The sequence below is a fragment of the Ostrinia furnacalis genome, unplaced genomic scaffold, assembly GCF_004193835.3.
Source record: "Ostrinia furnacalis isolate ACB-3 unplaced genomic scaffold, ASM419383v2 OfSCF6289, whole genome shotgun sequence".
NCBI lineage: Eukaryota > Metazoa > Arthropoda > Insecta > Lepidoptera > Crambidae > Ostrinia > Ostrinia furnacalis.
The window spans coordinates 135637-207725 of record NW_021136528.1 but is presented as its reverse complement, the minus strand read 5'-3'; the positions used below and the strand labels follow the sequence as shown (position 1 = coordinate 207725).

Below are 72089 nucleotides of genomic sequence, written 5' to 3'. Positions count from 1 at the left end.
CTTTTGGAAAGTCAGAAAGATGATCAGGCCGAATCAGTGAGCTTCACCCGGAATCCTCAATCACAGAAGACACACGATAGCACGACTTTTTGATTGAAAAATAGCACTTATTACAAAGTGCCACAGAGTTTAGCTTGATATAACGATGCCACGTCATTTGCGTTCCGTTGTGGGTAAAAAACTTCAACTGTTATCAACCAGTCATATTCTTGAATCCAACGTAATTAAACAGTTTTAAAAGTAAATCCAAGTAGTAAAACAGTTTACTATAAACCTACTTTAGAACTAGCTTAAAATCGGTAACAAAGCAGAGCTAATTAAATAGTACGGCTTTACCTGAGCGCGGTGACCAGCGCTTTGAGTAGAACGGGGCACGCAACTAGAGGGTACACGGTTCGAATCTTCCTAAGGACAGATACGGAAAACTCTAACAAAGACTTATATTTTAGCACCTTTAAAAGTATGATAGAATCCTTGAAGCAGGCCTTTTGGTTAAATTGATGAAGGCCTTTTGGTTGAGGCGAATATAATTTTACTGCAGTGACAAATTTAAGTATTGGAATCTAACTATTCTATACTATTCTAGACCTCCTGATTTATAAAATTAAACTAGTACTTAGAATTAAGTATAAAAAACCTGACAATGAATACCTGCAACAACTCTAGACAATGTCTTAAATTAGATTTTGTAGAATCGAAATTAAAAATGAAAATGAGATTGTCAGCAGACACGGTTGGCTACGACGAATACCTATAACTTACTAGCTGTGCCCGCGACTTCATACGCGTGAAAACCCGTTTTCGCAACATTTTTCATTTTTGCTCTGCACCTATTACTTGTAGCGTGATGGTATTATAGCCTATAGCCTTTCTCAATAAATGGGCTATCTAACACTGAAAGAACTTTTCAAATCGGACTGGTAGTTCCTGAGATTAGCGCGTTCAAGTAAACAAACTCTTCAGCTTTATAATATTAGTACAGATTATTAAACTCTAACTACAAATTAAACATCGGCATGTTATGCATACAAATTATTTTCATTCTCCTATTTTCCAAACAAATAAGTTCAAGAAATCGTGACGTCATATGACCACTTTGCAAACCAGCCAGCCCTTCCTTTCGCGTAGCATAATAATTTATTTCTGCTGTTGCATAGCGGTCGTATATCACCCTATTTGTCTCTTTCATGAGTGTCATGGCACTCGACGCATGCCGCAGACAAAACGTGGAATCGGACGTTCAGTGAAATACATGTTTACAAGATAAATGGCGACACGGAAAGGGGTTATTGTCGATTTGCCACAAAGTCGATTCGTCACAAAAAAGTAGAGTTACTCTGTGGTGTAAATTCGTCACACTTTTATTATTCCGTAGCAAATTATTTTAGAGTACTGTCAATAAATAGAACTTACAAAAGTTTGATAAATGGACTTTGTGGCAAATAGACAATAACCAGCTAAAAGATGCTGAACGATTTGAATATGTCGTGTAACCTATTTGGTTTGGCTGGTTGGTTGACTACAAGAATTGTTCTTTGTAAATCCTTATCTTTTGTATTTGATCAAAAATTAAAAACTGCAATCTATGGATCTTTCTCTTTCATTTAAGTAGAGCATAGTTATTTTAAGTATCCTTGGGCATTTTACATATATAATATTCAAGCAACTACTCCCAAACTATCGTACACTGTATACCTACTACTGACTTACTACGGCTATCACATGTATGTATATTTTATGCAGTAAAGGTTAGTGTCCGTGACTCCCACTCGGCATGGGGCACACTGAAAAAGTGTCGTGGCCTTCCTCATCGGGGGCCACGGCATATGCTGAGTGGGGTCTCATTGCGATGGGCATCGCTGTGCGACAGGGTGGCACTGCTCAGTTTACTTTCTCTTCCATTGTATGTTTTTTGTGTCACCTCTGTCTTATTTGCTTTTTTTTATTTACCTCTTTTGTCTTTTGGGATGTCCATGGCAATAAATGTTTCTTTCTTTCTTTCAATAAACATTATTTGCTGTCGACTGTACCTACTCATGCACACGAATGTTTCCCTTACGGGAATTCGGGATAGAACCCGTGACCTCTAATAGAAGTTGGTTCCGACCCCATGGTCAAAAGGCTCGCACGGTAATCCAGCTCCGACTGTATAATCCCCGGATGATAAGCCCCGACCTTGGTATCTGGGTCACTTGTCCGTATTTAATGGTACAGTCGGCTACATTGAGGCTGAGTTGCACCACCTAAATTTTACAGTAACTATTACGATGTTTTTGTCTGGAGTTTGACAGATTTTTGACGTTAGTTCTTTGACAGTAACTGTAACTATAACCGGTGTTTTTGTTTTGGGTTTGACATATTTTTGACTTTAATGTTAAAGTAAGATGGTGCAACCCAGCCTAAGTTTTTCTTGCAAGAATGCACTTGAATTTAATTAATAATAAAGACAGTAGAGTCGATCCTTACGAACACCTCCTGTGTTATTCTGATTGATTTCTGATTCCTCAGGATAAACTTGGCTTTCACTGTTTGGGTTTTTATTGACGGTCAAACTAGAGTGGGAACGACTGGTGGCAATAGTTCCCTACACACAACCTCTTAAAAACCTTTTTGGAAACGGTTTTCAAGCGTACGATGTAGCAGGCACAGTTAGTTACAAATGAATACTACTAATTTGCTACCCGCCTTACTTAGAGGTGACAAATTAGAGTATGCGATACCACTACTTTTTGGCATCCCACTGCTTTTAACACAAAGACAAAATAAAAGAAAACACACGAGTACATACAGATTAGAGCTTTTAAGTCAAAACCAGTTTCACCTAAAAATCATTCGCTTCAGCTTATTCTATTTAATCCGCCACCCCAGCAAAATACACAGGATATTGGTATTAAATTATATTTTCCAGGTAAAGAATAATCCGCACAATCGCCGAAGCGTGGCGACCGCCATTGTGGCAGCCTTCGAGCTATCTGACTTAACAATCGCTGTTGCCTAGATAGCGCTGAGGACTGGGCACATACGGGCGGCCATTGTGGGCGGCGACGTCGCGTGTGTGATGCGGGTAATAAGACAAAATAATTCTTTCTAGACGAACAATTCGGTTGATTCAAATTTAACATTTTCAATGTATTTTAGGGTCCTTTCTATCATTTTTCCATAGAAAAAAGTCCGTTAAAAACAAATAAATTACAACAGCATTAGTAAAAATAAAATCTTTCAGCAACATCAAGTAGACCGATCTATCAAAATAAAAATGTGCGCAGTCCGCATCGAGGTACCTCCCGCGACATCTTCAATAAATCATCTGAGCACCAAGCGGGAGGCCTACCCACTTCGCGTCTTCCAGCATGTGGTCATTGCTCGAGACATAAAGAGCATATAAAGCTTATTAGCTGCTGCATCAAACCCTCACCTGTGAATCCCCTGCCCTACTGCAGCCCACACTGAGGGACTGGTAGAACTACTGAGCGCACTTCCGTTGCTGCCGCCGCGTTAGCCCCGATAAAATTAAATTATGCGCCGCACCCGTTCGCAAATGCACCGATATGAGATTACTAACCCGTAGAAGGAATATACCGCTTCCGCTCGTGTTTAATTTTGTCGCGAGATATCATCTGTTTTGCTCCGATAATAGAGCCGTTTATGCCAAAGGAAGCACGTTGAGGTGCTTAGATTTTATTATGAGATTGCTTAAAATTACCAACGGTTTGAGGCGAGGCAAAACCCATTAATTTCACGACGATTTGCGGAATTGAAACACTGTGCTTAGTCATATAACTTAATTAAATTGAACACAAACGCTGGAACACGTCATCACTACTGAGAGAATAATTTATAGAGCCGTTATAATTTATTGAATAATGATGTTAAAATTAATTTCCGAACAAGTTGCAAAGCGCTTTCTTTTTTGGTGTTAAATTCAAATTAGATCTTTGGTTTTTTTTTTGCTAACTCAAGTAGCGAGCGCCATTACTAAATACAATACTTGGTAAAATAATAATTGTTTTTTAGGCAAAGTTTTTTGCAGTATCTAATTCGGTGACCGTACCCAAAATGCAGGTGGATATTAGTTAAGATCAAGAGTGGTTGATTTATGTACTTCCTAGGTAATTGAATTTGAAACTTGGGACCTCGTGCAAAATGACTGTATTATTCAGCCGTTTGTAAACTATTTCGTAACCGTACAGTCAGCGATGAAACAATCAGGAACATAAAGTATATACGTAGGTATCTCACAGAACTAAACTCTTTTCATAAACAAATCAAGTTGTAAAGTTGTCTGTCAGTAATTAAAGTATTCTATTGGAATAAAAAAACGCTAATAAGAAACGAAAATAAAAATATAGTCTAACTGAGTTGATACGGTTACGATCCCTTTCCGGGTTAATAAATGTGCGCTGTCCTTTAAGCTGAAATAATAGTTCTGATTGTACATGGAGTTTAGATAGAGGTTAGCCTTTGACGGAACTAACAAGTCTTTGAGAAAGCAAACTTGGTTCGAAGTTTTGTGGGTGTCTATTAGTTTATAAAGTTTTGAAGATTACGGGGTGTCAAAAAAGGACAAGCTAGGGTTCAAAAGTAAGTCTTGAATTCAGAAACAATTTATTATTATTTTAACAATATTGGATCAATAAGAAATGAATCTTTAATATTGAGTACTATACAGAGTAAGCAATGTATCTAATAGGTACTACAAAAATTTTAATGACAAATCTACAGACTTTCTTGTTATTTTACTTAAATAAATAAAAAATAATTAATAAACCGTATTTTCTAATGTCGTTGTAATAGATTCAATTTAGCGAAAAAACTTAGGGTAAGTCTGGTGGTTCTGACTGACATACCTAAATCCACACCCTTGTTGTCCCGGTCAATAATTTGTTCTTTTTTTGCGGAACAAATTGTTAGAAAGATGTCTGATACTTTGACCTTGAAACTTTTCCCATTAATTACCCGTCCTATCCAGCTTCAAAGATTAACGCCCGTATTCACAAACACTACTATGAGGTCTCACAGTGCGCGTGGACGCACAGGGTGACACATGAACCAATCACAGAGCTCTATTCAACGTTTCACTTAAGCAAGCATCGTTTGTGAATACGGGCGTAAGCCTTTTAGATTGTTAGATACAAATTAATAAAGTAAACTTTTTATAAAGAAAATACGTTCATTTTCAGCTAAAATGACGTCCACTGTTGGACAAAGGCCTTCCAACAATTTCCAAAACGACCGGTCCTGCGCCGCCCGCATCCAAGCACCTCCCATAATACATTTTGTATCAAATAAGAAATCTAATAAAACGTGCTCATTAATAGCTGTGAAGTTTATCTCTGTAACCAATTTCAAGATGTCTGCCAAATAACACCTTACGTGGCAGATTCCCTTAATTTATATCAGCTGTCCCCCGGGACTACTCAACCTTCATGTTTGGGTCTCGGTTGATTCTGGTTACACAAGAGTTGAAGGCAACAAGTGGATTATACCGATATCTACGCATCTTTAAATAACCCCTTCGTGTGTAAGTAGGTATAATTGACGGTACTTCAGGCTGATACTAATGTAGAATTAATGAGTTTTGAATAGTAGGATGACGGATGAAAGATAGTTTACGATTTGAACGGCTGAATGATGAGGAATGATGATTGGTGTATGGAAGACAGAAGGGATGAATGAGGAACGAGGATTGAGAGTGAGAATAGTAGTTTAAAGAAGGAGTATGTTCTATGCTGAGAGTGTGTTGTGGACGATACAAGACGTAAGACGAAAGACGGAAGACGGTCGAATTGTATTATTGTTAAAAGACGTGTAAGCGATAATAACTATTTTATTGAAGAAGAATATACGAATTTGATAAATTTCATCCAGTTTTATTATTCAAGAACTCCCACTTCCCACACTAATATTTTAAATTCAAAAGAACTCTCTCTATCCATTACCTTTTCACGATAAAATCACTGAACGGATTTAGATAAAATAAGTAGGTAGGTATAGAGATACCAATGTGTGTTACCTGTGATGACTTATGGCTCGGAAACGTGGCCCCTCACTATAGGCCTTATACAGAAGCTCAAAGTTGCACAGCGTGCTATGGAGAGGGCTATGCTCGGTGTTTCTTTACGAGATCGAATCAGAAATGAGGAGATCCGTAAACGAACTAAAGTCGCTGACATAGCCCGACGGATCAGCAAGCTGAAGTGGCAGTGGGCTGGGCACATAGTACGCAGAACTGACGGCCGATGGGGCAGCAAGGTTCTGGAATGGAGGCCACGTACCGGAAAACGCAGCGTGGGACGTCCACCCACAAGGTGGACCGATGACCTGATAAAGGTAGCGGGAAGGCGCTGGATGCAGGCCGCTACCAACCGTGCGATGTGGAAGTCATTGGGGGAGGCCTATGTTCAGCAGTGGACGTCCTGTGGCTGAAATGATGATGATGATGATGATAGAGATACTAGTTCGTGATTTCTGGGGAAAACTTGATATAGCTTTTCCCTGAACTTGAAAGAGTCACACTCGCGGTAAAGTATTTCTGTGAAAGACCATTCACGTAGGCGAAGACACAGGCTAAACGTAATATTTTATTTATATCGTTCGTTCGTTCGTTCGTTTCAGCCAAATGACGTCCACTGCTGGACAAAGGCCTCCTCCAAGGTTTTCCACAATGCACGGTCCTGCGCTGCCCGCATCCAGGTTCTTCCCGCGACCTTTACCAGATCGTCAGTTTATTTATATATAAATATTTTTTGCATGAAACTCATAAAACTCATTTATTCGTGCAAGTAGGTTTTAAAAAGCACTTTTACACGTCCCAGTATTAACCCTACCACTGCTTCAGGACATTAAATGGGCCAGTGCTGAGAAGAAGCAGCGCAAGAAACTCACTGTTATTGACATGACAAGTCATAAGACATGAAATTAACCCACTAGGTTCCAAAGAAATTAGCTTGGTCGATTCCCATGTTTCCTTGTGTGAAACTCGCGTTAATTCTGCCTCTATTACGCCTACAATTAATTTGATAACCACAAAACAAACTATAAAACAAACACCCTGACCATTACTTACCCAATTTAAGTGAAATAACAGGCGATATGCGGCAATTATTTACCGTCGCGTGCCGAACTTACCAATTAGTCTTCAACGTCACCACGCTCAATTTGTAGATATTAATCTTTATTTCGACGAAAACGATCAATTTCACTGAGCTGTTTGTTAATGAACTTAGAATGTAACAATTAGAGAAAGTAACTGTTTCCTGAAAAGTAGGACAGATTACTTTCTTGATTTAAGACGAATATAGACGGAGCTACGACCTCATAAAGGTAGCAGGAAGGCGCTAGATGCAGACCGCCACCAACCGGCCATTGTGGAAATCATTGGGGGAGGCCTATGTTCAGCAGTGGACGTCCTATGGCTGAAATGATGATGATAGCCGGAGCTATATCAATATCAATAGACGCTTTTGGTTGGAAAACTCATAATTGGAATTCCATTTTATGAAAAACATTACTCTTAACTAATTCAAATTGTTTCATAATCTCTGCAATTTTCAGCGAATAAAACATTTCAATTAATTACAATGTCGTTCCATTTCGAAGAAATAGGAAATGAAAATTGGTTGCGGTAATCAGTTCTGAGAACTGTAGCTGTAGTGATAAAATGTTTGTTAATTGAAAACAGATTATATAATTAACTTTAAAAAAAAACCGACTTCAAATGCATGAACACAAAAAAAAACTAAAAATTAAAAATATTGCGTATAAAAAAGTTCATCCCCAATTTTCCACCCTTGGGGGTGAAATATTTTCTTCAAATTCGCATGAAACCACCCTTTTGATAATACCTATTCAACAAAAAAAAATCGTTCAAATTGATTTATAATCGGCGGAGATATTGCGTATAAAAAAGTTCATCCCTAATTTTCCACCCTTGGGGGTTGTTTTTTCTATTATTAAATTTAAATGGGACCACCCTTGAGGTATTACCTATACGCCGAAAAAAGATTTGTTCAAATCGGTTCATAATTGACGGAGTTATCGCGTAACAAACATAGAAAAAAAAACATACGGGTCGAATTGAGAACCTCCTCCTTTTTTGAAGTCGGTTGAAAATTCTAAGTAATTTTATTTCATTTAGGTATTCTGAAACACCTTTTAATGTATTCAGTTGTAAAAGTTCACAGTCTTTATAATCGTTAACACATCTGACTATATAATTACATTTGTGATGCAAAAAAAGAGTGAAAAAACGAAAGTAAAAGAAGCTTTCCTATCCTTCATATCCTACTAATATTATCATTAATGTAGGTTTGTAAAGTTTGATAGATAGATGTGTATTTGATACTCTATCATGCGAAAGCTACTGAACTAATTTTGATGAAACTTTACAGTATCACACAACTGCACGCAGGAAGATTTAATGAAGGCTAGGTACTGAAAACGCCACTCTTGTGACGGAGTTTTGGGCTGACACTGGTTTGTTGTCGACACGACAAGAAGAAGAAGTATTACACAATAATTGTAATATTACATTTTTGTTGCAAAATAATTATCACTTAAACAAGTATACAAGATGTCGCAGTGTTGATCTTTTTAAGCTTTCATCTGTAATTTATCTAAACTAAAAATCTCATAGGCATCTACTCTACGTAATAAGCTCTACCGGCTTAGTAAAAACGCGGGTAGTAGCGAATCAGCATCAAACGGCAATCGGGCCGGGTGCCATTACCTGGGGAATGGTAAAAAGTATAATTGGCCTCGAAGGTAACCAGGCAGGATAGAGCTGGTATTAGGGATATAAGTTCCGTATGTTAAATTAGTATGAGGTAATTAGGGTTGAATTGTAATTTAATAAAAAAGAAGATTATTTTATCACCATCATCTTGGCCATAGGACGTCCACAGTCACTGCTGTGCATAGGCCTCCCCCAATGCTTTTAATATTGCCCGGTTGGTAGCGGCCTGCGACCTGCGTCCAGCGCCTTTCTGTTACCTTTATGATGTCGTCGGTCCACCTTGTATGTGTGTAACTATGTGCTTAGTCGTAATTAGTACTACAAATATCCCTGCTACCACTTTTTAGACGAGGTATTAAATTGCTAACAAACTCACAGTTTTTGACGCCCGTTACAAATTTTTTTTAACGCCATTGCGGCGGCGGAAACCAAGCACAAGTTGGAGCTAACACAACCTTGCTTGCTACCAAATGTAAGGATTTAGTTTTGTTAACTGGCTCATAGTGTCACAGGCTTCGGGATTTTGTAATTTGTCTTCGCACTGACTCAGTTATACGCTAGCCTGTACAAACTTTTATCTTCACCATTATCAGCTTTTAGATGATGGCTTTTGCCTGCTGGATCTAGACCTACCCCATACGCCAGGGCACGCGGCTCTAAAACAGGGGGAACCCACTGACACTTGAAATACTAATTGAATGATCAAACGAACTTACCAAGTGAAGTTCGATCTAAATTATCCTGTTTTCGCCGAAGAGATTTATTTTACCATGTAGTACCCCTGTACGACAACCCAATCCGCACACAATATTCAGCGTAGTAGTATTAAAAAACAAAAGAGCGGGCAACCCCACCCCTACCACGCAGTGGGCTCGGTGTCCGAGCGGTCTCATTATATTTAGAGAAGAGATGACATTGACGTTTACCTCCAGGGAAGAAGATATAGAAATCTTCGGGTTGGGAGGGACCTTAAATCTCTTCGGCGAAAANCTTATACTGCGTGCGGTCGTTGCGCGTGCGCACAAAGGAATGAGACCGCTCGGACACCGAGCCCACAGCGTGGTAGGGGTGGGGTTGCCCGCTCTTTTGTTTTTTAATACTACTACGCTGAATATTGTGTGCGGATTGGGTTGTCGTACAGGGGTACTACATGGTAAAATAATTCTCGGAGGCGAAAGCAGGATAATTAAGTAAAGTACACGTTACAGGTAACAGCATAAATAATTATTTATTGTACTGTAAAATTAATTTCAAGGAATTTTACCGTATAATAAACTGTAGGTAGGTAATAAGCTCTGTCTAAGGATAATAACTTTAACTAATGGTCACATTGGGAATTCCTAACCATTCGCTAAATTACATTGTTTAAGTTACTTTTCTCACAGGATCTTCTGAACTAAAATTAAAGAAAATAGTAATAATGAAAATTGATGAATATTAATAATGCCGATACACCTAATCCCACTGACAATTTTTAGCTCAGTCATATCATTAACTTTTTATTCAGCTACTTTTAAAAGATCAGCATCCCTGTTCATGTAAGGTATTAACTCTTTTAAAGGCTTTTTTCAGTTTTTTCAGTTATTTAACAATAACTTTAACTCTGGTGTGATATACGTAACTTTCACATTTGAAAACTTGTTATGTCATCTTTGTTACGGTTTTTGTTTTTTCACTGATATACCTAATACCTTTTTAAGAGTAGGCGCACACCGTTGATTTTTAGTTGGCCGATAGTTGTGCCCTATTTTAATTTGTATGAAGAATCGGCCAAATCGAATCGGCGTAGTGTGCGCACTCCCATACATGCCCATACTGATCAACTGCCCGACTAAACTATCGGCCGACGAAAAATCAACGGTGTGCGCCTACTCTCAAAGTGTTAAATGTGTTGCCAAATCCCGTTTTAGTGAGAATTAAATAATTGGAAAATCATGCAATCCATCGCCGAAGTCTAATTGTAAGGATCTCTAAAACCTGGTGCGAGCAATTCCGATGGTTGCACATGCAAATTGGTCCGGCGTAGTTTGCGTTTATTAGCGGAAATGCATTTAGTTTTTAATTACTGCAAGAAAGTTAACTTTGGGCTTCATTTTTATTCGCTTATTTAGCGACTCGACGCGGTTCCGTTGTGTTCCACTAACGGGCCCGTAGGGTAAGTAGAACAGTTTACGTCCTAATGTGTTTTGTTTAGGTGTAACATGAAAAAATATATAATTCAATACCATTTCAAACGGGCTTAAAAAGAATAAAGATCTCAATTCGGATATATTTTTTAATATTCAACTGTTTTTATTTATTCTTTATATTTTTATACCCACCAAAATAATGTTTTACTAAGTTCTCTTTTATTTTTTTTACTTAGCATTGTTTTACATAAAATTAATTTAAAAAATAAGTTATACGACTAAAAGCTCAGTCATCTAACAAAATCTCTCAAAAAGCAAGTTAAAATATGTTTTTAATTTTTATGCCAAAGCATAGTCTCATAACTAAAAGTGACATAGCAAAATGTTTGTTAAATTGAAGTTAAAAAGCAAAAAATGTTTTATAATGTCTAGTTAACTTATCTTATTTTGCTTTACCAGCAGCAGCATTGTACTGCAAGTATTTTTTGAAGTTCATTAAATTTTGCTAGCTTGCTAAGCTGGATGAGCGCTACAATTTATAGTGACAAGTGCCGTGTTTTAGTAAAAATCCGATTGCGCCAGTTGTTCTTTTAGAGCAATTTTCACGCTCCAGTTACAAAGAACTCAGTGCGCTGCATTTGTCTGAGTTTACCCGCTGCAGAAATGTGTTAAGTTACACACTGCAGTGTAATACGAAGATTTTTGTTACAGGTTATTGTTATTTTCAATGATTAATAGATCCAATTGTTCAATTAAATTAGTTAACTAATGAACATGTGTTTCAGGTTTTTTCAAAATTCATTCCCTAGAGAGTAAATAAATGTGATGACAAGATGATCCGTTATTTGAGATATTTATTACCTACATCTAAAAAAAATTACCAGAACCTACGAAAAGTGAGAGAACCTCGACCATTGGACTACGGATACTTAATCGTTACAATTGCCTTTGAAAGGTATGTTGTCTGGCATTAGAGATAGATATGGATTCCAATTGCAAATAAGAACGTTGCAAATAACTCTATATTCGTAGTTACTTCAACTTCAATATTTTCGTCCCACTCATATTTCAGGGTATCTGACAGAGACAGATAAAGCAGTATCGATATCATCAGTGAAGTAGGGTCCGATTTCGGATGCCGACTCCATAATCCCGGGCGATTGCTGCTGAATAATAAACCAAATTTGAACTACATAATCTGGGCGAAGCTCCGATGGATTTAACCTTTACATATTTGATGGCACGTTTATTGTGGATGCACAGTTTTAGTTGAGCGATGTGTTGGTGAAAATCGGAAAACAAATGTACCGATTTTACAGAGATATTTTAAAAAGTTGTAAAAGAAGCAACAATGGTCCCAATTACAATCCCTGAGGCACTCTCATGATTCACTTCTTGAATGTTTTTAAATTGCTTTAAAAAGCCTTTTACTGAAAGGACTGAAATAATTAATCTACGCCTACTCGAATAACTATAAAATCAAAGATTGTTTACATAAATTTAACTCAGTGGTCTATACACACAGTCAACAGCTTCAGCCGATCTAGAAAGTCAATTGCCACTCAACAAACCAAACTAAACTATCGGACAGATGAAATAACTTTTGCTATTACGAATTTAATAATGGCACGTATATTTTGTGGCTGCATAGTTCCAACCAGACGTTGTTATGTCAAAATTGTTGGACATGCAATTTTACTGAAGAAAATAATTGCATAAAATTAATAATAAATAATAATAAATAATAATAAATAATAAAATGTTTATTGCCAATAAATCTTAATACAAAATATTCTTATAACTAGCGGCTTCTGCACTAAGCATAGCTTGTATCGCAGTAGCCTTTTTAAGTTTTTACATAATATCTGTACCCCCAGTGAAAACGGAGTTAAGTCGAAAATGGTGATTTTTGGGAAATCGCATTTGAAGTTAAAAAAAATCCTGCTTCGTCGCTATTAGAGATAACTTGGTGAAATATTTTTTAGGTGAAAGGTAATGTTAGATATAATTAGGCAGTGTGCCAGTTTGGGAAATATAGCATGTAGTTTTTTCGTAATTAAATAAAAACCCAGTTATATCGCCATGCACGGCAACTTTACATTCGTGTAAAGTGATGTAATAGGACATAAATCATTTTACACCACACTGAATTGACCACCCGCTAACAAGTGTAAAGTGATACATTTTACGCTNAATTATTTAAAGGCTTGTTTAAATGACATATGTCTTTTATCGTGTGCCAGAGTTTCTTCGGGTTATTTTTGTTAGCAATTAATATTTGGTTTTCGTAGGTACTTTTAGTCTTCTGGAGGATACTGTTTAGGAAGTTACGATATCTTTTGTACGATGTGACAATTACTGGGTTTTCCGGATTTTGCTTAGCTTTAAGGTGGAGTCGATCCCTATGTTTCTGGCATCTAATTAAACCAGGAGTAATCCATGGCTTGAGATTAAACTTCGAGCGGCTGATTATGATTTTTGTTGTACTACTTGCTATAGCGTCGTTTATGATTTTACTGAAAAAGGATACTGCTTCATTAGTATCTTGACATTTTGTTACTGTTGTCCAATCTGCTCCTGAAATTTTGTCCACGACTGTTTCATTTTCTATTTTGAGTCTAAACCGGGTTATAGGGTTTTTATGTTGACCGACTGCTAAACCAAGTAAGCATGTGTAATGATCTGTAATGTCCGTAAGACAGACCAGTCCGACTGCCTGGTCTGGTTTTTTCACAAAGAAATGGTCTAGACAAGCACTCGCTCTGGTTGGCTTGGTTATTGCTGGGATAAGTTGGTGTTCGCTCAGAAGCGAGACATACTCAGCACTCTGTTCACTCAGCGGTTGGGCGCAGAGGTCTAGATTTATGTCACCTGAGAGTATGAGTTTCTTATTTTTATTGTTTATTAAGATAGAATTAAGAGATGACAAGAACTTATTTACGTTTGTGAAAGTGGGTGACCTATAGATCCCTAATACTAGTAAACCACCTTCTAATTCAATCTCCAGGCAGTTACAGTCTTCGCACAAAGACTCGTTGACACAATATTGTAGAGAGTTCTTAATGTAGGCTGTAACTCCGCCGCTCTTATTTATGAATTTATGGGTCCTAAAAGAGCTATAGCCGGGCAAATCTGGAATAATAGAGTTCTCGTTTAACCAACACTCAGTTAGGATTATAACGTCCAGGTACATATTTAGGCGTTTAAGAGTTATCAAAAACGAATCGAAGTTAAGCTGAATGCTTCTTATATTTAAAGTTAGGCATTTAAAATTTAGTTCCTGGCTCAAAAAGCCAGCGCAAGATTCTATATTGTCGAGCGAGTGACAATCTATAGATAGAGTGTCGTCGAAATCTCTTATTAAGTTAGTCATTTTTAAATAATTTTAAGTGCTTAAAGGAGATAGTATGTCTTAAGTAGGAATTATAGAAAATAGATTGTACTCGCTCGATCGGGACGGAACTCTCTGTGTTTTTAGGTTTTCTTCTCTCTGTGTGTGTGTACATGTATAGTGTGTGTGTGTGTGAGAGTGTAGTGTTAAGAAAGTGAGTTAAAAGAGGTAACTTAAAGTAATGAGATCGTGTTTGAGATAAAGCTATTATCACGTTTGAAAATAACAATTGATACATCAAAAAGGCCGATAAAATAAATATGTTTTTGTAAGGCTTATACATATCTGAGAGACTCGGCTTAAGCAGCTGTCTGGACCGCCGGCCCGACGTGCTCTTCCAGGTCCTTGTGAGTTGAGATACGGATTGCCGGTTTGTTGTCTGCCTTTCTGACGAAAATGTAGCCGTTTCGGGTCCAGCAGTAACGAAACCCATGTTCGCTGGCGCGTGTCCGAGCTTCACGAAATAAATTCCGATTTTCCTTGGACAGTCTCTCGTTGAAAAATATTCTGGTCGGTTCACCGTCTACAAGACCCTCCGAAGTCACGTTTCGTCTGGTTTTTGCCGCATTCATAACATCGTCCCGTTTCTTCTTCCTTGTTAGTTTAACAACAATAGGGCGTGGACGTAACGAGTTGTTTTGGGAACTCCTCTTAGTGGTCTGGCGGCTTCTAGCGCCTACTCTTACTACCTCGTCAATGTCCGATTCAGTCAAGTCGACTCCAATTTTATGAGATGCCGTCATAACAATATGGTAAAGGTTCTCGTTGTCTCTTTCGGCTAAACCAACTATTTCTAGGTGGTTTTTCATGCTTTCTTGTTCCTGAGAAGCGATTTGTTGTTGGAGGATTACGACTGTGGTTTTCAGGTCCGCGATCTCCAGTTTCGCCCTTTCCATCTGCTTAGAGTGCTCTTTCAGGGTTTGGTGTAGGGTGTCCGAGATCGAGGACATTTCCTTTTTTATGTCTAAGTTTTGTTGCTTTACTTCACTTAGTTCGTTTCTCAATTGCCGCAATTCAGCAAGCAAGGAAGTCATATCAGTATTTGGGGATGGGTGTTCATCTGCCATCTTAGATTTTAAAGTCTGCGACTTAGTTCCCTTAGACATCTTCGACACTTAGATTTCACGCGACGTAAAGGCGGAGGCGGGCGGGGAGCAGCGGGAGGCAGGGCGCGGGTCAAGCCGCGAGCGAGCGAGCTGCGGGTTGTCGTAGGTCAGTAATACGCGGCCGTTGGTGAAATTTTCGAACTGTTTTTGCTTATGTTTCTTGATAGGAGAGTTGTTGTAGAGAACTGTTTGCACTGATAGATCGACGGGTTTGTTAGCTTTACGATGGTACTAAACACTGTTGAAAAACTGCACTTTTTCCATGGTTTCTGATTAAAAATTTGCGGAGCGTAATAAAACGCGTCCTTGTTGATCGGTGTTCCCGGACTACTGCAATATAACTGCTGTTATTTGTGTTATATCCTCAAGATCACAACCATGATAAATGAGAGCCATCAAAAGCTTCTGATAAAAGAGTCACGTACTATTAAACTTGATATAACCTACCTCGCAGCATGGAATTATACTTTTATATTCAGGGAATTTAATTCAAAAATAAATCCTACACACTACGAACGTTGTGACGCTAGCTCTTTCTAAATCTAGCATTTTCTAAAGTTATTGCAGTTTTATACCTTTTCATTTATTCCAAATACTTCTATGCTAAATTATTGTTTTAGTTATTGCTGTATCAAAGTAGTTTGCATTGCTTTGAATGATTATGTAAAATGTGTTTAAAACCAAATAAAATATTTACAAAACAGGTTTAACTTCAAAGTAACCATCTTTTCCACAAAAGATAAAAAGGTTTCGGGAAAACGTTGCAAGCTAGCATTTCAAACTTTATTTGCTGATTCCATCTTCCACAGCATCTGAACGGCTTCAGTTAAATTATATTTTAGTCCCAGTCGAGTACGCAACTCAAACAGCTCGAGTTTCTCTGATGGAAATAACCGCCTCTGTGGTCTAGTGGTAAGACCACCTGCTTCGGACGCAGAGGTCCCGGGTTCGATTCCCAGTGGGGGCAGATTTTTCTGTTCGGTTTGGTTGGTGGTAGGGCTTGTTCTAAGTCCGCCTGGCTAGCTACCACCATCTTACCTAAGTCTGTCGCCATAACAACAATGTTAACAGCATTGTTGTGTTCCGGCAGTTAGAGGTAAGATAGCCAGTTCCTCCGTGGTTGAGGATTCCGGGTGAAGCTCGCTTCCACCTTCGGCCAGATCATCACTTACCATCAGGTGAGATACAGGCCAAGAGCTTCCTCGTTGTGGATAAAAAAAAAAAAAAAAAAAACTACAGCGGTGTAAAGTCTAAAAGGAATGTAAATAATATGTAAATAGCTGTGTCGTTCGATGTAACGTCAGCCCCATAAATAACGGCTTGTTTCGCTTCTCGAGCGGCTAAAGTTGCTGTATTGAAAGAAAATTTCGTTGGCAATATGAAAATTTCATCTAAACTAGCATTTTCGTGTCATGCTTTCTTGTAATTCTTGATGTTGTTGGCGATTATAATAATGAGATTGCAGAATCTCGGTTTTTTCTAATTACTATGTCGTAACTTCGCTCCCTCATTAAGTACTTGATATTATTATGCCCTTTTGTACTTAATATTGGATACTAATTTTAAGATTGGATACTGATTTTAATAGTCAAAGCTAAGTAGGTATTTGAAGTGGAAACCGTTTCGATGACACACACATTACCTATCTACTCTCTTTACTTTTGTTTCATATTTTTGATGCTGTTTTGTGTCGCTGAATAAAATATTTCATTTTTAATTTTCATGAAGTAACAGTAATATATAAGAATTAGAATGCATCAGTGTCTAACTCTAAATGTTAAACTGCAACGTTTCCATTGCCAATTTTTGTCTCACATGTATCTGACTGTACCAGCCGCTAAATGCTGTTTACCTTTCAATGTTTAGCAAGTGTACAAACAGACCCACGGGGTTCCAAATTTACGTTATTTGAACGCTTTGAAGATAACTTGCGTACATTCAATCATGTTTCGAGCTTTTATTTAGAATTTTTACAAGCGTTTTAATATTAAAATCGAAAGTAAAATATCATTTTTTACATTATAAACACAGTTTGTATTAGACTTTATAATAGTGTATAGACCTACCAAATATAGTCACACATTAGTCGATTAAAAAAAACTACTACTCTAGTCAAATTATGATGATCTTGATTAATATTTCATACTAGATCCTATATCATTCAAAATTTTCTAACATGGACCCATTCAAACTTAGCATAGATTAATACCTTTTTGTTTGAATCTAGACACAAGCTAGGCTTTGTACTTAGTTTGAATCGAGGTTTGTGCTTCAAAACCTAATACGCTCGTTAAATCTGCTTGTATTTCTGTCTAATTACCTGCTGTCAATAAAACAGGTAATTTTAAATTACAACCACCCATTTAACCCTTAATTAGTCGCATGGGGTCAAAGCATTTTCGGATTCAAAAATGAAGCACTTGGCGCGGCCCGATTTTCTCCGCGCCCCCAGTAGCTTCATAAAACACGTCTTAGTTTGTATTTTGATAGCGACTAATTCACGGGAGTGGAAGGATGCGTCGCTGCGCTCTTGAGTGGTGACCCCATGCGAGTAATTACGTAACTTTTTTGGAAGAGGTAAGTTTTTTGTTTTATGTATTTATTTTGTGTATTATGAATAATATTTGTGTTATTGTATATTCAGTTAATAAATGTTTGTTATAAATGTGTTTTTACAGCTCTAAACAATAAAAATATTGATAAATTCAGTTTTACTACTACTTTGTCTTTTTTTTCAGAGTTAGTAGAGATAGGAAAAAATAGCAAATTGTGCAATGGTTGGAAGATGTTTCTGATGAAGAAGAAGTTGGAGGGTCGAGTTCTGAACCAGAGTTAGATGAAATAACAAAAAGTGATCATGATAGCGCTAATGAGATCGAGCAATCCTCCGCACAATCAAGTGAATCGAAAATGCAAGAAATGTACAAGATTTGTGTGCAATGATCACTCTGAAATATACTGTCAACAGTGTAACAAGAATGATTCCGAGAGTTCCTAAAAAATACTAATATTACCTATGATCTCAGTATACCTAAGTACAAATTGTTAATTATTGACAATTATTTTAATTTAGCTTGTTTTTGTATAATTAGTGAGAAATTCATGTTATTACCTATAGACATTAAATAATAAATAAAGCATTTTTATAATAATATAGTTCATTTACTTATAAAATTTCAGTATGTATTAAAAACTACTCATACAATTTGGGGTCATCTGTGACCCCATGCGAGCAGTTATGTAAGATTCTTTATGCGCGTAATTAAGGGTTAAATTAACTGCTTTAATTTTAAACAAATTAATACCTTCATGACCGCACGTAGGACCTTGATGTAACCTACAAAATATTTGCTCGCGGCCAAATTAAAACAGTTACCAGGAAATTATGCTGAAAAATCCACACAGGATTTAAACATAAAGCCGTGTTTAAATTGGCAAAATGAATCGTTAAAATTACAAACCTTATTTGTATTTAATTTCGCTGGACAATGACAAGTTAAATACCGGCTTTCATCAGCTTATTTACTTCTCATTACCAAACACTGGTCACTCTCAGTTGTTTGGAAATTTACCGAACTCTCGAGGGAAATTTGAGGAGTGCCAATTCGGCGAAACGGAATCTTTGTCAAGAGCGTATATACGTGGAATAATCTCCTTTAATTTCAGACTAATCCACAAGCTGATCAGATTTGAATGCTATTTTCACAGACGCGAATTTCTCGGAGGATTGACTGTGTAATGATAATTGATTGGGATTGTTATCGTGATGGAATCGTTTCCCAAAGCGATGTAGAACCGATTTTTTATATAAGTATAATCCCAACTAATATTATAAATGCGAAAGTAACTCTGTCTGTCTGTCTGTCTGTCTGTCTGTTACGCTTTCCCGCTTAAACCTCGCAACCGATTTTGATGAAATTTGGCATAGAGATAGTTTGAGTCCCGGGAAAGAACATAGGATAGTTTTTATCCCGGTTTTTGAAACAGGGACGCGCGCGATTAAGTTTTTCTGTGACAAACAAAATTCCATGCGGGTGAAGCCGCGGGCGGAAAGCTAGTATAATATAAATAAATAAAGTAGTTAACGGGACTATTCCCACTTTTCGTTCCCACCGCTGCAACTCCTGTGTAGCCAGGATCTACAGATTGACCGCCAATAAACCAACTAGTGAAGGTCAAGTTTGTCCCGGGGAAAAGTTAAACTGTCATTGGACCCGTAACGAAATTAATCAGAAGAACATAGGAGTTCGAAGTTAAGGTTCGACTTCCCTCCGTTGCAATACGGATGACAGGTGACAAACAAAGGTTTAGTATCCTTTATGAAAATATATGCACCACGGACAATAAACATCAATTAAGGGGACCGATTTCTAGTTAAGTTAGAAAACTGGTTTAATCTAGTTGAACATCCAATAATGGAGATGATAGATGCTCGATGCTTCAGGCACGTAAGCCCGTCCCGGTTATTGTCTCTAATAATATAGTTATGCACGCGGCTTAAGGTGTCTGGTACGAACACCTCCGCTTGAAACTGCTACACTTAAATCGATTTAACACAACTTTGATGTCCAAACCATACAAACAAATTGAGTTGAGATTCGGTATTTTTGACAATGTAAAAGGTCTCTAGGTCACACAAAAGTTCACTATCCAATCACGATTAAGCTTTACGATGAAAATTTAAAGAATTTTCTCGTCTAACATTTATTTGCTTTCTCTATTAACAACAGATCTCGGGAGAGTCGTTACGACATAAAAATTGCCTACAAAGAATTCTCACCGATGATAAAAGCGAGAGATCGTACTTTATGGCACCCCTTGGGATAGCTTACGTCCAGCTGTGGGCTGACATGGCGTCATAGAGTATTTTCACTGGGCTATTTTCACACCCGGTTTTCACCAAAGCGGTGAAGAGAGGCTATGTATTTTGAGCTACCAATTGGATTTCCGAAACGAAGCTGAACGGAACGGTGATGTGGAAATAACGAAATCTGATTGGTTATTCATAAGGTATCTCCTCTCCAATCCGCTTTGGTGGAAACAAGGCTTTTTAACTTCTAATTGAGCCATTGTGCGTAATTTGTGTTCTTCCTCCTCCAAACAACTGATATCGCCCTTGAAACTCTAATATTGTACAGACTGCTGTAGGTTTCCGAAAGCGAAACTAGAGATTGGAGAATTTGTGCCAATTTGGGCACATTGATCTAAATACCACGCTCTAGGCTCAAGTAAAGATGATGTGGAATTTTGTCGTCAGGTCACTGAGCAGAACCCCTAAATTCGGGTATTCGTTTATCAAAACCGTGTTATATGCCCAGAAACTCTGCAAACACGAGATATAGTCGGAAAATCAGAACAATAGTATCTGTAAGTGAAACGGTGGTCATTGAGATTTCCCACGATTTGCCGGTCAGTGGAGCCCGGCTACTCGTGCCATTATTGGGACGTGAGGGGAATAACGCGATGAACCCTGAAATAGAAATAAAAACAGGCGAACACGGGCGGTGGCGGTGGCGGAATGTACCCCTTTTTGTCACATGTATGAGACACGAGTACGTTATCGCAGTAGTTATGTATTTCAACCGTGACATCAAAATATTGATAATATTCTTTGCAAAAAAAATGGGCTCGCATTTCATCCAAGTCGATATACCTACCTACTTATCTACCTTTTTGGCATTAATTAAATTAGTATCTTGTACTCGTAAACTGTATCATAACTGGCTTTTGAAAAGTAGCATAGTTGAGGAATAAAGCCTTTGATTTGTACTTTTTTTAAAGTGTCAATTGTAAAATCACAAGCTACAACCCTGGTAGACTATAATGAGCCACCATAGACTTTTGATATAGGAAGGACTTTTGATAAGAAAGATCCCTCTTTCATAGCTTTTTGAAGCATATACCTATTTGCTTATAAAACGCTCCCGCCACAGTCTATCTTTGGCAAGAAGCAAATGTAAAGGCAACATGGCATTAACAACGAAATCGATAGCAATATGATGTCCATAACAATGAGCTTTTTACCGACTGCGGCGAACCCGGCCAGTATAAAATATTTAATGGATACTTAATAAATAAGCTGTCTAGTTCGACTCTGGGAGTTTCACGGAGTTTGCAATATTTTTGATTTTGAAATTTTGAAGAACCATCATCATGCAGTGGAGACTGAATGCAGTCTCCACTGCATGAGCACGACTCTCTCTAATTCAGAAGAGGCAAATGGATTTGGCTTACACTCCCCAGCCCCACGCTAGGCCAGACGGGTTGGGGAGATCTTTAAAAAATATCAGTAGGGACTCAGGAGGATTTGATGAGTGCTACTGACAACGCCACTCTTGTGGCGGAGTTTTGGGCTGACACTGTGTAGGTTTGTTGTCGACACGAAAAGAAGAAGAAGAAGAAGGGACTAATAGACCCGATAGCCCCTCGAACTATGTTAAAATGTTTGTGTTACGAGTGGACTCATCACAATAATTGTCCAGCGACGACGGTGTTCGAAGTACCGACTCGGCAAGTCCGGAATCTGTAGACCAACACTGACATCTTTTGTCGCCTTATTTATAAATAGTTTGTAATAAAACTACGAATAGTCAACGTTAAAAATGTAAAGAAATAGTTAACCTTTCGCAGCTTACTTGAGATAAATTCCAAGAGTTGAGAGGCGATCCATCCACTTGCTCACACTTAGAGTAATTGAGACCTGCAACAAGAAGAAAAATAAGTGTTAAAGGAAGTTTTATATACGGTAGGAAAAAAAATAGTTGTAACAAGCGTTACATTCAAAGTTCAGAATATCACTGTCTCACTGGAATACCTAAACCTTTGAAGAATGTTCGCGACAGCTTATAATAACATTGATACACACACCAAACCCGCCGACATGAGTCGTTGACTTTTGACAAGTCATCAAAAATCATAGAAAGTACCTACATGTAGTCATATCGTCGACAAGATTATTTTGAAATAAAGCCGCTGACACCAAGCCAAAAGGCTTGGTGTAAAAATTCCATAAAGTAGCTTTTGTATAGAGTAGTTTACATAATTTGGTACGCTTGTGCGTATGAAAATCTAGGCTACAAAATATGACTCAACATGAACAGTGACTACGTCATTTACCCACAAGTTTAAGCTTCAGGTATTCCAATACCGCGAATTTGAAGCCAATAACGGCAAGGCTGAAACTCTAACATATTTTCCAACCTAAATATAAGGCTGTAGAGTTCAAAATAGGATGGTTACTACACAGCAACTTCTCTATAAAGGTTTAACAAAAAAGCTTGGCCAACACGAGTCCAATCCCCAATATAAATAAACGGCTCGGCAAATTCGACGTGTTATATTATTTTTTCGCAACATTACCGCAGTGAGTGGCGCTTTTGATAAACGATTGCCGCTCAAAATAATTTTCACCTTGCGTGGAACGGATCGGAATTTTTTTTTACTTTTCCCGCTTTTCTGGGTAGTCGAAATTCGATGTTAATCGGCAACCATCGTTTTGGTGAGTTAAGAATCATCATTTTCAATATAATGCCAGCCCAGGGGTGTTCGATAGAGTTACACGTATATTGCAATAAGACAGTGGCTACCTGACGAAATTATCACCTACCCCAAAATCAAACTAATTACTGCCAATATAAGACAAACTACTTAAATATAATAGATTACAAATTAAAAGCCAGAGACGTAGAGTTTTTAAAAGCAAACTTATAATTAGGAGACTCAACTTTTTTCCTCAGCGTTTTATGGCACCTACATAAGAAATGATTAACCCACCCTTTCACCCCCTATTTCATCCCCTTCAAATTATATTTTCTCAATAGTTTAAACATGAAAGGTAACAGACAGATCAAGTTACTTAGCTACCTAAGCATTTACAATATTATTATGCAATGTTTTGTTGTATTCATAATCTCCCAGTTCCTTCTGAATTGTACAGCTTGCAACAGCATGAAGACTGTGGTTTCATTATGTACATGCAGCATTATTACGCGGTCTGCCAGATACTGCACTACCGCATCCGGCAGTCTGGTATTCCCGGTAAGTAATAGTGACCGCGGAAGACGGGTAGAATTACCCTACTTGATATATAGGTAAGTTAGTAATATAGGGTGTAAGAAACTGGTCTAAGGCCGATATGAAATGACCCATTGTAACCCACATCAAAGATTGGACATGGCGCACAATTTTTGTTGAAGATGCCAAAAAATACTACAAAAAATTAGAATGAATACTGTATTTTTACTTTTTTGATATCTTTAAAAATGACTGAAATATTCAAGCTCAAAGTGCGCTCTTCCGCTAGGAGCGATTTTCCGCGCGGATTTTGAAAATGTGACGTAGTAACATGAAAAGCTGCATGTAAGATATTATCTGTGTACAATGGTTAGAATGGTTAGTAGGGGAGCCGAAGCGGGGATTTCGGGACTTACTAAAGAGTGGCAGACTAACATACAAGGAAATACTTTGTACCTGGTTGATTACCTCTAAGTATGAATTTTTGATATAAAACGGCATTAGTTCTTATGCCTCTCACCCAAAAAATACCTCAATTAAGCCCAAATTTGAGACCGCAGCCAAACTTTGAGTGACGATGGAAACTAGCCTAGATGGAGGACACATGAAATTGAACTTCTGCTTCTTCATTGATAAAGACTTATCATTTACCATACCTTATCATTTTGTATTCCATTTTCAAGTCACTTTTTTTTCGCTTACTGTTTAAACAAAACGTGGGATTTTTTTAAATCTCAGGTCTTTTGAACGCACATCTGAACGATGTCTGGTTTTAATTTCTTCAGTTACTCCGTGACCATGGCGCTTGCAACAGTGCCGAAATATTGGAAACTCAAAACTAAGGTACATGGTAGCAATCCCGTCAGTAATAATAATAGGAAAATGTCTTGAAAAATAAGTAAATCGTATATTACTTTATGTAACTAATTTTATTATGTATCATACTTATAACTAATCACTTCATTCAGAACTAGAAAACGATTCCAAGGATTCCACTTTTCTTCAATAGATGATCAAGATAAAGAGGTATTTATTATAAATTGCTCTTCCACCATTTCAATTATTCTATCTTACATCTTACTTGATGAAATCTTTTTCAATTTTATTTACATGGTCATAACTTTTTCACCATCCCTCTGCACCAATTTGAGAGGTACACCTGAAACCATCGGGGGTTTATTAAAGCAGCTATTATAAGAATAATTTTTTAAAAAAACCCTCCTTCTGACGCAGTTAGGTAATAAACTAAATGTATCCAATTTCACTCCAACTTACTGTCAACTCAACGACGCGCTTTAAAATCAAAGATTGACTTTGAATTATGCCTTATTTTACAATACACATTGAAAACAATATGACTTGCTTGAGCTTTTTCGACTTTTTCACAAAAATAACAAATAGGCATGAAGAGATTACAAAATTTCTGCAGCGACTGACAGTTCACTTGATTTACTTTGACAGGTGACAATAAAGCCATAGACATTTGCCATATGAAAGACACACTTTTCCAATATTTTTGTTTGCCATGAGATTCTGGTACACCTATACCTATCATTTAATGAAAAGATAAACTAAACTTTTTCAGCACAACGAAAATCTGCTTTGGCGCGTAGCAATGCAACGTGACAACTGCAGTTCGGACTTCTTTATGCGTCCACTACACATACAATAAAATTCGAACTATCGCACATTTTTTCTTTTTAATTCTAATTCAGTAAAAAATGTTTTTGAAACCTTCATTCAAAATTCAAAAGTTATTATCATATGACAGAACTTATGACCAGACTATGTACATTGAATAAAATATTTTTCTTTTTATCATCAAGCTTAGCAGTCTAATAAGTTACTATGACACTCGAGTTAATCCACATTCAGCACCATAGCCTCCCCTTCTACAAGGCCCTCTACAAATGTCAAAACGTCACTTAACCCTTTTAGCACCAGTTCTTTTGTTTTTGAGAAGATGTACCCAAATTTTTATATCAATTTAATTATAGTCCAGTCGTTTGGTACAAATTAACGTGGTTACCTGGAAAGTGTTCCGTGAGTTTTGAAAATTGGTGATTAAAATAGATTTCGCTATGCTCTCTGTTAGTCTGTTAGTTAAGTGTGATTGCCGCGCTCGTTGCGAAATTGGAAAAATGCTGCCTTAGAGAAGATTTTTGATAGTTACATTCTTTCCTATTTCGTCGTTCCAAATGACGTTCACTGCTGGACAAAGGCGAGAGGCCTTTGGGTTTTCCATAGGTTTTTCATAATGAACAGTCCTGCGCTGCCCGCATTCAGGTTCTTCCCGCGACCTTTACCAGATCGTCGGTCCACCTAGTAGGAGGCCTGCCCACGCTACGTCTTCCAGCCCGTGGTCGCCACTCAAGAAATTTTCTGCCCCAATGGCCATCGTCTCTACGAGCTATGTGTCCCGCCCACTGCCACTTGATTTTAGCAATTCTGCGTGCTATGTCGGTCACTTTGGTTCTCCTGCGGATCTCCTCATTTCTGATTCGATCACGCAGGGAAACCCCGAGCATAGCCCGCTCCATCACCCTTTGGGTGACCTTGAGCCTTCTTATGAGGCCCATAGTAAGCGACCACGTTTCAGAACCTTAAACTTTCCTATTTATTTCACGACTAGCTTTTGCCTGCGGCTTCACCCGCGTGAAATTTAGTGTCACAGATCGGCATAAATTATAGCCTATATGTTAATCTGGGTTACAAACAATAATATTGTACAGTTTCAACAAAATCCGTTGAGTACTTTTTGCGTGAAAGAGTAACAAACCTGAGACACAGGAATCTTCCTAGTTCAGGTATCAACCCACCAACATTCTTACTTTTTGTTTTTCCTGATTGTTTGTTATCATAATATTATCTGTTATGTTGGTGAGAAATAAACATTACTTTACTTTATTTTAAACTTCCAGACATCCAAACTTTCGCATTTATAATATTAGTAGGATACAATTATGTAATGTAGAAACAAACAAGACAAAAAAAATGTATACTTCAGCAACGCGAATTTTTTTATACTTCAGCATATTTAGGACACCCGGCAGCGTGTCCTGCCATGATCAAAGAAAAAAGAACTCGCAATTTAGCAGGTACATTAATTTGACTGTTTCACAACTCTAAATCTATTTAACTTACATTACATGAAATTTATCACATTTATCAAAGCTTCTTAGCTTGTCTATGTCCCAAAAATTATAAAATGAAAAAAGTAGTTGTCAAAAACCTTTTTAAGGCGGATTTTTTTCAATAAGGCGGGCGCGCGCGCGGCTATAAACGAGGTCACAAAATTCGGAAAGAACATAGCGAAATCTATTTATTCACCAATTTTCAAAAATTCCGGAAAACTTTCCAAGTAAAATTAACAAATAACTGGACTATTTACTCGTTATTGAGCACAGAGACACAAACTTGGTTATTTTTCCAGAAAATTTATATTTAAGTGCATAAATGTAAAAATGGCTTCATACTGCACAAAATTGGCAATAGGTGGCATAATAATGGTTACTTTTTTAGCGCCTAGTTTGAAATGTGATTGAACGATGACAACTAACAACAGTTGTCAGTTAGGTAAAATTTTATTTTAGTTGGAAAAAGACAAAAAGTGGTAAATGGGTTAACGTGCGGGGGCTGCAAAATCATGTTGTGACGTCACGCGCGAATATTGGAAATTTTTGAAAATTTTAAAATGTCCGTAAACTTCTCGAGGCTCTATCTTCGGTAATACTGGATGGATTGAGGTGAAATAAAAACTAGTGTAATGTGTGTGATCTAAACTTTAAATTAAGACATAATTTAACTTAATATTACAACTTATGCGTGTTGTCCATTACGCTGCTAAATATACAGGTAGCTTTTCCGTATTCACAAAAGATGCTTATTTAAGTGAAGCAGCAAATCGAACGCACAGCGTCGAATAGAGCTCTGTGAAAGGAACTAATCCTTTCACACAGGGTACGCACGCACAGGGTGACACACGTACTATCGTGTGTCACCCTGTGCGTACACTCGCACTGTGAGACCTCATAGTAATGTTTGTGAATACGAGTGTTAGTAATGTAGAGTGTAAGAGACGGTTCTAAGACCGATAGAAAAGAACTCATAAATAGAAAGAAAGAAAGAAAGAAAAAAAATTTATTCAGTATCATCGACAATACACTTACAATACTTAACATTATAATAATTATAATATAAATAAGTGTAGACATGCAACGAAATTCAGACTTGTGACTAATGCATCAAACAATTCAATCAATAACATGTTTTAAATGGTCAATTTAAAATACAATTTTTTAATTGTAAAACAGCATGTTATTTTCATCATGAAATTAATCTGCGTATTCCAGCTTTTTGTTTTTCATTTATTGCGAATCAAAATTAATATTTCTGTTGGATGTATAAGGGTATAAATAAATATACTACCAAGTATTGATGAAAAAAACACTGGCTAATAGAGTAATTAATATTGGCACTTGAAAAAAATATTACAATCAAAGTTATTTCATTCCAGGTATGAATTACATTTTTTCACAAAAAAAATTGAGCAATATGCTCTATTTTTTCTTTATCTATACTATCTACACTAATATTATAAATGCGAAAGTAAATCTGTCTGTCTGTCTGTCTTGCTTTCACGTCTAAACCACTGAACGGATTTTGATGAAATTTGGCATAGAGATAGTTTGGGTCCCGGAAAAGACATAGGGTAGCTTTTATCCCGGTTTTTGAAACAGGGACACGCGCGATAAAGTTTTTTTGTGACACAAAATTGCACGCGGGCGAAGCCGCGGGTGGAAAGCTAGTTCTTAATATTTTAATATGATTGCCCCCTCTCTTCAATGTCTACACCTCCATCTGATATCAGACCCCGGAAGTCATCAAAGAGCCTTCAATTTCTGCTATAACCTCTAACTGTCTAACTGACGTTACTCCCCGGAAGTTCTTATACAACCCGAGCAATTTTTACAACAATGTCCTAACAAAACTGTTCCCATTTTTGAGTCATTACATTACAGCGAGACATCCCGTAGGGTTGCCAGGTGTCCGGCTTTAGCCGGACATGTTTAGCTTTTACGAACGTGTCCGGGCCAAATATTATCTCATTCGGCCTTCTCATGTTTTACGTGGCTGCAGTAGATTAATCCATAAACACTTGCTTAGTGCATCACATGTTGAGGGGCACCAAAAAAAGCACAAAAAATTTGGTAGCACATAAAAATTATTTTCCGCAAATTCAAGGGGAGGGGCTGTAGCCTATGAATCTTCTTCTTTGCCTAGCCCATTCCCATTTTATTTGGGATCGGCCCTCCGTATCATGCGTCTCCAGGTGGCTTAGTCTTGGCCCAGGACTCCTGGGTCGTATCACTGTTGGACTTGGACCTCTTTAAGGTCCTTATTTACTACGGACATCCATGTGATTCGGGCCTGTAGTCTATGAATGTCCGGCCAAATTAAGCACCGAGTCCGGCTTTTCAGTTCTTGGGCCTGGCAACCCTAAGTCCCGCTCCGCCCCGGCTAAATTCAATTCAAGTCCACAAGTACAATCTCTTGAACTTACTAACTGCTGCAGCAGTAAGTTACTACATTTAGCCAGGAAACACTTTTATTCAGTTTGCTGAAGACGTCTCGGGGACCTATAAAGATATTTTTGTACTCAATTGGCTGGGGACGAGGATTGAAAACTGGATTAAAGGTTATGCTACATTTTGCAATAGTAGCCCTTATGCATTATTTGTTAGAACAAAAGTTACAAAGTTCTTAACATTAGGTAGTATTCGATAGAGTTGAGCAAATTTATTTCGTCAGTCAGTCAAATTCCTTTATGTCACTTCCTTGCGCTGTAAAATCTAATTTCAGTGCCCATGTAAGTAGTCATTTTCATTTTAAACTCTGCCTTGTAAGTGGAAAGCTTTTAAGCTCAGTAATTTATGTAACGAAGACGACGACGACATCATAAAGGTAGCAGGAAAGCGCTGGACGCAGGCCGCTACCAACCGGGTAACATGGAAAGCATTGGGGGATGCCTTTGTTCAGCAGTGGACGTCCTATGGCTGAGATGATGAACTTATGTAAAACTTATACTAAGGTCCGTGTTATAAAACGACTCTCGAATATATTCGACCTTGTGATTGTTTTAACTAGTGTTACCTATGTATTATATGGCTAAAATATTTAACCAATCAAATGCTTGAATCTTTGCTTGAGCTTAAGATGCCGTGTCAGTGAGCAAACAAAAATAAGTAAATAGACTGGTATTTTTGGTTTCAACCAACCTCTAAAAGGTATCATTGTACAAAGTTACTGTCTCATTTATAACCATGGATTTAAAGGCTGGGTTGCACCATCTTATTTTAACCATAATAATAACAATAACCGGTGCTTTTTGTATGTTTGACAGATTTTTGACGTTTGACAAAGTTAAAGTAAGATGGTACAACTCAGCCTAAGTCTGCAAATTCATTTCGTAATTTGTACTTGTACTCGTACGTTTACCAAAACTGCATCTACCCCCACGAAGTGATCGCGTCGGTGTTTGCCCGCCTCGGTTGGCAGATCAAAGGACTACCCTACAGTGGCGTAGCTAGGTAACCAAGGGCCCTGGGGCAAATAAAAAATGGGGCCCCACTGCAATCTAAACTGGTTGGGTTTTATCAAGTTTATTGACATTAAGCTTACTTACTCCTAATACAGCTTTCTAATTTCTCTCCATTTATTTTGAAAATGGGAGAAATTTTCAAAGTTCAGCACATTTGAGATTTTCTGGTAAGGATTCGGGGGCCCACTGAGCTGGGTACTGCCCCGCCTAGCCCCTTAGTAGCTACGCCCCTGCTTCCCTACTTCCCTGCAGGTGCACACCGAAATGTTTTGCCGTGTGTATTTTGCTCGTATGGATAAAGTTTTTTTAAAGCAAGTTTCAAAATAAACAGGGAAAAGGGACTGGAAAGGAATTTTATAAATATTGGGAAGCGATACGTTTTGTGGAAAACCGAATTCGGTCCCAGTTAGCAGAAGCCGATATTATGAACCAGTATTTAAAACATATCGAAGTTTTATTTTGTATTTTATCCAGATTAAAACAGCGAAATATAAGCATTAATCTGAGATTAATTTGGACATTTTACACTTAATTCATTCCCAAACATTGACAAAGTAAGGTCATATAATACTTTCAAAATATTTTTGAAAAGTCCCTCATCGATTTTTTACTTGAATCCAGCTAGCTTTGTTAAGACACTGATGCCCGTTTTCACCATCAATCTCTAATTTTTAAGTGATCCCTATGAAAACAAAAATTCCTATTATGAGTGTTACCAGAATGAATGTGTTGTCAAAAGTCACTTAAAAATTAGGGATTGACGGTGAAAACGGGGACAAACCTTATCAAATTAAATCACGTGCCCCTAAAATCTGTTACCTATCCCATCTTTAATAGGACTCACAATCTTGCAGTTGTAAACCCAATACAGCTTACAGCTCAGTAAATGCACCTGTCAATAGCACTCGTCGAGACAGGCGGCTTAGTGCAGGTTCGACGCCCGGGGGCGCCACCGCTTCCAATTAAAGAGGGTTCCGTATATCCTTTGATTACACACTTCACTTCAGTCTCACTTCACTACACTTTTACAGTGCATCTCACAAAACGTACGCTTTATAGCATTGGTTCCCAAAGTGGGGGCACGCACCCCAGGGGGGGCGCATAGACCTTTAAAGGTAGGGGGGTAATCAAGACTGGAGAAGGGGGGGCGCGGAATTTTTTTTTTTTGGACGAAAAGGGGCGCGTCTCAAATAAGTTTGGGAAACAATGTTTTATAGTGTGTTTTAAGGCAGTCCTATGGGGTGTGGCATCAATAGCTTTCGTCTGTTCGATAGTTATAATTATTTATTTGAAAAAAAAAAACTGCTTCTGCTGACACTTGAATCCGCGACCTTTTGCTTGCCGAGTGACTGCTCACTACTGATACTTCAGTTCTTTTTAAGATCAGACTTTCTTCGTCTCGATACTAATAAGCCGCTATAGTGAAGCGTCTGCTAATTTTTAGCCTAACATGTGATTTGAAGGACCATGTACGTATAATTAAATTCAGAAAGGATATCATCCACGTTTCATATATTTTTGGTCCAAAATCAAAAGTGCCGGCCAACAAGAAAAAGTGCTGTATTCTGACAGAATACGTCTGCCTTAGCATTTGTTACTATGGCACCAAAGCCGTAGCTCCACTGTGCGTCGAGTATTTGAGATCTAAAAGTCATCGACTATTCATACATTTTTTATTCAAAATCAAAAGTGTCGGCCAATAAAAAAAAAAAAAACATGCCACGAGTGTATTGCGTAGTATACGGCTGCTTGAACTCGGCATCTTCAAAACCAGAACTTTCATTTTTTAAACTTCGTAATAATTCTGAATTGTAAAAATGATTAAATATTACTTTTTAAATAAAGTGCTTACATCTGATTTTGTAATAGTTCTTTTTAAATTACGTAATTACGCTTTTTAACAATTTATGTGTTCTATTTGATAAAGTAATTTGCTCTGTGCGCTTTTGTACTAAGTGATGAACTGTATTTAAAATGAGGCAATAGCTATGTGAAAGTAAGTATCCGGTATTTTATTTATGAGAATAGAATATCTTCTACCGGCCTCTAATAGTACTTTTCAAATTCAAATTCTTTATTGCTCCAATGTAGGTACTTAATCAATTTATTCGATTATGTATTCGATCATTATAGAACCTAATTAATGTTTTATTTTTTTGTTAACTACTTAGTCAATTAATTTATTCCATTAGGTATTTGATAATTAAAAAACCTAAATAAACGTTTTAATAAATAAGTAAGTCAGAACCTTATTAATTTTATAAAGATTAAGAGTGCCAACCCTAACACTCAGTTGAAGTGTAGGTATTTAACTCGCCGAAAGGGCTAAGTTTCCGTACTGCTTTAGCTCATATATCTACTGTGCTTTTGATTTTGGACCAAAATGGATGATGTCCTTTAGACATTCAGGTATGAACTCGTACAAGGTTTATTCAAATAAGGTGATAAAAGAACAAGATTCGAAACAATATAAACGGAAATCAATATTTTACATGAAAATTGCGACTATAAAAGTTCATTAATTTGCCACGCACACTTTTGTAGGTACCTGAATAATTATGTGCTATTGCTACCTAATAGGATTAATTTAATGAATAATCAATATTAATAATTTCGGTTTAGATAGCGCCAGTGTTATATTCACAAAACTGTTGCAAACACGATAAATTGAGAGAATTCAATAAATTAAGCTTAATTAGGTAATTTAATTGGAGGTTTTAATGAATTGGCTATTTATAATATTCATTAGTTTCAGCTCTGTGTAATAGAATGTTTCTATACAGCAGTCTACTATGTTACATAGATTTATATTTACTTTGTTCAAAAGCAAATATTTTATTATTACATTCGTTTGAAATGTAATAAAGCAATTTATCTCAATATGAGAACGTACTGTTTCTTAGAATATTAAAATTAAAAGACCACAATAACGATTCCAAGAACTCGATCGACTGTAAAACATGCATAGCTGTAATAAAGTTACACCGAACCAAAATATACACATATTGCTAAAATAAATGCCATTCTATGAAATAAATACAATAACTACACTCAAATTTTGAAGCCACGATAGCCTACTGATTACCTACTACTTTAACTGTGCTTGTAGGTCGGGTTTAATGAAAAAGTCGTTATTATTTACACAAAAAGGTTTCCCTACCAATGAAATGCTTTTTCTGACAGGGAAATGATGTTGCATAGGAAAAGAAAAGGGAATAAAATCTCCACAAAATGTTTGTTCTTTTCAGTCAAATGACGTCCATTGCTAGACAAAGGCCGCCCCCAAGGAATTCGACAACGACCGGTTCTGCATGCCCGTATCCAGGTAGTTCCTTTGACCTTCACCAGATCTTCGGTCCACCTAATGGGGGGCCTGCCCAAAGTACGTCTTCCGGCCCGTGGTCGCCACAAGTAGCCGACTCGTGATCCGGAAAACGCGGGTTCGGTCCCCGCCGCCGCTCTACTATTGTGGTGAGCTCACTCATGACACAAACATAATTTAGCTTAGTATGAGGGGCTAACGAGAGTGTTAGTAATTTGTAGTAATTTATTTAATAATAATCTTTAAAAAAAATCTTTATATGCTTGTACATGACTACAACACATAAAACTAAGCAGTTAAAAGCACTAAGGCATGTACTCAGTAATAGGTGTTTTTTGTTAAAAATACTTAGATAATTTCTTATTGTGTTTGTTTATTACTATGATCATTAGTAAGATAAGATAAGATAAGAAAAACTTTATTTGACACAAAATGAAAATCAAAATAAGAACAAAGGAACTTAAAACTTTACACGCATATTTACGCATATAATAGAGTTATAATTTTAGTGGAAAATTAAATCTACTAAAGGATAAGTAGAGTCAAGACATACACTTATGTAAAACCACGAGCTCACGAGAAAGACACTTCGATTTTATTTTTATCAAGGCAATGTGCAGATAATCGCGCTCTTAGCGAGTACAAGTGTTACGTAACTACATAGGTACTAAGAGGTGCTATTAGCACCTCTGTAGGGGTGCCTCAAGCAAGATTAGTCTCAAAGGCGTCTGAATGTTGTGCTTGTTGTACCCTTAAGTGACATATATATCAGAAATGTTATCTTCATAAATGTTAATCATAAGAGTATAATATATATGTTGTTGGTATGCCATATAAATAAATAAATAAAGGCAGACTGAGACTTACCAGACGCGAGTGAGACAGAATAACTGGCCACTTTGGTCCCCGCAGACTCCAGAATTTTTATCGACCGATAGTTTTGTCGGTTCCAAATTGGTGTTTGCAATTTTATTAAATTATAGGCTGACAAAAATATAGTCACAGCCGTTTCTATTTTTATAAAAATTGGCCAACTGGTCTATCTTAACCGCTATAGTTTTCCCTGAAAGTTCATCAAAAGCACTCTAATCATTTTTTTTTTTCAGTTTTTTAAACCCAATAGTTCAGTTTTTAGAGGGGAGGACGCCCTACTCGAACAAAAATTGGCACTTTAAACTTTAACATTTTGCAAACCGATCCCTAAATCGAAATATGGTCTTAAAAACACCTAAGCCATTTTAAAATACCTATCCAACGATACCCAATACGATGGGGTAGAATAATTCATCCCCACTTTACATGTAGGGGAGCTACCCTAAAAAAATTTTTTTACAAATTTTATTACACCGTTTTGCCGGCGTGATTAATATACATACCTCCACAAAATTACAGCTCTCTAGTGCCAATAGCTTCCAAGCAAAACCTCGGACAGACAGACATATCGAAACTATAAAGATTCCTTGTCAGGACTTCGGAACCCTAAAACGTAGGTAGTCTGCGGGAATTCTTGAAGAACTTAAATTCGAAACTGGAATTCTTATTATCTTTATAGCAGCTGTGTAGTGACAAACAAGTTGATTGATCTCAAAGGTAGACTAGAGACTTAGCAGACACGAGTGCTATAGAAAATCGTTATAACTGGCCAGTGCCACTTATGGCACTAAATTCAACAGAATTCTTCCAGGGTTGTTTCATAGGGGTGGCAAAATAGTTTTCACTAACTGAAATACTCTATTATAATTAAATATTAAATTCGAAAAGAGCGCCTTCTTCTTATTCATTACGCTCTTGGCAGAGCGGTCGTAGTCACGTTGAGGCGTTGTTCACATCGGTTGTAGAGGCGGATACAACTCTCCGCACGATCTCCCTCCATCTCTCTCTATTGGCAGACTGTCTGGTGCAGTCACATACGCCGTCTCCCACTGCTGCTATAAACGCCTAAAGGCTTTAGGGGGCAATCTTAGACATCTAAATGATTTCACTGAATTTGGGTGGTGCTCATAAAGTAAAATAAACACCCAAACAAAAATTAAATGTAACGTAAAACAGTACTATAATCCGGGCCTTTTCAAAGCGAGAGTGAAAAGGCACTTACAGGGCAGATACGAGTATGTACCATCCTAGACCGCATCTCACTTAACACCAGGTGCGATTCCGGTCAAATACCTGCCTTGTCTTGCATAAAAAAAAGTTTATATTATCTTACAGAGAATACCATAACTGGACTGAAATATGATAACTCTACAGAAGTTTCTATTGTAAAACTTGCGCTTTATTCTCTCTGTAACCCTATGAATTCTCAAACCCTATGAAAACTCGCAATTTTATGAAACGACTTACAACCTCAACTGGGTCCGAGTCGGAATCCATCTAGATAGACAAGTCCATCTCGTTTAGGGATGTGGAGGTCATAAAGATCCGGGCATAGATTCGGATATCTAGTCTGGAATCTAGACTATAAGTGGAGCTGACTTTCATAGTTCTATCATTTAATTTTAATCATGTAAGTCAGTCCATCCCGTTTAGGGATGTCGTGGACTCGTGGATAATGTAGCTTTCGAATGGTGAAAGAATTTTTAAAAACGGTCCAGTAGTTTTTGAGCCTATTCATTACAACCAAACAAACAAACAAATAAACAAAGTTTTCCTCTTTATAATATTAGTATAGATAAATACTTTCTGTTCTGTCTTTTAACCATTTAAATCAATTAAAAGTTTAATGTGAAAGTGAGGGTTAAATTTTAGCAATTATGAAAAGTATGAAGTACCTAAAGCTTAAAGCTCTTAATGTCAAATTCCCCACTCAAAATTTGTATCATAGTAAGTACAACAATGTATAATTTAAGGACTCTACACACCAAGCCTACAGACAGCTCAAAATAATCATTTCGACGACTTGTACTTTCTATTACTTTTGACAACATGTCACAAATCGACGACTCATGTCGGCGGGTCGATGCGCTTGTTGTGTTAAGAATATTCAAAAGCAGTCTGCATTAAAATGTTCTTAAATAATACATTATTTTGAGCATTAAAATAAAAAAACTCGGTGATCATGAAGCTTGCAACAGTGCGGAAATATCGTAGACTCGAAATTAATGTACCCGTCAATAATAATTGTTCTGTTAGTGACGATGAACGTTTAAAATATAGTTATTAAAATTCATTTTTGATCCATTCCAAGAACCAATACCAAACCAAACCAGATACCTCCAGTTTGTCCTCATATCCGCACCTACTACGTCCCTACCCCAAGGAACCCTGCTTACGTCCCAATACGACCGGTAAATTTATTCATGACGCAATCTAACTCAAAGGACCTCTTCTAATTTGGTCTCGGTTTGTCGATTAGGTCCGAGAGCCACGATCAGTTGGACGTGTGGGGAAGGAAGATGAAGAAACCAAACTTTAAATGTCATTTGTGAAACATGAAGAGCTCTTTTCTACCAAATTAGGACTTTACTTTGAAATGTTGTGTTTTTTTTAATATTCATATAACAGAAAACTTTTCTAACTTCGTATTTGAACCTTTGAACCTCCCTACCAAGCCTACCAACAGCCTGGTGGCTTTATTTTCAAAATAATTATTTAGAAAGAAAGAAACATTTATTACGATGAACATCACTTGTGTACAACAGAGAACGTATACAGAAAAAAAGACACACCTTCAAACACATGATGAAAATGCTATTTAATCCCTACAAATATTAAAAATGCGAAAGTAACTCTGTCTGTATGTTACGCTATTACGCTTAAGCCACTAAACCGATTTTGATGTAGAGATAATTTGAATTTGAGTTCCGGAAAGGACAAGGATAGTTTTTATCCTGGTTTTTTTAATAAGGACGCGCGCGAATTATTTTCTGCGGTAGACAAAATTTAACATGCACGCATCCACGAGCAAAAGCTAGTGGTAATACTAAGTATATACAAATACTTAATAATATTTGAACAGTTATAACACCTTTATTATAATTATCACCTCACCACTTCATTTATGCTAGCGACGCGACGTCTACCGCTTCACACGTACTCGTAAGCCCCTTAATTGATCTCCTGGGACCGTTCTTAATGCAATGCCAAGCATAGACGCTTTTAATTAAGGAATATCATGGATTTCAATTATGATCTCTAATATTCGTTCGTGTCACGGGACTATTCCCACCGCTGCAACTCCTGTGTAGCCAGGATCTACAGCTTGACCGCCAATAAAAACCCAACCAGTGAAGGTCAAGTTTGTTCTGGGGGAAAGTTAAACTGTCATTAGACCCGCAACGAAATTAATCAGAAGAACATAAGAGGAGTTCGAAGTTAAGGTTCGACTTACCTCCATTGCAAAGCAGATGACAGGTGACAAACAAAGGTTTAGTAACCTTTATGAAAAGATATTATGCACCATCAATTAAGCTACCTGCCAAATAATATTTTTCACAAAATCGCTTCGGGACCTATATTCATTAGTGTCAGCCAAATGACGTCCACTGCTGGACAAAGGCCTCCCCAAGGATTTCCACAACGACCGGTGCTGCGGAGCTCGCATCCATGTATCTACTTCCCGTGGATCTTCACCAAATCGTGAGTCCACCTAGTGGAAGGCCTGCTCTCACTACGTCTTCCGACCTTTGGTCGCCACTCGAGAACTTTTCTGCCAAACACCATCAGCTCTACGAGCTATTAGTCCCGCCCACTGCCACTTGAGTTTAGCAATTCTGCGGGCTAATCTTCTCAGCACTTGCCATAAGTATGTTTATCTCGAAGCGCTGGTAGGGCCCAAAAGATAAGGTGACATAAAGTGCCCCTTAAGGGCTACCTTTTTTATTATTTTTGACATTCATAAGTGCCAAAATACTGGTTTAAATTAAATTAAATATTATTGATTTTGATTTGATTTGATTTAACAGACCATCATGGTATTAACTTTATAAGCACCATATCCTAAAGTGGTAACCTCAACCGTTCCAGAAGTGGCCGTTCCCTATTTTACATACACACAGTATTACTTTTGTTCCAAAACTTTAATGGCGTCGTATGTAATTTATTAGGCAGTTATAACTTTATGAAACCTCTTAACTCGACGTAAGTGAACTAGGGAAGTTTTAAAAACATTAATGCATAGGTTACATACATTCACATAATCGCACGTATTTACAAACATTACTATGAGGTCTGGATCACTTGGACGCTGAGGGTGACACACGAACTAGTCACAGAGTTTTATTCATCGCTCTGCGTTCGATTTGCTGCTTTACTTAAGCAAGCATTTGTGAATACGGGCGTTAATCTTGGTGGTTAGTGCCAAGTTAAAAATACTATAAAGTTTAAAATAACTTGGCATGTATGTCTGCCACGTTTTAGGCCGAAACCCCTTGATATATTATATCCAACATACCTATATCTTGATAACATATTTTAATCATAATTTCTTAATACATTGTTTGTATAATTAGCTAACTATGTTTACTATTCTCACAACCTTTGTAATCATTAGGATATCTAACCCTTAATATTATTTAATGTTCTCCCAATTTCTGTATGATAATTGTCCATTAGTAAATGATATCTAGGTACTAGGTACACTCATTTATTACTTTGTTTACAAAACTCACAACCTTTGTAAATAAATAAATAAAGTCCTTTTGTACGATATTAAGTAATTAGATCATTAGTAATGTTCCGGACACTAATTTAGATTCATTAGGTCTAAAGTCTCAAAACATCACAGTATAAAAACCGCATTCTTCCTTTGTGACAGTCAGTTATTATTCTACATCGACACCAGTCACATCGTAATTCCATTCTAAATCTACGTCTACATCTAAATATCTATAAAATAAGTTATAAGTGTTAAAATTAAAGTGAAAGCAGCAGTGGGAGACGGCGTATGTGACTGCACCAGACAGTCTGCCAATAGAGAGAGATGGAGGGAGATCGTGCGGAGAGTTGTGTCCGCCTCTACAACCGATGTGAACAACGCCTCAACGTGACCACGACCGCTCTGCCAAAAGCGTAACGAATAAGAAGAAGAAGTTAAAATTAATATATATTTTATTTTTAAAAGTGTTTTTACACCTACTGCGTAACTTGATGTAGGTAGTTGTTGGCATCGCGCGTTGTACCTATGTGTGTGATATTTGTATTACTAGCTTGTGCCTGTCCCCGATGGACTGGATACTAGGAACTTGCTAGGAACTTTTTGTTGAGAAGTTGACTGTAGTGGTCTATGGTACACTAGAATTGCTGGAAACTGGGGGTCGATGTCGGTGTCTGGGCATCCGAGAAGTTGGCTGAAGCGGTTTCCATGTAGATGCCCGTTTCCATGGCCGCCTGTGAGTTTAAATTATTTACGTTGCGTTGAATGGGCCTGGTGTTATGATGTGAGGGTGTTGGTACCTAATGTAGTTTGGGGTGTAGTGTTGTGACTCCCTCAGAGGTGTCCTAAGACTGTTATTAAACGCTCGTTTTCGACATGCCTAGGCTTCTTGCAATAGTTGCATGTTTTTTGAGACTGGGTTGAGGGAGTTTATTTATCATTGGTCTGATAAATGCCGTTTGTTTATAACCCGAATGAAGTATCTGTCTAGCGATGCGCGTTGTTCATTTTCCTGATTTTGTCTTCTTGCACGGCGAAGTTGCCAGCATCAGATTGGTAAATTCTTTTGTACGCAGCATAGTCCCTATGTCAGAGTTTAAGCCGTTAACAAATACGCTTAAGGCAGTTTCCTCCGTGGATATTTTACGGCCCGGTAGTGAGTTGTCTAAAACTTCCGCGGTTAGCTTTTCTAAGATTTTGTTATGGCATAGATCGACTCTATGCAGGTATTTGGTGAACGTTTCTGTGTTTGTTTGAAACATTGATTGTAGTTCTATATGAAGATGCGCGAGAGTCATTGTTTGGGAGAATTTTTGGATTAAAAACTGTTTTAATTCACACCAGTTTCTATGCTGCTTAGCGTGAACGTCCGACGAATAAGGGCCTGTTATTTTATTTAATACTATAGATTAACAGTACCTCCTGTTGCAGGATGCTAGATAGTTTAAAGGCAGAGTCGCAAGAACGAATATATCGATATACTTGACTTGCCTGTTTTGTATCGAAATCTGAAATTAATTGTAGTAAAGTTTGGAGTTCTGTTTGCGCGTTTTCAGTGTCTACTTGGTTTGTGGTCGACACGTTGGTAATATGTAGTTATTCTAATTTACTAGGTGAAATATTATGAGGTTGAATTATGTAAGTAAAGGAGTTAGGGAATTCGATTGGAACCGAGGGCAGAGTATTAGCCTCTTACCACAGTAACAGTAAACAGACCTTGAGCATCTTGGTTCGGCAAAGTTGTGTTGAAAGCCTTCGGCTACAGTGAGCCTTTTTTTCTTCAGCGATTTTTGTCCTTACGATGAAATATTCACGTTATTAACATTGTCTTTTAATTACTCGCGGTCCTACCGACTGCGCCAAATTTGTAACGCGGTAGGTGTAACAACTCTTTTAAAAATAAAATATTTATTAATTTTCACACTTATATTCTTCAAACAAAGAAACCAAAACGGATTTTTATGGTTTTTTTCTATTTCTGGAACCCTAAAGCAAACTCGGGGTCGATGTCGGTGTCTGGGCAGTGGGCACCCGAGAAGTTGGCTGAAGCGGTTTCCATGTAGATGCCCGTTTCCATGGCCGCCTGCGAGTTTAAATGATTTACGTTACGTTGAATGGGCCTGGTGTTATGATGTGAGGGTGTTGGTAATGTAGTTTGAAGTGTAGTGTTGTGATTCCCTCAGTGTCCTACGACTGTTATGAAACGCTCGTTTTCGACATGCCCAGGCTTCTTGCAATAGTTGCATGTTTTTTTGAGACAGGGTTAAGGGAGTTTTATTCATCGTCGTTCTGATAAATGCCGTTTGTTTATAACCCGAATGAAGTGTCTGTCTAGCGTTGTTCATTTTCCTGATTTTGTCTTCTTGCATGGCGAAGTTGCCAGCATCAAATTGGTAAACTCTTTTGTACGCAGCATAGTACCTATGTCAGAGTTTAAGCCGTTAACAAATACGCTTAAGGCAGTTTCCTCCGTGGATATTTTACGGCCCGGTAGTGAGTTGTCTAAAACTTCCGCGGTTAGCTTTTCTAAGATTTTGTTATGGCATAGATCGACTCTATGCCAGGTATTTGGTGAACGTTTCTGTGTTTGTTTGAAACATTGATTGTAGTTCTATATGAAGATGCGCGAGAGTCATTGTTTGGGAGAATTTTTGGATTAAAAACTGTTTTAATTCACACCAGTTTCTATGCTGCTTAGCGTGAACGTCAACGAATAAGGTCCAGTTATTTTATTTAATACTATAGATTAACAGTACCTCCTGTTGCGGGATGCTAGATAAAGGCAGAGTCACAAGAACGAATATATCGATATACTTGACTTGTATCGAAACCTGGAATTAGTTGTAGTAGAGTTTGGAGTTCTGTTTGCGCGTTTTTAGTGTCTACTTGATTTGTGGTCGACACGTTGGTAATATGTAGTTATTCTAATTTACTAGGTGAAATATTATGAGGTTGGATGATGTAAGTAAAGGAGTTAGGGAATTCGATTGGAACCGAGGGCAAAGGATTAGCCACTTTACCACAGTAACAGTAAACAGACCTTGAGCATCTTGGTTCGGCAAAGTTGTGTTGAAAGCCTTCGGCTACAGTGAGCCTTTTTTTCTTCAGCGATTTTTGTCCTTACGATGAAATATTCACGTTATTAACATTGTCTTTTAATTACTCGCGGTCCTACCGACTGCGCCAAATTTGTAACGCGGTAGGTGTAACAACTCTTTTAAAAATAAAATATTTATTAATTTTAACACTTATATTCTTCATACAAAGAAACCAAAACGGATTTTTATGGTTTTTTTCTATTTCTGGAACCCTAAAGCAAACTCGGGGTCGATGTCGGTGTCTGGTCATCCGAGAAGTTGGCTGAAGCGGTTTCCATGTAGATGCCCGTTTCCATGGCCGCCTGTGAGTTTAAATGATTTAAGTTACGTTGAATGGGCCTGTTGTTATGATGTGAGGGTATTGGTAATGTAGTTTGAGGTGTAGTGTTGTGATTCCCTCAGAGGTGTCTTAAGACTGTTATTAAACGCTCGTTTTCGACATGCCCAGGCTTCTTGCAATAGTTGCATGTTTTTTGAGACTGGGCTGAGGGAGTTTATTTATCGTCGGTCTGATAAATGTCGTTTGTTTATAACCCGAATGAAGTGTCTGTCTAGCGTTGTTCATTTCTCTGATTTTGTCTTCTTGCATGGCGAAGTTGCCAGCATCAGATTGGTAAATTCTTTTGTACGCAGCTTAATCCGTATGTCAGAGTTTAAGCCGTTAACAAATACGCTTAAGGCAGTTTCCTCCGTGGTTATTTTACGGCCAGGTAGTGAGTTGTCTAAAACTTCCGCGGTTAGCTTTTCTAAGATTTTGTTATGGCAGAGGTCGACTCTATGCAAGTGAATTTGGTGACGTGACGTTTGTGTTTCATTAAAACATTGATTGTAGTTCTATATGAAGATGCGCGAGAGTCATTGTTTGGGAGAATTTTTGGATTAAAAACTGTTTTAATTCACACCAGTTTCTATGCTGCTTAGCGTGAACGTCCGACGAATAAGGTCCAGTTATTTTATTTAATACTATAGATTAACAGTACCTCCTGTTGCGGGATGCTAGATAAAGGCAGAGTCGCAAGAAAGAATATATCGATATACTTGCCTATTTTGTATCGAAATCTGGAATTGATTGTAGTAGAGTTTGGAGTAGGACTATTTCCGCGTTTTTATTGTCTACTTGATTTGTGGTCGACACGTTGGTAATATGTAATTATTCTAATTTACTAGGTGAAATATTATGAGGTTGGATTATGTAAGTAAAGGAGTTAGGGAATTCGATTGGAACCGAGGGCAAAGGATTAGCCACTTTACCACAGTAACAGTAAACAGACCTTGAGCATCTTGGTTCGGCAAAGTTGTGTTGAAAGCCTTCGGCTACAGTGAGCCTTTTCTTCTTCAGCGATTTTTGTCCTTACGATGAAATATTCACGTTATTAACATTGTCTTTTAATTACTCGCGGTCCTACCGACTGCGCCAAATTTGTAACGCGGTAGGTGTAACAACTCTTTTAAAAATAAAATATTTATATATAAAAGAAAGTCTTGTTAGTTACTCCATTTATAACTCAAGAACGGCTGAACCGATTTAGCTGAAAATTGTCAGGGAGGTAGTTTAGAGCCAGGAGAAGGACATAGGATACTTTTTATCCCGTTCGAAATTAAAAAAAAAGTCTGCTTATTTATTGCCGTTAAGGCGGAACAAAGTTCGCCGGGTCAGCTAGTATTTATTAATTTTAACACTTATATTCTTCATACAAAGAAACCAAAACGGATTTTGATGGTTTTTTTCTATTTCTGGAACCCTAAAGCAAACTCGGGATCGATGTCGGTGTCTGGGCACCCGAGAAGTTGGCTGAAGCGGTTTCCATGTAGATGTCCGTTTCCATGGCCGCCTGTGAGTTTAAATGATTTACGTTACGTTGAATGGGCCTGGTGTTATGATGTGAGGGTGTTGGTAATGTAGTTTGAAGTGTAGTGTTGTGATTCCCTCAAAGGTGTCCTAAAACTGTTATTAAACGCTCGTTTTCGACATGCCCAGGCTTCTTGCAATAGTTGCATGTTTTTTGAGACTGGGTTGAGGGAGTTTGTTTATCGTCGGGCTGATAAATGTCGTTTGTTTATAACCAGAATGACGTGTCTGTCTAGCGTTATTCATTTTTCTGATTTTGTCTTCTTGCATGGCGAAGTTGCCAGCATCAGATTGGTAAACTCTTTTGTACGCAGCATAGTACCTATGTCAGAGTTTAAGCCGTTAACAAATACGCATAAGGCAGTTTCCTCCGTGGTTATTTGACGGCCAGGTACTTAGTGAGTTGTCTAAAACTTCCGCGGTCAGCTTTTCTAAGATTTTGTTACAGCAGAGGTCGACTCTATGTAGATATTTGGTGACCGTTTCTGTGTTTCTTTGAAACATTGATTGTAGTTCTATATGAAGATGCGCAAGAGTCTTTGTTTGGGAGAATTTTTGGATTAAAAACTGTTTTAATTCACACCAGTTTCTATGCTGTTTAGCGTGAACGTCAACGAATAAGGTCCAGTTATTTTATTTAATACTATAGATTAACAGTACCTCCTGTTGCGGGATGCTAGATAAAGGCAGAGTCACAAGAACGAATATTTTACAAGAACGAATATATCGATATACTTGACTTGCCTGACTTGTATCGAAACCTGGAATTAGTTGTAGTAGAGTTTGGAGTTCTGTTTGCGCGTTTTTAGTGTCTACTTGATTTGTGGTCGACACGTTGGTAATATGTAGTTATTCTAATTTACTAGGTGAAATATTATGAGGTTGGATGATGTAAGTAAAGGAGTTAGGTAACTCGATTGTAACCGAGAGCAGAGTATTAGCCTCTTACCACAGTAACAGTAAACAGACCTTGAGCATCTTGGTTCGGCAAAGTTGTGTTGAAAGCCTTCGGCTACAGTGAGCCTTTTTTTCTTCAGCGATTTTTGTCCTTACGATGAAATATTCACGTTATTAACATTGTCTTTTAATTACTCGCGGTCCTACCGACTGCGCCAAATTTGTTACGCGGTAGGTGTAAAAACACTTTTAAATATAAATTATTTATTAATTTTAACACTTATATTCTTCATACAAAGAAACCAAAACGGATTTTTATGGGTTTTCTTCTATTTCTGGAACCCTAAAGCAAACTCGGGGTCGATGTCGGTGTTTGGTCATCCGAGAAGTTGGCTGAAGCGGTTTCCATGTAGATGCCCGTTTCCATGGCCGCCTGTGAGTTTAAATGATTTACGTTACGTTGAATGGGCCTGGTGTTATGATGTGAGGGTGTTGGTAATGTAGTTTAAGGTGTAGTGTTGTGAACTTGTGATTCCCTCAGAGGTGTCCTAAGACTGTTATTAAACGCTCGTTTTCGACATGCCCAGGCTTCTTGCAATAGTTGCATGTTTTTTGAGACTGGGTTGAGGGAGTTTTATTCATCGTCGGTCTGATAAATGCCGTTTGTTTATAACCCGAATGAAGTGTCTGTCTAGCGTTGTTCATTTTCCTGATTTTGTCTTCTTGCATGGCGAAGTTGCCAGCATCAGATTGGTAAACTCTTTTGTACGCAGCATAGTACCTATGTCAGAGTTTAAGCCGTTAACAAATACGCTTAAGGCAGTTTCCTCCGTGGATATTTTACGGCCCGGTAGTGAGTTGTCTAAAACTTCCGCGGTTAGCTTTTCTAAGATTTTTTATGGCATAGATCGACTCTATGCAGGTATTTGGTGACCGTTTCTGTGTTTGTTTGAAACATTGATTGTAGTTCTATATGGAGATGCGCAAGAGTCATTGTTTGGAAGAATTTTTGGATTAAAAACTGTTTTAATTCACACCAGTTTCTATGCTGCTTAGCGTGAACGTCCGACGAATAAGGTCCAGTTATTTTATTTAATACTATAGATTAACAGTACCTCCTGTTGCGGGATGCTAGATAAAGGCAGAGTCGCAAGAAAGAATATATCGATATACTTGACTTGTCTGACTTGTATCGAAACCTTGGAATTAATTGTAGTAGAGTGTGGAGTTCTGTTTTCACGGTTTTAGTGTCTACTTGATTCGTGGTCGACACGTTGGAAATAGTTATTCTAATTTACTAGGTGAAATATTATGAGGTTGGATGATGTAAGTAAAGGAGTTAGGGAATTCGATTGGAACCGAAGGCAAAGGATTAGCCACTTTACCACAGTAACAGTAAACAGACCTTGAGCATCTTGGTTCGGCAAAGTTGTGTTGAAAGCCTTCGGCTACAGTGAGCCTTTTTTTCTTCAGCGATTTTTGTCCTTACGATGAAATATTCACGTTATTAACATTGTCTTTTAATTACTCGCGGTCCTACCGACTGCGCCAAATTTGTTACTCGGTAGGTGTAACAACTCTTTTAAAAATAAAATATTTATTAATTTTAACACTTATATTCTTCATACAAAGAAACCAAAACCGATTTTTATGGTTTTTTTTCTATTTCTGGAACCCTAAAGCAAACTCGGGGTCGATGTCGGTGTCTGGTCATCCGAGAAGTTGGCTGAAGCGGTTTACATGTAGATGCCCGTTTCGATGGCCGCCTGTGAGTTTAAATGATTTACGTTACGTTGAATGGGCCTGGTGTTATGATGTGAGGGTGTTGGTAATGTAGTTTTAGGTGTAGTGTTGTGATTCCCTCAGAGGTGTCCTAAGACTGTTATTAAACGCTCGTTTTCGACATGCCCAGGCTTCTTGCAATAGTTGCATGTTTTTTGAGACTGGACTGAGGGAGTTTATTCATCGTCGGTCTGATAAATGTCGTTTGTTTATAACCCGAATGAAGTGTCTGTCTAGCGTTGTTCATTTTTCTGATTTTGTCTTCTTGCATGGGGAAGTTGCCAGCATCAGATTGGTAAACTCTTTTGTACGCAGCATAGTACCTATGTCAGAGTTTAAGCCGTTAACAAATATGCTTAAGGCAGTTTCCTCCGTGGATATTTTACGGCCCGGTAGTGAGTTGTCTAAAACTTCCGCGGTTAGCTTTTCTAAGATTTTTTTATGGCATAGATCGACTCTATGCAGGTATTTGGTGACCGTTTCTGTGTTTGTTTGAAACATTGATTGTAATTCTATATGGAGATGCGCAAGAGTCATTGTTTGGGAGAATTTTTGGATTAAAAACTGTTTTAATTCACACCAGTTTCTATGCTGCTTAGCGTGAACGTCCGACGAATAAGGTCCAGTTATTTTATTTAATACTATAGATTAACAGTACCTCCTGTTGCGGGATGCTAGATAAAGGCAGAGTCGCAAGAAAGAATATATCGATATACTTGACTTGCCTGACTTGTATCGAAACCTGGAATTAGTTGTAGTAGAGTTTGGAGTTCTGTTTGCGCGTTTTTAGTGTCTACTTGATTTGTGGTCGACACGTTGGTAATATGTAGTTATTCTAATTTACTAGGTGAAATATTATGAGTTTGGATGATGTAAGTAAAGGAGTTAGGGAATTCGATTGGAACTGAGAGCAGAGTTAATACTCTCTTAAGAGTCTAATGCCTCTTACCACGATAACAGTAAACAGACCTTGAGCATCTTGGTTCGGCAAAGTTGTGTTGAAAGCCTTCGGCTAACGTGAGTCTTCTTTTCTTCCTCGAGTTTTGTCCTTACGATGAAATATTCACGTTATTAACTTTGTCCTTTAGTTACTCGCGGTCCTACCGACTGCGCCAAATTTGTTACGCGGTAGGTGTAAAAATACTTTTAAAAATAAAATATTTATTTATTTTAACACTTCTTCATCAAGCACATGGAGTGCAGGTGCGGTTTTGTTTCCCAGTCGATGAAGCACCTGATGTCGTACCCTGAGTGCCCAAGCAACTGCACTCAGGAGGATTTGATGAATGCTGCTGACAGCGCCACTCTTGTGGCGGAGTTTTGGGCTGACACTGTATAGGTTTGTTGTCGACACGAAAAGAAGAAGAAGAAGATTTTAACACTTATATTCATACAAAGAAACCAAAATGGATTTTTATGGTTTTCTTCTAATGCTACTTCTCGTGCTGTATGCACTATTTAACACGTTGAGTGCGAAACCAGGTCTATAGACCTTGTGTACGTCTCGCTTACCGTGCGGCTAAGAAAATTATAGTCTTCCTTGTCGTGCGAAAGGCATAACTTCAATTTCGTCCGGTGTAGGAAAGTGATGAATATATATCTATGATGTATTCTTAAAATAGAATCCAATGATGTACCTACCTTAATACCAGGTTTTTAGACCTGGTACCGCACGGAAGTAATAAAATGTCTTGACAATGCGAAACCAGGTTGAAGCACCTTGTACCCTGCGCACCTGGTACCGCACCCCACGCTAGCTTCGTGCAGCCAGTGTTGCCTAGCATTCGTAAGAAACGCACATGTCGACATGGCGTCAAGAGAAAAAAACAAAATCAAAACTGCAAATTGATTATAATTTAATATGCTACACGATTTATTGCAAATTTAAATAATGTTTTTCGTGACAAACATTTGAAGTTGTAACTAAATGTTATTAAATAATATGTTTTCTTTAAATATAGCTTATTTAAGTATTTATGTACGTATGTCTTATTTGTAAAATATTTAGACTAAATTATTTAAACATCTTTGTTTGTTACTTTTTTAAATTTTTATTAACACTTAATTTAAACTATCGATATTTGTATTTCACATCCCTAGAATACCCACCAGACTTCCCTACTTCAGTGCGGCACAGGGTGCATAAGCCTTGTATTTTGAATATAGCTATAATTTTTATACTAAACAAGTTATTCACGAACGCCTTCAGGTGTATGTCAGTAAATGCATTATTATTAATATTCAAAGAAAAAAAACACAATATCTATGTATTAACATGAAGCCAAAAATAAAATTAATATATCTTAAATATTACAAGGTCTTTAAGCCTTGTGCCGCCACAATGTAAGTTTTAATACCAGGTTTACTGACCTTGTACCGAAGGAATGGAAAGTATTAGAAAGTTACTGCCGCAGCAAAGGTGTTAAGAAATGTCTACGATTCCAAATGAACCGTAGAGCCTTCGAGGGCAACAACTACTGTGTCCCGATATTCAATAATTGCTTCGGTTCCCATCATCACGACGAAGAACAACCCACACGCAAGTCATTCCGATGACCACACTAATCTGTTGGTGTCCCAACAACTACATCGTGTATCTCAGAAGACGAAGAGGACATCAACAATCTCCAAAGATCAGGCACAAATGCCCAATCTTTATTCTAAGGGGGGAAGTGGTTAAATTCAATCGATATAAACTACTGAGGTCGTTCTGCCTCCTTCCAAAGGTTGCTGTGCCCTAACTGGGTTCACATTGATCTGCTTGAATTGTAAGACCTAAATGCTAATGTGGTGAAGCAATAAATAAAAGTATTGAGTATTGAGAAGTGTTATTTATACCCAACATAGCTATATCTTGATAACACACTTTAATCGTAATTTCTTAATGTATTGTTTGTATAATTAGCTAACTATGTTTCCTATTATCACAACCTTTGTAATCATTGTGGCCTTCAATTATTAAATGTTCTCACTCAAATTAATAAATATTTTATTTTTAAAAGTGTTTTTACACCTACCGCGTATCACCCTGAACTATTTTGATCAATTTGAATAGAGATAATTAAGATTTGCCTTATTTTAGACTATTCGTGACTAGGGGTCGCAAACCGGGATACCGAATTTCGAAAATACCGGAATACCGGGCCAAATTTAGGTCTAATTAATACCGGTATTCATTTCACAAAAACCGGGATATTCGGTATTTTCGGTTTTAGTAAAATAAATAAAAAACAAGTACAAATAGAAAAATTTACGCGCCATTTAATTCCAAATACGCGCGCGCGAGTTCGTTTTGAGNCTTAAGTCAAGTAAGTCAAGAGTGATAAAAGTTTAGATACGTACTTTACTGTTCCTACGATTTCATTACAAGGCTGAACCAAAAATGTAATCTAGATTTAATAATATTTTGATTAGGTACCTCTTTATAACTCAATTTGGTTTGGTACCTCTTTATAACTCAATTTGATTTTGTTTTTTTATTTAGAAGATAAATTAATTTAGGTTAGGTACCTACTTACTATTCCTCCGCAAACTAACTTTATTAAACTAAATTTGGTAACTTTAGCTCAATCCCGGAAATATCGAAAATACCGGATTATCGGTATTGGTCTAGAGCCAATACCGAAAATACCGGTTTTGGTGAAATGATTCGGTATTGCGACCCCTATTCGTGACACACCAAAATACAGCAGCAAAAATTGGTTATGTATACATTTGCATAAAATTTATAGCCATAACAAAATATACTTACCCTAATATGTTTTTTTTTTTATTTTGTCTGTTATAAATAAAGAGGCGACATAAAGGATAGCTCAAGGGCCACACCCGCCGCACCTAAACATATTTTGACTCGATGATTCAAATTACATAGCTCAATTAATGGCAAAATAATCTTATGGAAAAAATGCCAAAGTATATTAGTAGTAAAAACATTATGCGAATGGAAGGGATCCCTAGAAAATTAAGCTCCATAGTCCGGAAAGGTGCAAAGTGCCTTATTTACAAACCAAACTAAGCAGACCCAAACTGCTTTTTTGCCATAAACGTGCCTTTGTTTCAACAATAAAACCGGCTATTTTCAAACAGTCACCGTCCCAAGCATCAGGGGGCGGTTCCCATACGAACTTTCGATTGCCTCGTAATTTTTTATGAGTGAAATTTTTTCGGGCACCCAAGAGGACTGCGAAGTTTTCCGTTCCGTGAATTATAGGGCGAATTTCACTGTCGGTTGTTGTGATTTTAAAGAATATTCTCTTTTTTATCAAGTCAATATCAAAGGAGCGGTTTTTTTACTACGTTTCGCGAAAACTTTCTGGAACCTCATTTAATTTTGATGGAGTGGTCCTGCGGTCATTGAAGTGTAGCGCACCCAAAAAGTATTGTCGATGATAGGTAAGTCGTAAAAAAGTCATTTTGTATTTCCTGCAAATAGGCTTTTAAAAAGCGCTTACACGTCCTAGTATCTACCTACCTACCACTGCTTCTGGACAATAAATGTGTCAGTGCTGAGAAGAAGCAGTGCCAGAAACTCAGTCACCATTTTGTCAGCCTCTTTTTCAAAAATTTACTATAAAATACAAAACAATGTTTCCCAATGTATTAGAGTGCTGAGAAGAAGCTGTTCAAGAAACTCAGTCGCCATTGTCAACCTCTTCTTTAATTACTAGTAAATACAAAACTAGGTGGACCGACGATCTGGTGAAGGTCGCTGGAAGTACCTGGATGCGGGCAGCGCAAGACCGGTCGTTGTAAAAATCCTTGGGGGAGGCTTTTGTCCAGTATTGGACATTTAGACGAACGAAATACAAAACAATCCTCAATAAAGTGTATCAAAATTAATTGAAATCGAAAGAAACTCGTCCAATTCCAGTTTTTAATCCAAAGCTCCGAAGTGATTGATTGTCTTTCAGCAAATTACTTCTAAATCCTAATTGAAAGGTTGTTTTGAGGCACACCGGGATGAAATTAATTCGTCTCGTTTCGTAATTAAGTTTTACTTTAAAGATAATAACATTTACTTCCAAGGCCTTTCATAATAACCAATTGTATCGTTGTTTTATGGAATGTTCCTACTCTAAATATTGCTTCAAAGGATCTAGAATATAGTGAATTGTATTACTCTACTGTTGACTGCTTATAAACATAGCCTTGTAACATTAACTAATGCGATTAAACGTGCTTTCAATGACCCAATTTTTTGTTTCGTTTTAAGTACTGTTTATTACTGTCCAATCGTTTTCATATCATATCATCATATCGGTAATCACTTACCATCAGTAGGCCTAAGATGCGCGCCGTGATAACTTTTATCGACGTAAAATGTATGGGCAAAATCGATAAAATGGCATGATAACCGCTTATCGCGGCGCGCATCTTAGGCCTACAGGTGATCCGTTTGCTCGTTTGCCTCCTGTCACATAAAAAAACCTACAGGTACTCGTATACCTACATCTAATAAAATATCTTCCCAACCAATAACACTAGTTTTACATACTCTTATTTATGACCAAAATTTTCTCGCTCTCGCAAACACCCGACAAATAAATTCCTCCATAGCCTAGACAGTTGTTACTTTCGCTCCTAAATCAATTCTTCCAGATCGGGGCGATTGTCTCTAAATCTGGGTCCGGTTATGCGCCATCTATCTCCCGGTAAATATCCGGATAAATCGGCCGGAATGGTGCGCTCCGTTACCTGATGCGGTGACGTCACTATAACCCTGTCATGGCTGGGTGATCTAAGATTTGGGATGGAGCGAAAATCAGGAACACTTATGAACCAAACTAATTTTCCCCTCTTCCTTTCTCTTTATTCAGCGGCTAGAGTGCCTATTCAATTAATCAAGATGTCACCTTAACCCTTCCGTGGTCGTGGCTGAGCGGTCTAAGATTTGGGATTTGGCGAAAACTTAATACTTCCTTAGCCAGTGGGTACAATGATTTGCGAATCATCCATTGATTAACGTTTTTAACCCTTATAAAAAATCTGATCTGTTTGTCAGCGACAAGTTTTTGGAGTGCAGTTAAATATAACCAGAAAACCTAGACCGTTTAAAATTGTTCTGTTCTAGGGATTTCGTTAGAGCAATTACTCTACGAAGTATGAAAAAACAAGAGCCTCGATGATTTATTCGGTTCTTCGGATTACAAGTACTTATTCTATGTAAACCACAAAACGATTCATAGCGTACCTCACTTCAGCAGTAATTATGTAACGAAGTTAACCCTCAATTGACTCAAAATGTTTTTCATTTGAACCGCACCTTTAACCCTACTCAGAGGCGTCCAGTCGACGTCAAATTGAATTCCTATTAATACACGCTTAGACCACTTGCATTATCGTTTTCTTTTCTCTTTCTACAATAACTAACTACAGATAATTTTTTAATTTATTTTATTCTACCAGTTTAAACTAGCGTGTAGTTTTGGCAAAGTAGACAGATCCTTTTCTAGAACCTTTAGAATAATGAAGAGGAAAGTGGTGGTAGAGGACTCTCCTCTTCATTCATCCCATAGAGTAGATGTTAGATGTAACTCTCGTAGATGTTAATTGATAAGTACCATTTTATTCCAACTCTAAATTGAGATAGAAGTAGCACATTCGCATTTTTATAACACATAACGTACAGTCTTTGCACCTTTTTAAGAGCAATCAAGTTAAACAAAATCCTTCATCAGTGTTTCTCCAAACGTTAACGAACGTAGACAATTACAGAACCAAATTGAACATGCTAAAACCAGTTTTATCTGGTTGCAGGCGGTTCTGACCGCTGTAAGTCGCTATCGGCCGAGGGACGGGCCGGCCGATAGGGCAGGTAATCGCATTAAAATTATTCCCTTTTCCAGCCCACTGGGCGAGAACCTAAGAAATAAGGATGTCATTGGCTTAAAATAAAGTCAAAAAGGGTTAAAACTGGGGTAATTTATATAGATTGTGAGATAAAAATTGAGTATTTTCGAGGTATTTGATTGCATTGCCAAATTGGAGTTTCATTTACCTTCATTCTGAATAGGTAGGGGAGAGTTCGGTATATTGTACCGCCGGGTAAATTGTACCACCCTCATATTTCGTAAAGTATTTATTGAATGTCTGTAATTGCAACACTCAGCGATACACAACTTAAATCAATTAATATCGGCCATGTGGTTTTTGCCGTGACAACAAACACGTGTGTTTTATTTTGAAAAGTATTTTTTCATTGTTTTCAAGTAACTTTTGACAATACATGTTTAGATTGTAATTTTGTTAAATTTAATCACAGGGTGTTTCTAATATATTATTTAGAAGCGTAAATTAGTGTGGATTACAATTATTTGAAACATTTTTCGGTATTTATAAGCTATATTTTTTACCGATTTTTTAAAAGCACTATCACCTAGTCGGCTAAATTGTACCACATCAAGTTGTATGGAACTTTACCAAAGGATTTTGAAATTTTTTTTAGTAAATCATATTTTGAAGTTATAATAGCGTAGTTATGTTTGACTAACAATAAATGAAAGCAAAAGACTGGCAAAGTAGATTAGGTACAAGTGTGCGTTACGATAATTGGAATTACAAAACTTGTACTCAAAATTGAATGTGGTGTTACTCCAGATCTTCGATTTTCCTAGTTTTTATAGTTTTCCCTTTATGTAGTCATTAAACCCTAACTCTGTACCAAATTTCAGCTCTCTGAGTTAATGGGAAGTACTAGTTCTATTTTGATGATCATCAGTGAGTGAGTGAGTGAGTGTCGTAAATGCGAAACTTTGCTTTCGCTTAACTTCGGAACTAAATGACCTACAAACTTGAAATTTTGGATTTTAAGTATGTGATTATAGCTTACTAGATGACAAAAATTTCTGCGTTCTGGTCTTATCCAGAGGTTCTCAAATAGAGGCCTGAAAATGCGGCGAAATGGTTCCAGTAAAGATGGTACGGCAGTGTTTGCTTCGCGCTCGACTTGGCGGGGGCACTGCCGTGCCCCCAGATTCGAAACTCAGAACCACACATTGTCATACGATATTATAACCACAAGTAATTTGTGGTTTTAAATGCCAATTGTTATTATTTACCTACCAATTTTTGTCATACTATAAGTACTCGTACTTTAATTTGTAATAAATACGATATTTTATAATGCTAGATGAAAAACCTAAAGCCAAATTGTCCCATGCATCTTGTTTTCAGCTTCCTAAGATTTTCGCTGTATTTGACACCAACTTGGATGACTTGCGTTTGGCCTGCAGGCGTTTAGCTTAGCTTGCGCTAGACAATATCTGACACACTGTGTCAGACACAGCTTCTAAACATCCTAGGATTTAAAACCTGGCATATCAGGCTCCAAAACGGACGTATCGAGTTCAAAATTTATTTTTTGATAAGACGTGGGCAGCCTTAATACCTACTGTAGAATCATATGGATCTACTTAGTTGTAATAGGGGAGATTTTCAATAAAAATGTAGCACTATCACTGTCAGTAGCTGTAGCTCAATCTTTATATTGCTACTGTATTTTAAATGGTTAAGCTTATAATATTTTACCCTATCACTGGATATTACACCAAAAACTTCTACTTCAGTTGTGATAATTAATCTCAATCAAGGCTCTCAACTCGGCTAACTACGGCTCTGCTCATTTGGCAGTAGTTCCTGACAAAGCTAATTACTTACAAAGCGAGCATTAACTATGTAATAGATATTAAGCTGCGCAATACATCATGCGCATCGCCTCAACTTGTGTAGTGCAGCTGCGAACATCTGAAACTGCACACAGTGTAAACTGAACGAACACGTCACGAATTAAACAATTCTGTGCGGATACGACGCGTTAGCAAAAACAACGATGAAACCAGAGGGCTTAGTGTGAGTTTACATCATCGTAGTCACTAGTTAGCGCGTCAAAAAATCTATTAGATGAAGATTTTAGTTCTTGAAAGTATTCGCTAGGGTCGCTGTACAATCCGTCATACATTTAAGGTTAAGTAAAGTAATGTTTATTTCTCACCAACATAACAGATAATATGATAACAAACAATCAGGAAAAACAAAAAGTAAGAATGTTAGTGGGTTGATACCTGAACTAGGAATATTCCTGTGTCATTTTTTTACGCAGTCACCAGTGAAGACGTTTCATGTAAACTCACACTAAGACCCAGAAACTAACACACGAAATCCCAGAAGATTATAGATTCTCTCACTTATAAATACACTTAATTCACCTAATGTGTAGGATTTTTGTGGATGATGACTGTAATAAAGAGAAAAAGGGAGGCACAAAAAATCCCAATGGATCAATGTGATGCTTAGGCATAGCTCTACATAAGATTATGATAAGATTAAACAATTTGACGGTCGTGGCTTGATCATTTACGCCTGGACTAACAATTCTAGCTGATAAGCATAATGATCTGAGGCATAAACTTATTCGAAATTATTTCCACTGTAATTTATTACAGATCTTAGTAGGCATTGATACTTAGGTATTACTAGTACTTACACATAATTTAATGAAGTGTTCGAAATATCTGATTGAAAAACTAAAGTGAATGCGGAATTATTAAGGCCCAGTTTTTTTGATTCATAGTTAAAATAACTAATTGTAAAATTTTGCTACTAATGGTTAAATATTAACAAAATGTAAACTAATAGTTAAAAAATGTACTAAAAGTCAAGCTAACCATTGTTCGAAAAACATTTTTTTCTGATATTTAACCACCACTACGAATCAAAAAACTGGGCCTAAGAAATCTACCATTCTTCTAATCTAAGGTTTAAAAATCATTAAAGGTAATATCTGTATGATAACATAAATTATCCCTTGTGTTCCTACTAAAATTATTTTTTATTTAGGTAGTACTTACCTACTTAACGAATTACCTAAACAATAGTGAGTGTGTCTGTTCTTGCCATGCTATAATGAAGTTAAGCCAAAATACATGTCGAATGGAGAGTTATTAGCCTCCGAAGTATTAAAACAATCGACTTTGAACCCTAATGCCAACAGTTAGGAGAGCGGTAATTAATTTTGCAAAACATGATCAGCTTTAGCTGAAAACTTATGGTGCATTTACACCGTAACTATGGTAACTTAGTTACTTTTTGTGATGCAACGTTTCCAAGTTTGTTAGGTAGCATCCGACAGTAAAAAAGATACATACTCGTACGAATACTATAGTAGGTATACAAGTTATGGTCAGTTAGCTCTTCGGATAGTCTATCATCATTATCATTTAGGTAACCACAGGATATCTACTGCTGAACTAGGCCTCCCCCAATGCTTGACCGATTTGGCAGCGGCATCCAGCGCCTTCCTGCAATCTCTAGGTCATTTGGTCCACTTGCGACGACATGACGTCTTGAATTATACTATAACTAGCATTCCGCCCGCGGCTTTGCCCGCGTGGAATTTTGTCTGTCACAGAAATACTTTATTTCGAGCGTCCCTGTTTCAAAAACCGGGATAAAAACTATCCTATGTCCTTTCTAGGGACTCAGACTATCTCTATACCAAAATTCATCAAAATCGGTTCAGTGGTTTAAGCGTGAAAGCGAGACAGACAGACAGAGTTACTTTCGCATTTATAATATTAGTATAGATTCGAGATGTCACACTGTCGTCGCAAGAGGACGATTTGATGAATACCTTGTGAGAGAACGTAGTTACATCTGCCAACTCCTCAATGCTGCATGATCAGCAACTAATATTCTAAGAAATGTTTTGAAAAGTTGACAGAATCCTTTCGTAGACTAAACATCCCGCTGGACTGCGAGCCGCGAAGTTCCATGAGATCAGATCTCTAGACGAATAAACGTCTCCTTAAATAAAAATTCTATTTTTTAAAAGACACTCCGGGAGAGTCACAACTTGACTACGTCCTACATCGCGCTTGCTGGTACGTGGTCATCTAGTTTTCTTAACCTTAAATCAGCTTCATTACGAGTATGTACGAACGACAAAGCATCTAACTCAAAAACATCTTCATTTTCGTAGTCCAGTACGCAAACCACAAATCCAACTCACTTTGACCCATCTAGGTACTTAAAATGACAGCCAACCCTTACCAACTCTTTTTTCTCCATACCATTGTCTATGGATCCTCATGATAATAGACTCACAAACAAATTGGCTGTCGCCGGGACACCCACTCGTTTGCGCTCCCGAAAACAATGCGACAAAAAGGTCAATTTATTCCCAAACAGGTAACTCAACCACTCCCCACAGTTTCAACTAAAAGCTGCAATTAATAGCCCAAGTAATCGCCGAACCTATTTAGGTAACACGGCGGTGACACAGTAAAAGATAATAGTAGTACACTCATACTAGTGACCATACTAGTGTTTTCTTACATGGACACCACAATAAATACAAACACAGATATTTATGATTTTCAACTGCCTAAAAATTTTATAAACTAAGGAAAATCGTTTTTACTCAACTGTTACCGCATTGTTATGGCAATGAAAAGAACCCTAATAGGTAAAGTTTTCTCAAAACTTAAAACGAAATCCAATTCAAGCGAGATAAGTAGACAAAAGATAAAGGTTCTCTATTTTTTTATATTTGCTCCGCGATCCACATTCCACATTTTGAGCTCTTGTCTGTTGTTACTGCACAGGTAAGAGCAAAAGAGACGGACGTATAACAGCGACGTACCTAAATGTACGGCTACCACATACTACAATAACTTACATTCTTAGATTTCAATAAATTCAAAACAAGTTTTCTGAAGTATCAGTTTTAGCACCCTTTATGTAAAAAATGGCTGACATGTTTCACTGCTTTCTTTTACTGTGGCAACGGTAAGAGTGGGAAATTGGGCAATCTTACGAATGGCCACCACTCAAAGCCTAATTCGGGTCGTCTTGACACTTACCGTAAGGGCTATGGCGGTGTTTACTCCGTTTTAATCTAGGCAGGTGTTAGTTTAATCTCCGCCTTGGGAAAACTTAGCAGACCAACATCTGATACCAAGGATCGTGTTTATTTTATCAAGAACTATATTTTTACAGCGCCATCTATTCATCATTTTATTTTAGTTTTAGCTACGAGACCCAACAGCTGTCGGAGTAGCAAATTCAGCGGAATTTTGTCATTTTGACGAAATTGGAAAAATGACATTGACTGACCTACAAAATTCGCGACCTTCGACCTGAGACTGAGATTTTCGACCTTCATTTCACGACCTCAGGGATGGAATTTCAATAAATCTCTCCTTGCTGCGTAATACTAGACTAGTGTCTAGAAATTTATCTACTTAGGCTGAGCTGCACCATCTTATTTTAACTTTACAAACGTCAGAAATCTGTCAAACTCCATACAAAAAGCACCGGTTATTGTTAATAGCGCTGGACCGACCAAGTGAAATCAGCAGTGGGAGACGGCGTATGTGACTGCACCAAACAGTCTGCCAATAGAGAGAGATGGAGGGAGATCGTGCGGAGAGTTGTATCCGCCTCTACAACCGATGTGAACAACGCCTCAACGTGACCACGACCGCTCTGCCAAGCGCGTAACGAATAAGAAGAAGATTGTTAATGTTACGGTTAAAATACGGTGGTGCAACTCAGCCTTAGGTTTTAATGTTGATCTAACCTACGCCTATCAGCTTACACGCGTAGCATCTTAATGGAAAACAATAACAAATCTGTTAGAAATGGAATAATTCCATTAGCAAGTTTCACCAATATTATTTGTAGCATACTAAGACAATAATCCTGTAAAGCAGCCTCTTAAGGAGTTAAAAGTTTACTGAAGCGGGGGATGAGCCTCATTGTGTGAATGAGATCTAAGCGATGAATATGAATGAAGTAGAATAGATCTGGCACAATAAGAGACGTGACAATACGGTCGGCATAAAAAATGGTTTACAACTAAGTATGGGGAAAATATCAGATAAATTGTCTAGATTGGCAAAAACTTAATGTTCTGATTTAGATTCAATTTGAACATGTACTATTTGTACTTGCATTATGACAGTTTAAGATGATTTCGTTCTTATTAGGTTTCGCATTATTATGTTAAACGCGAACTTATTAAGCATTTTTTCAGTTTGTATACTCCATCTGGTAACCAAATCCAAGACTACACAATCAGGACAATTACAAATGGCAATGGTAATTAGATAAAGTTAAGATACCTACACACGATCCTGGGAAAGTCTACATTTATTAAACCAAAAACTAATTTTCAAAAGCCGTCCACCAAAAACTTCCACACAGGAGTTGTGCAAAACACTTAGTGATACAAACTAATGCTAAGCCGCCATTTTGAGCATGGCGGTACACGAATGCGAATGTTAACTATGCGGGAATTATTCATACTGCACAAGTTTCGTTGTTGACCGCCCGAGATGGGGTTTCCTTATCTAACTGGGAGATCTTGTAGCATATTAAGCTAAACAATGCATCTTATGTCATTGCAATAGGAGTGATTTTGCATTGAACATTTGTCTAGTCTGTTGGGCAGACTGTACTGTCTGCTAGAGATTATTTTGGGATAACATGAGCCGCAGTAGAGGAAGCAATTATCATGTAACTGCGCAAACTGAAACGAAGCACACGACTGTTCTTCTTCTATCGTCAAAGTTTCTGAGCAATTGAAACTAAGATCTTCAGACCCTTTAGCTAGACAATAATATCCTACTATTTACATACTGGTACTTTCTACTTTAATTTAATAACATCTACAGCAATGATAGTACCTATGTTGAGTTATTCGGTCAGTCTGTTACAGTTGCTCTTAATATATTTTTTTGTTAACGTGTTTTAGAACTTTCAAATATGGGTATTAAGAGGCTGACATGGGTGGCTGTTTCTTGCGCCAGTTCTACTTAGCACCAGACAGTATGACGTTGCCCCGAAGTGGTGGTAGGGCATATTTTAGGCGTGTATAAGTTCCCTGAAAAAAGCCTTCATAGCGATAAGGATTTGGAATTTGATTTTAAAATATTATACAAAAACTTTTGACTTTTCTGCCAACCCTCCGTAATCTCGGCCATCTTGTCTAATTACCGAAATGATTTGTTATTGTCGGCGCGCTGCGGAGTTGCGGCCGAAAGTTGATGGCTGCCGGGTTTGGTGCTGGGCCGGCTTTAGGAGCTGGTGCTAGGGGCCCTAGGCACTTACACTTACAGGGCAGATATGTACCATCCTAGACTGCATCTTACTTAACATCAGGTACGATTGCGGTCAAATACCTGCCTTGCACAGTAGATAAATCAAACAGTACGGAAGCTTCATACAAACGCTCGAAATCAGACTCACGCACACAGACGCACGCTTTACACGAGCTCTAAGCGAACCTCGCAGTCCATCCGTCGCGAGTGTCGCGCACAATTTTATTGCATGCACGTTCCGCTGTATTATACGGCTGCTTGAACTCGGCATCTTCAAAACCAGAACTTTCATTTTTTAAACTTCGTAATAATTCTGAATTGTAAAAATGATTAAATATTACTTTTTAAATAAAGTGCTTATATCTGATTTTGTAATAGTTCTTTTTAAATTACGTAATTACGCTTTTTAACAATTTATGTGTTCTATTTGATAAAGTAATTTGCTCCGCGCGCTTTTGTACTAAGTGATGAACTGTATTTAAAATGAGGCAATAGCTATGTGAAAGTAATTATCTGGTATTTTATTTATGAGAATAGAATATCTTCTACCGGCCTCTAACAGTACTTAATCAATTTATTCGATTATGTATTCGATCATTATAGAACCTAATTAACGTTTTATTTTTTTGTTAACTACTTAGTCAATTAATTTATTCCATTAGGTATTTGATAATTAAAAAACCTAAATAAACGTTTTAATAAATAAGTAAGTCAGAACCTTATTAATTTTATAAAGATTAAGAGTGCCAACCCTAACACTCAGTTGAAGTGTAGGTATTTAACTCGCCGAAAGGGCTAAGTTTCCGTACTGCTTTAGCTCATATATCTACTGTGTGCCTTGTCTTGCATAAAAAAAAGATCTAAAGGAAAATTGCAATTCTTTTTATGCCATAAAAGGCTGGCATTTGACGAAACGCTTAATAAGAGCTGTTGGAAAGTCGATAATGTAGAGCTGATACGCTCGATCGTAGCTGCCCAAGTTTTGTGCTGGCTGGATTTAGGAGCTGGTCTGGGGGCCCTGAGCAGATCTAAAGGAAAATTGCAATTCTTGTTGCTGGTGCTAGGGCCCATAGGCATTTAAAGATCTAAAGGAAAATTTCAACAATTTTTATGCAACAAAAGCCTATGTTCAGCAGTGGACGTCCTGTGGCTGAAATGATGATGATGATGATGAAAAGCCTGGCATTTGACGAAACACTTGGCAGAGTTGCACCACCTAACTTTGACCGTAACTATAACGATAACCGGTGTTTTTTATATGGAGTTTGACAGATTTTGACGTTTGTCAAAGTTAAAGTAAGATGGTACAACTCAGCCTTAGTGCGAGCTATTGGAAGGTCAATAATGTAGAGCTGGTACACTCGTAGCTGCCCTAGTATGGTGCCGTGGGCGGGGTTTAGGTGCTGGTGCTAGACTGAGGGCTTTGGGGCCTGGGCACTTAAGGATCTAAGGGAAAATTGCAATTATTTCTATAAAACAAAAGGCATGTATTTGACCACAATCACACCTGATGTTAAGTGTACTTGCAGTCTATGGTGGTGTATACCTGCCCATTACCTAAATTATAGTATTCATCACTCTCGCCTTGAAGAGGCTTAAACCATTTTGTTCGGGAAATGGCAGCTAATTCCATTTCCTACCTATTCGCATTATAAAAGGGTTAACAAAACGCTTAGTGCGAGCTATTGGAATTCAATAATGTACTAGAACTGGTACGCTAACCTATATCGGTTTCCCCGGCTTTGGAAGGGGGCTGGTGATACCACCAGTAAAAACCGATAGAAAAGCCACTTTACAGCTGCGTTCCTGAAGCGGAGCTTTACCAAGTGTGCGACTGCTATCGATTAGTATTATTCACATTCACATTCATTTATTTATTTATTTATTTTCGCAATGATACAGAAGTTCCAACAATAAAGGGTAGTAGGTACAAGATGTTTAGAATGGGACTGTAAGTATTCACAAGTTACTGTTTAAAAAAAAATTTGAGAGCAAACGGGGCCCCCTCGACCGCGGGGCCCTGGGCAAGTGCTCAGAGTGCTTGGGAAAGCGGACCCTGTTTGGTGTCAGGGATAAATTGGCGAATATATTGAAATAAACCTACGGGACACTTTACAGTGGCGCTCCGCCGACAGAATAATTAAATGCATTGTGGAATGCCGATTAAAATTAAAAATAGCAGTGCACGCGATTTCACGGACTGTCCACGTGAATATAAAACTATTTTTAATACCAAAGAAATTCTGATAAAATTGTAGGTTGAAAATGTTGATATGCCCAAAGAGGAAACAGTATCTAGTCTATATTTACTTTGGCTAATAGACAATTGCAGGCCCTAAATTAGCTGTTTTTACAAAACAATAGACTCACCTTTTTAGATTCTCTAGTTAGGTAGGTAAGTACTAATCATTTCTAATTGTCTTACGAGCCTGCTCAAGAAAATTAAAGCCAAATCATGTAAAACTCAGTAAAACTCATTTATTTCTGTAAATAGGCTTAAAAAAAAAGCACTTTTACACGTCCCAGTATTAACCCTACCACTGCTTCAGGACAATAAATAAATGGGCCAGTGCTGAGAAGAAGCAGCGCAAGAAACTCAGTCACTATTAAATTGTCAGCCTCTTTTTCAAAGGTTTACAGGCTTTCAAATGTACAAAGTTATAAATATTTATGCGAGCTAGGCAGTAACGCATCCCAAACATTTTTATCTTTTAAATAATCATCGACATGGCTGAAAACGAGAAGCTTGTGCCATAAATAAGTTAATTATTTACTGAAATTAAACTACAAAAGTCTTCAAAGGCAAACTGGTGACAGCATAATTAAGTGCATCGTCGAATACCGTTTTATAATTTCGCTGTACACGCGATTTTGTGGGCAGGCTAACAAACATAAAGAGAGAAGACAACAAAGATGGTAACATTATCATCATTTCAGCGACAGGACTTTTACTACTGAATATAGCTTTCAGCGCCTTGCTACCTTCATGAGGTCGTCGGTCTACCTTGTAGGTGGACGTCCCACGCTGCGCTTTATCTTAATAAATAATACAAATTCTTAATAAACTCAAACCCACGACCTTTCACTTGTCGGATGACTGTTTTATACACTGTAACATTAAAATACGACGCGGCGTGACGCGGACGACGCGCGACGCGACGTTGAAAGCAATCTAGAGAATGAATGTAATTCTTTTAGAGAAATAAATGTCTTAAACCATAAACCATAATATCATAAAAATCACTAGAGAGAAAAATAAAACTTATTTGTGAATCAAACATTTTGTGTGTGGGTATCATAGTAAATGAGCATGCACTCATTAGGGGACTTAAATATTACATTTAAGAGCTTAATTAAATTGCATAAGTACTTAATCGAGTTTAATTAAACTTATTATCCAAGTACACAAGGCAGCATTGTTTGCTGTTTGCACCTGTTGTCATAATCTATACTTCTATACTAATATTATAAAGCTGAAGTTGTGGAACATGACGCTCAACCACCATAAGGAAGCTATGGTGTTAGTGTATCTATTTTACGCAACCTTGGTTTGTCTATATATACTGGGCAGGGTAAAAAACTTCGTCACCGCGATGCAGAATTGTATGCGCAGTGGAGTTTGCCATAGTAAGATCGTAACAGCGCCATCTGTTGGTACGGTTTGTAGTGGCGCATTAATCACAGTTTGTTTATTTGGTTGAACGCGCTAATCTCAGGAACTACTGGAACAATTTGAAAAATTCTTTTTGTGTTGGATAGTCCGTTAATCCCTGAAGGCTTTAGGCTATATATCATCACGCTAAGACCACTAGGAGCGGAGCACCAATGAAGAATGTTTCAAATCAGTGATTTTTTTCCTTTTGAGAGCTGACGCTGCGTAAACGGTTAAAGTTTCGCATAAATTATGTATGATAGGATTTTCCCCTTTAAAAGTTCTACAAAAAAGTCCGCGACAGCATATGTCTATCTTTTATGGTTGGCTCACTGTAACCTTTTTGTCTGGATGTCTGGATGTTTGTTCCTCTTTCACGCAAAAACTAATAAACGGATTTTGTTGAAACTTTACAGTATTATTATTTATAACCCAGGCTAACATATAGGCTACAATTTATGACGATATGTGACAAACTAAATTTCAATAAATAGTTAAGAGGTGAGAAATATCTTTAAAAACGCCATCTATCGACGTGCTTTTGACGGTCGTAAACATTCATGAGAGCGAAGCCGTGAAACGTATCATTAGTCCTAATTAGGAACTAAATATTACATTTATAGAACTGTTCATAATATTTAAAATTTAGTCAATAAAGATATTTTATGTAATTGAATAATTTACTGTGTTTAAACGAGCAAATCAAAGTCTAAATTAGTGACCGCCATCTATCGACGTGCTTTTGACGGTCGTTAACATTCATGAGAGCGAAGCCGTGAAAAGTATCATTAAAAATTTATGTAATTGAATCATTCACTGTGTTTAAACGATCAAATAGTATTCAAACATTTAGATAATAACGTTAAAAACCATTTAAAAATCCTATGAGAACTTTTTCGACTTCTACACGGACAAAGTCGCGGGCAAAAGCTATTTGTAAAATCATCATCATCATCATTTCAGCCATAGGACGTCCACTGCTGAACATAGGCCTTTGTAAAATAATTAGACTAAATTATTAAAAGTGCCTACCCAAAGTCATTAGTCCACGGGGACGAAGTCGCGGGCACAGCTAGTAGAACTATAAACTCATGTCGTAAGTATACGATATTACGAATGGAAGTGATGTTACACTACATCATATGGAAATATTACATGACATTGGCACGGCAGCTTCCTATTAATAGGGAGGCTTTGACAGTCATCCGCCTAGCCCGCAAAACATTCGTTTTCAGCTAAAAATAGCCAGTCTTGAAAGCGAGCCATTCATCCCCTGAAAAGCATAAAGGCCACGCGCGACAAACAAACTGCTTGCCGCCGGCGGTGTGTGCCCACCCTTAATGACGATATAGAGCGAGCTTGTTTTATGGCAGAATCCAAATATAGCGGCTTGATGTAGTGGAAACGCCCTAAAGCATTGGTTCCCAAAGTGAGTGGCGCGCCCCCCCAGGGAGGCGTAAAGACCTTTAAAGGGGGGCGTGTGGGCCATCTGTGTACTTAAGTATAAAAAACCTGCGACCGCTGAGAGAATGTTTAGTTGAAGAAAACTAATAAATTTCTGTTAGTACCATTGAGTTATAATGTACTACGTAGTAATATTACTTCAATGGTTAGTACAAATTCTTTATAATCAAGCATTAATACAATTTTATATCTGACATGGACATCCGTCAGCAGAAAAACATTTTTTATAATTTGTTTTAAGAACTGCCAACCAGCCTACTTTTAAATCTTAAATTTTGTACATCGAGCATCATCTTTGTACTGGGAGAAGGCTTATGCCAAATACATGTGGTACACCGCCACATCACGGACCATGGTCCCCAAGCACAACACCCGCTCGGAAGGAAGCACTAACACCTAGCTTCCTTATTGTGGATGAACTACATAGACTGCTCGATACGACCAATAAATAATTTTGACTTTTTTGTATGGTCGAAAGGAGGCGCGTCTCAAATAAGTTTGGGAACCAATGCCCTAAAGTCATCGGATTTATGGATATAGCGTACTCATTATGAAGCCTACGTCATCATCGAAAGGGAGTATTTTATCATACATCGGTCTTCTTTTATGGTGCGTTACTTTTGTTGTTATTCGTAAAGTATTTCGCAGTTTTTATTCTAAAAAAATTTTTTCTGTTAACAATTTCCAAGAAAAATTTCGTTTCCCTCTGAAACGATGGCTACCTTGCTTGCTTGCTTTGTTGTGGTCGTGATTCAAAACGTGTTTTCAACTCAAAAACACGTTTTGAATTAGGCAACCTGACCCTTGCACTATGCTTACAAAAGGTGAAATTTCTAAAACAAACAACGTTTAATTACTGCACGTTGAACCAAATTTGCTTATAAAAATATTTGAACTGTCGAATTGCACGAAGTTATAACAACGTGTCAACATAATGAGCCGTTTGTGGAAATTTTGGTTAATTAGTTGTTAACTATTCAGCAACGTATCTGCCGAAATTAACTGACAAACATTTGACTTTGATCGTTGGATCTTGCAGTTTGATGGGCACTTAATTATCAATCTAATTCGCACTCGGTTTGACGGGAATGAGTATGCTATATTCGCTATATTTAACTATATTCATCATTTTCTGTATCAGACAAGGCGAGAGTGAATAGGCACTTACAGAGCAGATATTATTATGTACCATCCTAGACTGCATCTCACTTGACACCAGATGCAATCCCGGTCAAATACCTGCCTTGTTATGCATTAAAAAAATGTGTTTCGTTTTTTTTTACGTCATTTTAATTACGTTGGTTTAGGTCAAATATTTGGTTAGTTAGAGCCCTTGTTTCGCTCNAGGTCAAATATTTACCAGTTCCCGAAGGCTGTTACATATTTCATAATTTTTTTCCTACAGGCGCTTCGAGACAAACATTTAGCAAGTGCTAATTTTCAAATTTTACAACAAAAATGAAAACATAGGCTGATTTGCACCACCTTAACTTTAACCGTACATTGACTCGTGATTTTGTATGGAGTTTGACAGACTTTTGACCTTTGTTATAGTTAAAGTAAGATGGTGCAACCCAGGGTAAGTGAACAATCTCAGATTATATCTACTATATAAAAATAAGTCGGGTTGTCCTCCCTGACGCTATAACTCCAGAACGCACGAACCGATTTCCACGGTTTTGCATTCGTTGGAAAGGTCTCGGGCTCCGTGAGGTTTGTAGCAAAGAAAATTCAGGAAAAATTTCAACAGAAAAGCGGGAAGGGGATAAAACGGGATCCACGCGTACGAAGTCGCGGGCGGCCGCTAGTCGGCTATAAATTAGTATATATGCTGTATATTATAATATTGAAATAATACACAGTCAACACAACGCGCCATTTTGATTAAGCCAGGCATAATAGTGCTGACGACCAACTTGTCTAAGTAGCGCTTAGCTCGTAATTAGTTATGTACTAACAAAGGCTATCAGAGCCTCTCATTAAACAGTACTGTTTCAATGTAGACTATGTAGAAATTATGGTATACATTGGGTCTTAGGTAGGTACTACAAAAAAGTTAAATCCGGGATGAACACTGGTTTAATTCATTTCCATATTAAATATCATTTCAAATTACAGTTCAACTAGAGTAAGCTTTTGTAATAAGGGGGATTATGTTTAAAATTAAATGATGTCTCTATTCTTTATTGTTTTCGTTTAGGCTTCTTTCTTTTCTTTTATGTTTTTCTGTTCAAAAGTCTATAAGTAACATCGCGGCATCGTAGCTCCCAAAACTTTTGATTTTTTAAAGTTCATTGTTTATTTATTTTCTAAAGTAACTAACATAGGTAGGTACCTCTTTTACATAAATTTTATTCAGCCGATCCTTTCACACACACAAACTAGATCCTAAATCACTTAATATCCTTGAAGAGGAGAGATGTTCTACGAAGATCTACGTAGAGGAAGAATTAAAATGAACTCCAACAAAAAAATATCTAAGAAAGGCGACAAGTGCCAAAAATATAAAATATTGAAAACTAAAACTTCTCAAATACCCTCATTACCTATGCGGCTGACAATAAAACTGTAAAATATTCAATTGAAACCGAAATATGTGAGTGAAATATCGCCATATTCAAATTCCGGATCCGTAACATTGTGTTACGTTTCGCGCCAAAGCCGTTCAATGGCGCTGGATCGCGGCCAATTTTCTATTAGTTGTAAAATGTGGGAGAAGCCGCGGGTCGTAGGCAGTGTGAATATTGATGCTGACAAAACTATTTTTGATGACAATTCCAAATTTTTGGTAACCATTTTCGATGGATCGCTGATTTTCTATGCGCGAACTTTTGGGTTGTATTCTGGAATTTTTAGCTGTACTTCGGTGTGTGCTTCTCTCTTAGTCATATTGGGTTAGGGGATGAGTGAGAGAGATGATTATACACGACAACACGTGGAACTCGTCGAAATCTGTCTGCGGAGTAGTCCTCCAGATTTCAAAACGTTTATTGTGTTTTATTATGCCTATAGGTTCAAGATTCTTTTCGACATTAAAATGTTTAAAAAAAGTAATATTTACAATATTGTAAGGTAATTGATGGACAAAAAGTTTTTTTTTAAATAGCATTATTATTGATGGGTATGATGTGAAAATAACACAACCTTCTATTACTGAACTTATTAAGTTTTCAACTTTTCAATGCTCCGAGAGGCTAGATTATTTAGGAGCTAGGTATTAATAAGTCGCAATTGCAAGAAACATAGCTGTTTAAACTGAATACGAAATTATACAAGTACCTACCTACTTCGGTTTTTCATTTCCCCGCTTCACATTCACAACATCAGAGTTAAAAATAAATTAGCTATTTGGTTCCCCACGAAAATTTTATCATCATTACTTAAAAGTTTATTCAGCTACACGAAAATTCGAAAAGCCCCGAAATTGAAAATAACTTCGAAGCCTAATTCATTATTTGCCTACGTAACGATAAGGGTGCGCGAACCCTAATAGTCTAAGATCCCGCTATACAAGGACCTTCACCGAGATGCTTATTTGATGAAACATATTTTATATTCAATTTAACATGTCAATAATTATATTGCTTAAGGGTTGCCTAATAAATTTCAGTCCAGGATATGATTAATTAATCATTAAAAAAAGTTTTATTTTTAAATATTTCATCGGTTTGATGATTAAACAAACTCCATACCAATCGAAAGTATGAAGCCCATAGAATATGCAAACGTTAGGTTGCCTATTCTTTTCCAGTCATAACTCTCGGGTTGCCAGGTATAAACAGGTAAATTGATAGAGCATTTTGCATCGGTCTGATAATTTAATCAAATATAAATGAAAATAAAGATTATTTCATTATGAACACGGTGGTATAGGGTTGCCTGCGAAAAATCAGTCCTGAATGACGGTTGTCGAATTTTGTAAAGTGAAATTAAAACTGAAAGGTGACATTTTTCGAGTAGTTGGCAACATTTGGGAAAGACGAGTTGTATGAGGCGTTTGTGTGTCTTGTCAAGAGGTGTCGCTTGGGTGAAGAAATTTCTCCAGTGTTGCCATGCTTTCGGAGATTTGGTCCAAAAATGTCGAAAGTGGAAATAACGACTTCCGGTCAAAAATTTGGATGACGCCTCCTGCAAAAGGGTCGTACAAATGACATTTGACCATTTTCATCTCGATCACCTGGCAACACTTGCAGCTATGGGGAAAAGTATTTTTTTTCGACATGGGTGTCTTTAAAGTTAAGGACGGACAGAAGGAGATATGGCAGAAAAAATCCAAAAATGGGGTTTGGTCGGTTATACGACCCAGATTATGGGAAAAATCCGAAAATTCAGAAAATCAAGATGGCGACCGAGTGAGCGGTCATTTTGTAAAAAGTTTCAGATTTCTGATTTTTCAAATGCATTTTTTGGGCAGTTGGCAACATTTGGGAAACTCGAGTTGTATAGAGCGATTACGTAGTTTGCTAAGGAGTATCGTTTGGAAAAACAACATTTTCCAGTGTTGCCATACTTATTGCATTTTTCGCTTAATCTAGACCATTTTCCGCGCCGAAACCCATTTTTACTTTTTTTCTAACTTAAACCAATCCCGTGAAACAATTCCTTAAAACCACCCAAGTCCCAAAATTTTGTGGCCCCGTAACTGCCAGTGTTGCCAGGTAATCGAGATAAAAATAGTCAAATGTCATTAGTTTGACCTATTTGCAGGAGGCGTCATCCAAATTTTGGACCAAAAGTCGTTATTTCCATTTTTTACATGTTTTGACCAAATCTTTCAAAGTATGGCAACACTGGAAAATGTTGTTTTTCCAAACGATACTCCTTAGCAAACTACGTAATCGCTCTATACAACTCGAGTTTCCCAAATGTTGCCAACTGCCCAAAAAATGCATTTGAAAAATCAGAAATCTGAAACTTTTTACAAAATGGCCGCTCACTCGGTCGCCATCTTGATTTTCTGAATTTTCGGATTTTTCCCATAATTTGGGTCGTATAACCGACCAAACCCCATTTTTGGATTTTTTCTGCCATATCTCCTTCTGTCCGTCCTTAACTTTAAAGACACCCATGTCGAAAAAAAATACTTTTCCCCATAGCTGCAAGTGTTGCCAGGTGATCGAGATGAAAATGGTCAAATGTCATTTGTACGACCCTTTTGCAGGAGGCGTCATCCAAATTTTTGACCGGAAGTCGTTATTTCCACTTTCGACATTTTTGGACCAAATCTCCGAAAGCATGGCAACACTGGAGAAATTTCTTCACCCAAGCGACACCTCTTGACAAGACACACAAACGCCTCATACAACTCGTCTTTCCCAAATGTTGCCAACTACTCGAAAAATGTCACCTTTCAGTTTTAATTTCACTTTACAAAATTCGACAACCGTCATTCAGGACTGATTTTTCGCAGGCAACCCTATACCACCGTGTTCATAATGAAATAATCTTTATTTTCATTTATATTTGATTAAATTATCAGACCGATGCAAAATGCTCTATCAATTTACCTGTTTATACCTGGCAACCCGAGAGTTATGACTGGAAAAGAATAGGCAACCTAACGTTTGCATATTCTATGGGCTTCATACTTTCGATTGGTATGGAGTTTGTTTAATAATCAAACCGATGAAATATTTAAAAATAAAACTTTTTTTAATGATTAATTAATCATATCCTGGACTGAAATTTATTAGGCAACCCTTAAGCAATATAATTATTGACATGTTAAATTGAATATAAAATATGTTTCATCAAATAAGCATCTCGGTGAAGGTCGTTGTATAGCGGGATCTTATACTATAAGAAGAAGACGCAGTACAGAACAACACTCGATCAATTGTCGAACAAGAAGACATGGACATTCTCATCAACATTTCAGCCGCCCTCTGCTGAACATAGGTCCAAAGATTTCCAGATTGGCCGACTCGCCGGTTGGCAGCAGGCTGCATCCAGCGCCTCCTGCAACCTTTATGTCATCTATCCACCTTGTGGGTGAACATGAACTGAACATACGATGCATTTGTTTGCATTGCATGCCCTGCAAATTTCATCCCAAATAGAGAATAGGAAACTAATTATCTTTGGCGAGATTTTAATTAAAAATTATACTTTTAATTAGATGTTTGAAAGAACATTCACATGCTTAAGAGTTTATATCACAGTAGATATGAGCTAAAGCAGTACGGAAACTTAGCCCTTTCGGCGAGTTAAATACCTACACTTCAACTGAGTGTTAGGGTTGGCACTCTTAATCTTTATAAAATTAATAAGGTTCTGACTTACTTATTTATTAAAACGTTTACTTAGGTTTTTTAATTATCAAATACCTAATGGAATAAATTAATTGACCAAGTAGTTAACAA

At 37.5% G+C, this 72089-nt stretch overlaps 1 protein-coding gene, 1 non-coding gene and 6 pseudogenes across 2 annotated transcripts; 1 reads left to right on the top strand and 7 right to left on the bottom strand.

Moving 5' to 3' along the window:
• Window positions 1-14553: 14553 nt before the first annotated feature.
• LOC114362227 (uncharacterized) lies at window positions 14554-15360 on the bottom strand. Its single transcript, XM_028317521.1, has one exon. It carries the CDS (start codon window positions 15358-15360, stop codon window positions 14554-14556), a length of 807 nt encoding a protein of 268 aa, XP_028173322.1.
• An 895-nt stretch (window positions 15361-16255) lies between these two features.
• Window positions 16256-16327, top strand: TRNAP-CGG (transfer RNA proline (anticodon CGG)). The gene has a single exon. It is a non-coding gene; the product is annotated as a tRNA-Pro (tRNA).
• Window positions 16328-39328: 23001 nt separating this feature from the next.
• Window positions 39329-40476, bottom strand: LOC114362226 (uncharacterized; annotated as a pseudogene).
• A 525-nt stretch (window positions 40477-41001) lies between these two features.
• Window positions 41002-41799, bottom strand: LOC114362225 (uncharacterized; annotated as a pseudogene).
• Window positions 41798-43128, bottom strand: LOC114362224 (uncharacterized; annotated as a pseudogene).
• Window positions 43129-43659: 531 nt separating this feature from the next.
• On the bottom strand, window positions 43660-44676 carry LOC114362223 (uncharacterized; annotated as a pseudogene).
• Window positions 44677-44994: 318 nt separating this feature from the next.
• LOC114362222 (uncharacterized) lies at window positions 44995-46144 on the bottom strand (annotated as a pseudogene).
• On the bottom strand, window positions 45818-47336 carry LOC114362235 (uncharacterized; annotated as a pseudogene).
• Between the last annotated feature and the right edge of the window lie 24753 nt (window positions 47337-72089).

What these genes read in the sequence shown, in the direction of transcription:
- LOC114362227 (XM_028317521.1), bottom strand. Translation starts at nt 15,360, where the DNA reads ATGTCTAAGGGAACTAAGTCGCAGACTTTAAAATCTAAGATGGCAGAT.